At 43.7% G+C, this 72,089-nt stretch overlaps 2 protein-coding genes and 1 non-coding gene across 3 annotated transcripts; 1 reads left to right on the plus strand and 2 right to left on the minus strand.

Moving 5' to 3' along the window:
* Nucleotides 1-25,506: 25,506 nt before the first annotated feature.
* Nucleotides 25,507-25,578, minus strand: TRNAW-CCA (transfer RNA tryptophan (anticodon CCA)). Its single transcript has one exon. It is a non-coding gene; the product is annotated as a tRNA-Trp (tRNA).
* A 1,315-nt stretch (nt 25,579-26,893) lies between these two features.
* Nucleotides 26,894-27,758, plus strand: LOC109731778 (uncharacterized). The gene is made up of 2 exons (XM_020290950.4): nt 26,894-27,119; nt 27,241-27,758. The coding sequence occupies exons 1-2, from the start codon at nt 27,014-27,016 to the stop codon at nt 27,576-27,578; spliced, it is 444 nt and encodes a 147-aa protein (XP_020146539.1). The 5' UTR covers nt 26,894-27,013; the 3' UTR covers nt 27,579-27,758.
* A 65-nt stretch (nt 27,759-27,823) lies between these two features.
* LOC109731779 (LRR receptor kinase SERK2) lies at nt 27,824-34,013 on the minus strand. Its single transcript, XM_020290951.3, has 11 exons — nt 33,588-34,013; nt 32,189-32,321; nt 32,025-32,096; nt 31,330-31,473; nt 30,812-30,883; nt 30,623-30,694; nt 30,437-30,549; nt 30,178-30,306; nt 29,740-30,081; nt 28,758-29,152; nt 27,824-28,467 (listed from the first exon to the last, which is right to left on the minus strand). The coding sequence occupies exons 1-11, from the start codon at nt 33,685-33,687 to the stop codon at nt 28,156-28,158; spliced, it is 1,884 nt and encodes a 627-aa protein (XP_020146540.1). The 5' UTR covers nt 33,688-34,013; the 3' UTR covers nt 27,824-28,155.
* Nucleotides 34,014-72,089: the final 38,076 nt, after the last annotated feature.

Raw genomic sequence — 72,089 nt, forward strand, 5'->3', positions numbered from 1 at the left:
GTGCAATGGGCTAGAGTGTAAGAAACTCTAAAATGAATTATGAAAGTAAACACAGAGGTAATATATTAGTATAATTATTCATAACATACATCTCATTCATACTGAAAGTATGGCCCTTATGTTTATTCATAATACTGAACATCAAAAGTTCTCTTATGAACAACCTTCTTGCAAGATACCTTATGCAAAGGGCTACAATGTGAGAAACTCTAAAATGAATTATGAAAGAAAATACATAGGTAATACACCAATGGAAGGTATAGTAACTTTTACTATGTTCCTAGCACGTATTAAAACCTCATTCCTAGCTAGTCTTTTTAGGCCATAGTAGCTCTTACATTGATTCGCAACAGAATGCAATCGAGCAGGTATCTTTGTGATTAACTCACAATACCCAAGAATTAGTGATTAACATGTTTAACCATAATTCCCAAGAACTATATCTTTGACCAGCCTTTTATACATCAAAGACTTGTATGACATTCATACAAGAGCTGGATATTCCATTCTCCTTTCTTTCTGCCTTTATACTTCTAACAGTTTAACTTTTAGTATTTCTCCTACTCGCAAAAGAAGCACCCAACTTAAGAGTGGCGTTAGCCCCGGACTTCCTAGGCATGTAAGTCATACTAACACCCTTTGGACACTTCCTTTCTCTTTAAGTTGTTGTTTTATTCAACTTTCATCACATGACAGGCATTCTTCTGGATCCCTCTCTTATCAGTCTATTGCGTAGTAAACACTTTACTAATAATTTGCAAACAAACATTGCTTTGGATATTTCATATCTTTCAGCCTTTATTTGTATCTGAAAATTAATTTTCAGTTCCATGAATATCACATAACTATCCCAAACTTTCGAAGTTCGAGTTTCATGGAAGCAAACATATTGCACTTGACCGCAATAGAGTTCTAGCTTTTGGATCGAAGGACGAGAGTCACATCATCCATAGCATTTGTGGGAGGATACCGAAAGCATGCGATAGGACAAAGTCCTTCTCGGCACTCTTGAGGACAATCCTCACATTACGTTACCAACCGTAATGTTTTAACCAGATATTTAACAGCTATTCAATTTTAATAGGGAAGGTGGAAACGCGAGCCATTATTCTACAACTAATAGCAATTTTCACTTTAGACAACATTCATTATTAATTGCACCGAGAATTAAACAAATTAATTCTACAGTGCGCTCCCACTTAAATCAACATCTCTCAAAAATTGATTATGAGTGATTCAAAATCCATATTTTAATTCAACGCCATTGATGTGGACATCACTGATGACGAGAATTTCAATTGGTAGGCAAACATGCCGATCAAATCTCTATGTGACTTTTGTTCATTTTTCGATGGGTGTGTTCCGAGCTTAGGACTATCCTTCCTGAACATCAAAGACAACCAAGTGATCTTGCTGCGAGGTCTGACCTCACCCGCCTCATCCCTCTCAATTCGTTCGTACCCATGTGGACATGGCGCACCCCGAAAAGATACGAATTTCAGACGGTGCTACACTTGGGTGAACACTAACTACTTTGATATTTTTAAGTGAGAGATCACCCTAATAAAAAGCGACTACCGCGCAATCAAGAAGGGTGCATCATATGGGATAAACATCTCAGGCAATTCATAATAGCATGATATGGTATAGCCCTTTCTGACGGAGAAGTATTTCATTTCTTCGTCTTCGGCATTCGCGTCGGTGTTCACCTTCACGAAGATTGCCACCACCTTGTCGATGCACCAGATAATATTGCTATCTCTATAGCTAATAAAATAAGTGCATTACTTAAGGTTGACACGCAGGTCATTAAAGTGACAATCATATGGCTCCAGCCATCATGCCGAATCATGACACGCGGGTCATGTTAATCAATTTACATCATATAGTCAACTCATACATAATCAAATTATTATGAGCACTGCTATACCACATCACATGCACATGCAAACCCTCCTGCAAAACCAAGTTAGACGGCTCTAATCGGTTCATTCAAAAACTTGTTTTCGTGGCTTCTAAGGTTTCGAAACAAACCGAAGCTACCAACGTCCATCATCAAGTATGATAATTCAAGTCGCTAGATTAACTTTGCGGGGTGTATGAAGCACGAGATAATAAAATCTCGAACCCCATACTAAACTTTGTCATACGCATGACCCCCGTGCAGATCATATCTGCATTGCCCTTTCGTCTGCGAAACATCCATCTTTCTTTAACTATGGTGGAGCCCAAAGAACTGTTAGCACTTTGTTGATCTGTCAATCAGCATACTCAGGAGCAGCATGAAAGGGTCGCGGATTGCCAGAACTTTGTGAGATTCCACCATACCATCAAGATCAGGATTATGCAAATTCAAGGGAAGCAACAAGAACATCAGGTAACAGATTTCATCTGCTACACGCACAAATAATTTTTAGTAATAAAAGTCATCTATTACCTAATTATATTGTGCAACACCCATACATCTCTATGTATTCTAGATCGCAACTTGCATCTACGCATAGCAGGGCTCATGATGCCACTGTAGGGGAACGCAGTAGAAAACAAAAAATTTCTGACTTACGCACCAGCACAGGACCACTATGGAGAGTGCATAAAAGGTTTGATCTTTCCGTTACCGACTCGTAGCGCAACGGGAAGTAGAGTCGATGACGATCGGTGGTGCAGATCCCCGTAGCTAGGATTTACAACCTCCCAACTGCGAGGATGTATACCCTCATCTGCCCCTCGGACAGCCCTCTGGGAGGTGGTCGGACAGTCCCCCAAACGGTGTCGCGGACAGCCCTTCGGGAGGACCTTCGAAACTCGGACGATCACTCGGACAGCCCTTCGGGAGGACCTTTGAAACTCGGACGGTCACACGGACAGCCCTTCGGGAGGCACTCTCGAACTAAGACCGAAACTACGATCTCTCTACAGAGTTGCACACATACGGTGTCATCTATCCGGCAGGGCTTCGCCGTCCAGAACTAGTTCCCACCAGAACCCAGACAGCCTTTCGGCTCTACGAAACTATTTCGTGGGGAGGGAGAGAGAAGCCAGATCATTGCGATGGCACTTGTATGTGAGAAAGAGTGAGTGTGGAGAGTGCCTCTCCACCTCTATTTATAGGAAAACCCAAGGGGTAGGGGACACATGAAAAACCCAAAATGCCCAAACTTTATGTCACACATAAAGGGCATAAAGGGATGACAAGTGGAGCCCCATGGAGGAGCTGCACCCTCCAATGCCCCACCTTCATGGGGGGGCCCAAAGGGGGTTCCTTGATCCCCAAGTTCTTCTAGAAGCCTTTTGGGAAAAGCCCGAAAAAGGTGGCTCTCCATAAATATCCCAAAAAGCACTTTCACTATTCACGACGACATTTTTCAGCGTCCGTTCGAACTGAAAATATTTATGTGGGCTTAGAACATTTCCAGTACCCACTAAAATAATTTTCAACGCGTTCCGAAACAATTCCGGATTAGTGATTTTCATCTGCGAAAAGCATCTGAAGTGGTTCCGGCAGCTCCGGAGCATATCCAGCTTTTATCCCAGAAAATTCCAGAAAGTTTCCAGAATGACTCTGGCACCCTCCAAGAATTATTAGGCATGTGCCGGAAACAATTTGACTTAATATTATATCCCGAAACAACTTTTTGGTTTCACCAAAACTCATTCGATGACCTCTCTTTGCAGAACTTCTCCGCTGTCCGAAACCTTTCCGGTGTCTGAAACTTTTTTGGTGTTTTTCTCTCAAACTCCCTGTCTAGTATTCAGCAGATAGATGACCCTTAAGCGTGTGACCCTATAGGTTCGGTGAAGTATAGACATGACCCGGAACCCCTTCCGATCAATGATCAACATCGGAGCCGTGGACACCCATATTGACCCCTATACCCACACGAATAAATATTCGAGTGAACCTCTAGTTCAGTGAGCTATTCCTGTTGCTTCGCGATATGTCACAAACACCCGAGGTGAGATTTATTGCATCCCCGTGGACGAACAATTTGTCCACCATGCAAGTTACCTCGTTACCAGTTTTGTTCTCTTTTCTCGTTTTCGTGTTCCTGCATCCCAGTGATCAAATCACACTGTGTCTGTCCAGACGATGATGGATACCGTAATACCGAGAGGGCCCAAGAATATCTCTCCATCGTCGGAGGAGCAAATCCCAATCTTGAGCTATCAAGTTACTTGACACACTTTTCCATGAACCCGTAAGCTGCCGTAATAGCCACCCATTTACGGATGACGTTTAACAAACCCCAAAGTTCATGAAGAAAGTATGAAGAAACTCAATACTCTCATGGTCTAAGGAATTATGCAAACATTAACCATCTTTGTGTTATTAACTATAAACTTGTGACGAATGTATCTCATAGCACAACATCAATTCGGGTCAATTCAACACAAATGTTCTTCTAACATTGTGCCCTCAAAGTTGCTGGCATAGACATGCCCATGATTGGGAAAACATAATCATCATGCAATACTTGAGCTAGTCTTAGAGGCATGACTAGGAATACATTTTATCGTTTATTATTCCACACGTGCACATGGGTTTTCCCCAGAGCCTTTATGGATATACGGGCTCGGGAACCAGAGCAGTTATAGCATGGAACATAAACATAATCATGAACTTGGAGATAACTAATATCATTTATTATTGCCTCTAGGGCATATCTCCTACAATTTCTGCCATAGCCGCAGTCTCATCACCATCAGCGATCCTGAAAGCTCTAAGAAGTGGTTGTGAAGCTCTCATGCAACACTCCACTGATTGACAAAATGACACGGAGATCACAGTTGCTTCAGCCGCCTTCCCTCCTTTGTTGTCCTTTCATTTGTTTGCATACCATTGTGTGCTAACAAAGAGAGTTTTCAATGTTTGCCTTTGCTTCCACATGCTGACCAAAGTAAGTAATGACATAGCAAAACGAGTTGCTCCAAGCCTCACAATTTCTTGCTTACCATTCAAGCTTCTCATTAAATTAAGAACCTTTTGAAGCAAAGATGACCTAGAGGCAATAATAAATTTATTATTTATTTCCTTATTTCATGATAAATGTTTATTATTCATGCTAGAATTGTATTAACCGGAAACTTGATACATGTGTGAATACATAGACAAACAGAGTGTCACTAGTATGCCTCTACTTGACTAGCTCGTTGAATCAAAGATGGTTAAGTTTCCTAGCCATAGACATGAGTTGTCATTTGATTAACGAGATCACATCATTAGAGAATCATGTGATTGACTTGACCCATTCTGTTAGCTTAGCACTTGATCGTTTAGTATGTTGCTATTGCTTTCTTCATGACTTATACATGTTCCTATGACTATGAGATTATGCAACTCCCGAATACCGGAGGAACACTTTGTGTGCTACCAAACGTCACAACGTAACTGGGTGATTATAAAGGTGCTCTACAGGTGTCTCCGATGGTACTTGTTGAGTTGGCATAGATCGAGATTAGGATTTGTCACTCCGATTGTCGGAGAGGTATCTCGGGGCCCTCTCGGTAATGCACATCACTATAAGCCTTGCAAGCAATGCAACTAATGAGTTAGTTGCGGGATGATGCATTACAGAACGAGTAAATAGACTTGCCGGTAACGAGATTGAGCTATGTATTGAGATATCGACGAGCGAATCTCGGGCAAGTAACATACCGATGACAAAGGGAACAACGTATGCTGTTATGCGGTTTGACCGACAAAGATCTTCGTAGAATATGTGGGAGCCAATATGAGCATCCAGGTTCCGCTATTGGTTATTGACCGGAGACATGTCTCGGTCATGTCTGCATAGTTCTCGAACCCGTAGGGTCCGCACGCTTAAAGTTCTGTGACGATCGGTATTATGAGTTTATGTGATTTGATGTACCGAAGGTAGTTCGGAGTCCCGGATGAGATCGGGGATATGACGAGGAGTCTCGAAATGGTCGAGATGTAAAGATCGATATATTGGACGACTATATTCGGACATCGGAAAGGTTCTGAGTGATTCGGGTATTTTTCGGGGTACCGAGGAGTTACGGGAATACGAGGAAGAAGTAATGGGCCTCATGGGCCAAGTGGTGGAAGAGAGGAGGCAGGGCGCGCGGCCCCCCTAGCCCAAACCTAATTGGACTAGGGGGTCGGGCCCCCTTTCCTTCTTTTCCTCCCTCTCCTTCCTTCTCCCTCTCCTCCTTCCTTTCCTCCTCTAGTAGGAGTAGGAAAGGGGAGTCCTACTCCTACTAGGAGGAGGAGGACTCCTCCTCCTGCCGCGCCCTACAGGGGCCGGCCGGCCTCCCCCCTTACTCCTTTATATACGGGGGCAGGGGGTGAGGGAGTCCTGGATTAGAGGGTTCTCGGACAGCCGGACTATATACTTTAGCCGGACTGTTGGACTATGAAGATACAAGACTCAAGACTTCGTCCTGTGTCTGGATGGGACTCTCCTTTGCGTGGAAGGCAAGCTTGGCAATTCGGATATGTAGATCTCCTCCCTTGTAACCGACTCTGTGTAACCCTAGCCCCCTCCGGTGTCTATATAAACCGGAGGATTTAGTCCGTAGGACAACAACAATCATAACCATAGGCTAGCTTCTAGGGTTTAGCCTCTACGATCTCGTGGTAGATCAACTCTTGTAATACTCATATCATCAAGATCAATCAAGCAGGAAGTAGGGTATTACCTCCATCGAGAGGGCCCGAACCTGGGTAAACATCGTGTCCCCCGTCTCCTGTTACCATCCGCCTTAGACACACAGTTCGGGACCCCCTACCCGAGATCCGCCGGTTTTGACACCGACATTGGTGCTTTCATTGAGAGTTCCACTGTGCCGTCGCGATAAAGGCTCGATGGCCCCTTCAATCATCGGTAACGATGCGATCCAGGGTGAGGTTTTCCTCCCCGGACCTTCGTATTCGGCGGCTTCGTACTGCGGGCCAACTCGCTTGGCCATCTGGAGCAGATCGAAAGCTACGCCCCCGGCCATCAGGTCAGGTTTGGAAGCCTGAACTATACTTCCGACATCCACGGAGACTTGATCTTCGACGGATTCGAGCCCATGTCAGGTGTGCTGCACTGTCACGATGAGCATGACTTAGCTCTGTCGTCGGATGGTGTTCGGGAGATCGCACCTGTAGCTACTCCGGCCCTCAAGCCGGAGTAGATCGCGTCGTCCGAGGACGGGTGGATGGACCCCACCACGGAGGCCGCACACTCAGCGGCGATACAGCCGAATACTGACCTTACCTCTTATGAGACCTGTGTTGCCGGACACTTGGATTCGTCCCCGGCCACGGGCTCCGAACCGCCTGTGTCCGTGCCTATCGAATCCGATTGGGCACCGATCATGGAGTTTTCCTCCGCGGATATCTTTCAGCACTCGCCCCTGGGCGACGTGCTAAATTCATTGAGGTCTCTCTCCTTGTCAGGAGACCCTTGGCCGAACTATGTCTGGCTTGAGCAGGAAGCGGACGACGAAATTCGTTCCCCACCCACCACCCACTTAATAGCCACTGTTGACGATCTAACCGACATGCTCGATTTCGGCTCCGAAGACATCGACGGTATGGACGACGATGCAGGAGACGAATAGGAACCACCGCCCACAGGGCGCTGGACTGCCACTTCATCACACGATATATACATGGTGGATACACCCAAAGAAAGCAATGACGAGGAACGGAAGGATGCAGAGAAGCAACCAAAGCGACGACATAGGCGCCGCTCCAAATCCCGCCTCGGCAAAAACAGCGATAACAGCGCAAGAAAGAATAATACCCCAGTCGACTCCAGAGGAACGACAACAACATGGACCCAGTGACAAGCAGGATGAGCCAGCGAACGGTGAAAATAGTACGGAGCTGCTGTCCGACAACGGTGACGCCGAGGGTAAAGCTAATCAACCTGTCTCCAGAGAGGAGAACAGTCCGGACGACGATGCACACATCATCCCGGAAAGGCACTTGAAGCAAGAGAACCTCCATAGAAGGCTTCTTGCCACCGCGAGGAGTCTAAAGAAGCAGAAGCAAAGGCTCAAGGCCGCACAAAATACACTCAACAGTAGATGGAACAAAGTGCTCGACACTGCAGAAAAGTACGGTGGCAGTCACCACACAAAGAGCTATCCAAAGCACAAGCTGCTGCCTGAATTCGATGACGAGGCTTTAGAGCCTATACAGCCGAAAAATAAAACAGCCGATCAGCCGGATCGACCACCGCGTGGCCGCGACAGGGCGGCTAGAGATGTCGGTATGACCAGGTCCATCTATGGATCTAGGAAGCACGCTCCGGCACAGAATCAAAACCAAACACTACAACCGTCAGAACGTCATGACACATCCAAGTACAGGGGTGCCGCGCACCCCCTATGCTTCACCGATGAGGTGCTGGATCACAAATTTTCAGAGGGATTCAGACCCGTGAACATAGAGGCGTACGACGGAACGACAGACCCTGGGGTCTGGATCGAGGACTTTATCCTTCATATCCATATGGCTCGTGGAGATGATCTCCACGCCATCAAATACTTGCCCCTCAAGTTGAAAGGACCAGCTCGGCATTGGCTGAAGAGCCTCCCCGAAGACTCAATTGGAAGTTGGGAAGAGCTTGAGGATGCTTTTAGGGCTAATTTTCAAGGGACCTATGTCCGGCCTCCGGATGCAGACGATTTAAGTCATATAATTCAACAGCCCAGAGAGTCAGCCCGAAAGCTTTGGAACAGATTCCTCACTAAGAAGAATCAAATTGTCGACTGCCCGGACGCCGAAGCCCTAGTGGCTTTCAAACATAGTGTCCGGGACGAATGGCTCGCCAGACACCTCGGCCAGGAAAAACCAAGGACAATGGCAGCCTTAACAAGCCTTATGACCCGCTTTTGCGTGGGCGAAGATAGTTGGCTGGACAGTAGCGGCACCAGCGACCCAGGCACATCCGAAGTCAGGGATGGTAATGGGAAACCGCGATGCCATAAAAGCAGGCGTCGAAGCAATGAAGACAGCCCAGACAACACGGCGGTAAACGCCGGATTCAGGGGCTCTCAACCCGGTCAACGGAAAAAGCCATTTAAAGGCAGCCGAGATGGACCGTCCAGCCTAAACAAGATTCTAGACAGATTCTGTCAGATTCATGGAATCTCCAACAAACCTGCAAATCACACCAACAGAGAATGTTGGGTCTTCAAGCAAGCCGGCAAGCTAAACGCCGAGCACAAGGGGAGGGAGACACCAAGTGAAGACGAGGATGAGCCTCGCCGGCAAAACACTGGGGGACAGAAAAATTTCCCACCAGAAGTCAAAACAGTGAACATGATTCACGTGACAAAGAGGAGGAGCAAACGCACACTCCAAGACATATGCGCCGTGGAGCCCGTCACCCCCAAGTTCAACCCTTGGTCGGCCTGCCCGATCACTTTCGGTCGCAGGGATCACCCGACTAGTATCTGGCAAGGAGGATACGCTGCCTTGGTGTTAGACCCAATAATTGACGGATACCATCTCACCCGAGTCCTTATGGACGGCGGCAGTAGTCTTAATCTGATATATCAGGACACCGTCCACAAAATGGGGATAGACCCGACAAGGATCAGCCAAAGCAATACTACCTTTAAAGGAGCAATACCAAGCCCAGAGGCCCGCTGCACGGGCTCTCTAGTACTAGAGGTTGTATTCGGTTCTCCCGACAACTTCCGAAGCGAAAGGTTAACCTTCGACATCGCTCCATTCCGAAGCAGCTATCAAGCACTACTCGGAAGAACGGCCTTCGCTCGTTTTAACGCAGTACCGCATTACGCCTATCTTAAGCTTAAGATGCCCGGTCCACGTGGCATCATCATAGTTAGCGGAAACACAGAGCGCTCCTTGCGTGCGGAAGAATGTGTGGCGGCTTTAGCAGCCGCACACTGACCGGCCCCTCCAACCAGAATAAATGATTGGTCGTCAAGACCGCGGACACGGCTAGACGAGTCCGGCACAGCACTGGCTGTAACAGCTCAGATAAACCTGAGGTTGGGTCGAGGGATATACCCCCATAGGTGGTGCTAGGGGCTTCCCGCATGTAAAAAGAACTATAGTTCGATGATAATCGTGCTACACCCTTCCTGGATACGGCACAACGGAGACACAGGCGCAGACGTGCAGCAGGGCCCCGCTCAAAGGTTTCTTTTTACATTAAGACCCTGTGTAAACCTTTCTTACTGTCTCTTGTTGCTTCACATCCTCCGGATACTCAACACAACCGAGAGGGATGCTGGCGTTATTGGCATTTTGCCACGTCAGACTAATGCACGTACCTGGAAATTCAGGGTTCATTATCAAGGGCGTTACTCAGCCCGTTATATGTTGCAAAGACCGAATACCTTAGGGAGTGTTCGGCGTCGCGAGTTTGGCCTTATATGCATCAGCTCCGAATCATGTCTTTGGTCAAAAGTTGGGTTTGCCCGGCTCCCGTGTTTTGCTACCTTATGTTCCGCTCTATCGGCTAAGGTGGCACCGGGAGAACTACTACGATTGTGCCCTGGTTCATCTGGACGAGCACCTCAGTAAAGAAAGCCGAAAACTGACTGTCATGATACAGCGCGAGACTGGTCAACCACTCGAGGACTCAATGGGATCTTCGTGATTCCTCCGCATTAACGAAGGGCCGGTTTCCCGGTCATGTACGTACGCGCACCGTATTCGGATAAGCGCAGAAGTACCACGGGCTATATAGTAGCCCCACCGTCAAACTCCTATGGCTAAGTGAAAGTGTTAAAGCAATATAGTCCGGTTGCCTTGTTCGCCGCACTATCACCTCCTTAATGGACCAAGACATTGGATCAAGTGTGAACACACGCTTTTCCGAACACCCCCGCATTATATGCGTGGGGGCTGAAGCCGACGACTACAAACTTTCAGGTTATATACATACATAAACGGCCGCACAGGAGGCATCATAATACTTTCAGGCAAAAGTATAAACACAGCCTTTATAATCATAATAGCATTGTTTTTACAAATTGAGATACATGTCACTCGAACATGATACTCTTCGAGCACTGAGCCTCTATTAAACGAGCACCTTCTAGGACCTCCTCAAAATAGTTCTCGACCGAGATCTGGCCTACGGTCGGATCCTGGGTTGCAATAGCGGTGGCTTCCATCCCTGCCCAGTATGTCTTAACACGGGCAAGAGCCATCTGCACACCCTCTACGCACACCGACCTCTTCATAGCGTCGATATGCGGTACAGCACCAAGGAATCATTGCACTAAACCAAAATAACTGTTCGGCCTTGGTCCTTCCGGCCAAAGATGATCCACAACAGACCTCATGGCAAGCCCGGACAACCTATGGAGCTTAGCCCACTTGGCCATTTGCTCATTTAACAGCAGCGGACGCGTTGGAGCACTGAATTGCGACCAGAACAATTTTTCCACTTCGTGATCTTTCTGATCTTTGAAAAACTCAGTTGCATCAGCAGCACTCGTTGCCAAATCCAAGTACGCGTCTGCAGCACTCCATAATTGATCCAGAGGGGCATACTTCGGATCTCCGAACTTCGTCCGCAACAAAAAGGGCTTGCCAGCCATGATATCTCTGGCTTGACGAAGCTCCTCCTTCGCCGCTCTGATTTTAGAGCGAGTTTCCTTGGTTGCTACCATGGCCTTCTTCAAGTCCGCCGCTTTCGCTTGGCTTTCCTTTTCAAGAAGCTCATACCGGTCGGCGGCATCCTTCAGCTCAACAGCCATCTTGGCTATTTTATCTTTGCTCTGGCGATGAGCAGCCTGTTTGGCTCTTAACTCTTCGACCGCCTTTAGGGCGGCCGCATCACTTCTCCTGGCTTGTTCCTTGGCTCGGGCAAGCTTCGCCCGAAGGGTCTCCACGGCGGCAGCTCCATCTGCAGTCCCTGGCATCATGCTCCTCTTAATATCTGTTAACTACTGGAGAATACATACCCTGTGCCTCATCAAGCCGCTTGTTTAAAAACACGATGTCGGCATCTCCCGCATCAAGTTGCCGCTTCAGTTCGGCAAACTCACCAGTCCGGCTAGCCACCGGACCCTCAGCCGCCTGCACATGAAAGCAGCATGATCATTACCTGGGACTATGATCCTCTGTTTGCCGCCTTTAGGACAGCAACCAGAGTCTTAGGGGCTACTATCTGTATAGGGCACACCTAGCGTGTGCGGTACCGTCAAAATATATATTACTTTGCGTACCTCAAAGCCTTTTAGTAAGCTCATAAAAGCTTCATGCAACCCACTTTTGGCGGACGAAATCCTCTCAACCACCGTACCCATTAAAGTACGATGCGCCTCTGAGATAGCCGCTTGCTCCAGAAGACCCATCAGTACGTCCGGTTGTGCACCGGCCAGTCCCGGACTCTTTCTGTTGCTCTCCTTAGGAGCCGAATCCTCCGGACTTCGGGTGGCCGAAGGGTTACCTTCCGGCCTTGGCGGATCAGGAGAAATCCTCTGTGACGACACCTCATGGTCGTCCGCCTCATGAGGCGGGGAGATAGGGGGAGGCGTTTCGCTCTCCATCATCTCCGGAAGAAGATCCCCCGAAGACGAACTCTGTGGAGAAGGGCTACGATCCGAACTGCAAGACATACGTCTCGGTTATTGTCCTCGGAGATGAAGCATGATATATTTACCAAAAGTACTCTTGTTCACTTACAGCTCGGTGGAAGGCTGATCCCCTTGCGGGCACTGTGCGGTAAGGATGCCCTCCGGGGCAGGGCCCTTTGGTGAAGGTTTCTTCCCTCGTTTGGAAACTCTTGTTTCCAAGTCTTCAGAGGCGGTCCTTTTCCTTCCTTGGGGAGAGGGAATTTCAGATTCTTCTCCCCGGTTACCCTCCTTCGCGGAGACACTAATTCCCCCGGTTTGGATGAGTAATGAGTGAGGCCCGCTTTCGGCTTCTTTATTTCTCCCTTTATCTTCCCCTGATGGCGCTTGATAAGGTGCGAGCTCAAGCATCCTGGCTAGTACAGGATCTGGTGAGCCCTCGGGAAGGGGGGCCGAACACCTGATCATCTTCGCCTTTTTTATCCAGTCCTGGTCAAAGAGCGATTTTTCAGAATGATGTTGGGACAAATTAAAAGACAGCATGTTCGGCTGCAGAATTACTTACGTGGGTATCTGGACGATTGCAGTTTAGACCCGCATCCTCGGTGGTGTCCGGACACTTTATTCGTGATCCGAAGAACAATCCATACATCTCTTCGAGTGTCATGCCGAAGAATTGCTGAATAGTTCGCGGTCCTTCCGGGTTGAACTCCCACATACGGAGAGGTCGATGTTGGCATGGCAGGACCCGACGAACTAGCATGACTTGCATTACCTTGACAAGGCCGGCGTCTCTCTTGAGGAGATCTCGGATGCGACTCTGCAATGTCGACACATCATTAACTGGCCCCCAGTCCAGCCCCTTGTTGACCCATGACGCCAGTTGTGGCGGGGGGCGAACGGAAGGCGGGGGTAGCTGCCCACTTAGTACTTCGGGGGGGCGTGATGTAAAACCACTCCCGCTACCATAAGTTGGATATCTCCGGGAAAGAACCCTTTGGCCATGGAGCACCGGCGCCTTTGCTTATTATGGCACCTCCGCATTCTGCGTGTCGCCCATCGATCATCTTCGGCTTCACATTGAAGGTCTTGAGCCATAAGCCGAAGTGTGGGGCGACGCGAAGGAAGGCCTCACACACGACGATGAACGACGAGATGTGAAGGATGGAATTCGGAGCCAGATCATGGAAATCGAGCCCGTAATAGAACATGAGGCCTCTAATAAAGGGATCGAGACAAAAGCCTAGCCCTCGGAGGAAGTGGGAAACAAATACGACACTCTCATTGGGTTCGGGTGTGGGAATGACCTGCCCTTGAGCAGGCAGCCTGTGCGAGATTTCGGCGGTCAGATACCTGGCTTCTCTTAGCTTTTTGATGTCCTCCTTTGTGACAGAGGAGGCCATCCACCGGCCTTGAAGGTTGGATCCGGACATGATTGAGGGTCCGAAGCTCTTAACCTGAGCCTTGGGTGTTGGAACTCAAGGTGGGGGAAGGGAAGGATCGAGCGCGAGAAGAAAAGGACAGGCCTTGGCCCCTTTATAAAGAGGGTGAATATCAAGCATCCTCCGTGTGACCGTTTGGAACTTGCCTAAAATCGAGGAGTCATACCAGCGGGCACGATTGGGTTACCCATACCCGTATTGATGAGAATCCCATGATGAGAGGAACACGATCTCTGCTTCGACAAGACGTGCCAATAAAACCGCCTCGCAACACGTGCAGTGGCAGGCTGGGAAAAACGGTTCGAATAATGAGCGGGCCATGGCGTGATGTCACGCTATGAAACTTGTCAGCAGATTAGATTTGTGGAATATTATACTCTCTACGGTGGTATGTCGAATTTATTTTGCAGAGCCGGACACGATCCTTGTGTTCAAAATCTTCTATGGAGTATTCGGAGGAGGAACCCGCCTTGCAATGCCGAAGACAATCTGCGCGCCGGACTCATCGTCATTGAAGCCTGGTTCAGGGGCTACTGAGGGAGTCCTGGATTAGGGGGTCCTCGGACAGCCGGACTATATACTTTAGCCGGACTGTTGGACTATGAAGATACAAGACTCAAGACTTCGTCCCGTGTCCGGATGGGACTCTCCTTTGCGTGGAAGGCAAGCTTGGCAATTCGGATATGTAGATCTCCTCCCTTGTAACCGACTCTGTGTAACCCTAGCCCCCTCCGGTGTCTATATAAACCGGAGGATTTAGTCCATAGGACAACAACAATCATAACCATAGGCTAGCTTCTAGGGTTTAGCCTCTACGATCTCGTGGTAGATCAACTCTTGTAATACTCATATCATCAAGATCAATCAAGCAGTAAGTAGGGTATTACCTCCATCGAGAGGGCCCGAACCTGGGTAAACATCGTGTCCCCCGCCTCCTGTTACCATCCGCCTTAGACGCACAGTTCGGGACCCCCTACCCGAGATCCGCCGGTTTTGACACCGACAGGGGGCACCCTAGGACACACAAGTTGATCTGTTGATCTCTCCCAGCCGTGTGCAGTGCCCCCCCCACCATAATCCACCCCGGTCATATCATAGCGGTGCTTAGGCGAAACCCTGCGTCGGTAGCATCATCATCACCGTCATCACGCCGTCGTGCTAACGGAACTCTCCCTCGAAGCTCTGCTGGATCGGAGTTCATGGGACGTCATCGAGCTGAACGTGTGCTGAACTCGGAGGTGCCGTGCGTTCGGTACTTGGATCGGTCAGATCGTGAAGACGTACGACTACATCAACCGCGTTGTGCTAACGCTTCCGCTTATGGTCTACAAGGGTACGTAGACGACACTCTCCCCTCTCGTTGCTATGCATCACCATGATCTTGCGTGTGCGTAGGAATTTTTTTGAAATTACTATGTTCCCCAACAGTGGCATCCAAGCCTGGTTTATGCGTAGATGTTATATGCACGAGTAGAACACAAGTGAGTTGTGGGCGATACAAGTCATACTGCTTACCAGCATGTCATACTTTGGTCCGGCGGTATTGTTAGATGAAGCGGCCCAGACCGACATTACGCGTACGCTTACGCGAGACTGGTTCTACCGATGTGTTTTGCACACACGTGGCTGGCGGGTGTCAGTTTCTCCAACTTTAGTTGAACCGAGTGTGACTACGCCCGGTCCTTGAGAAGGTTAAAACAGCACTAACTTGACGAAATATCGTTGTGGTTTTGATGCGTAGGTAAGAACGGTTCTTGCTCAGCCCGTAGTGGCCACGTAAAACTTGCAACAACAAAGTAGAGGACGTCTAACTTGTTTTTGCAGGGCATGTTGTGATGTGATATGGTCAAGACATGATGAGATATAAGTTGTTGTATGAGATGATCATGTTTTGTTGAAGTTATCGGCAACTGACAGAAGCCTTATGGTTGTCTCTTTATTGCATAAGATGCAAGCGCCAAATAATTGCTTTACTTTATCGCTATGCGATAGCAATAGTTGCAAGAGCAATAGTTGGCGAGACGACCATGTGACGACACATTGATATAGATCACGATGATGGAGATCATGGTGTCATGCCGGTGACGATGGAGATCATGACGATTCTTTGGAGATGGAGATCAAAGGCACAAGATGATGATGGCCATATCATGTCACATATTTTGATTGCATGTGATGTTTATCTTTTATACATCTTATTTTGCTTAGTTCGGCGGTAGCTTTATAAGATGATCCCTTACTAAAATTTCAAGGTATAAGTGTTCTCCCTGAGTATGCACCGTTGCGACAGTTCTTCGTGCTGAGACACCACGTGATGATCGGGTGTGATAAGCTCTACGTTCACATACAACGGGTGTAAGCCAGTTTTGCACACGCAGAATACTCGGGTTAAACTTGACGAGCCTAGCATATGCAGATATGGCCTCGGAACACTGGAGACCGAAAGGTCGAGCGTGAATCATATAGTAGATATGATCAACATAGTGATGTTCACCATTGAAAACAACTCCATCTCACGTGATGATCGGACATGGTTTAGTTGATTTGGATCACGTGATCACTTAGATGATTAGAGGGATGTCTATCTAAGTGGGAGTTCTTAAGTAATATGATTAATTGAACTTTAATTTATCATGAACTTAGTCCTGATAGTATTTTGCAAATAATGTTGTAGATCAATAGCTCGCGTTGTTGCTTCCCTATGTTTTATATGTGTTCCTAGAGAAAACTAAGTTGAAAGATGATAGTAGCAACGATGCGGACTGGGTCCGTGATCTAAGGTTTATCCTCATTGCTGCATAGAAGAATTATGTCCTTGATGCACCGCTAGGTGACAGACCTATTGCAGGAGCAGATGCAGACGTTATGAACATTTGGCTAGCTCAATATGATGACTACTTGATAGTTTAGTGCACCATGCTTAACGGCTTAGAATCGGCACTTCAAAGACGTTTTGAACGTCATGGACCATATGAGATGTTCCAGGGGTTGAAGTTAATATTTCAAGCAAATACCCGGGTTGAGACATATGAAGTCTCCAACAAGTTCTATAGCTAAAAGATGGAGGAGAATAGCTCAAGCAGTGAGCATGTGCTCAGATTGTCTGGGTACTACAATCGCTTGAATCAAGTGGGAGTTAATCTTCCAGATAAGATAGTAATTGACAGAATTCTCTAGTCACCATCACCAAGTTAGTAGAACTTCATGATGAACTATAGTATGCAAGGGATGATTCCCGAGCTTTTCATGATGATGAAATCGATGAAGGTAGAAATCAAGAAAGAGCATCAAGTGTTGATGATTAACAAGACCACTAGTTTCAAGAAAAGGGCAAAGGGAAAGAAAGGGAACTTCATGTAGAATGGCAAGCAAGTTGTCACTTCCGTGAAGAAGCCCAAAGCTAGACTAAAGCCTGAAACTGAGTGCTTCTACTGCAAAGGAAATGGTCACTGGAAGCGGAAATGCCCTGAATATTTGGTGAATAAGAAGGATGGCAAAGTGAACAAGGGTATATTTGATATACAGGTTATTTATGTGTACCTTACTAGTTTTTATAGTAGCCCCTGGGTATTTGATACTTCTTCGGTTGCTAAAAAAACAGTAACTCGAAACACGAGTTACAGAATAAACAGAGACTAGTTGAGGGTGAAGTGACGATGTGTGTTGGAAGTGGTTCCAAGATTGATATAATCATCATCGCACACTCCCTATACTTTCGGGATTAGTGTTAAACCTAAATAAATGTTATTTGGCGTTTGCGTTGAGCATGAATATGATTTGATCATGTTTATTACAATACAGTTATTCATTTAAAGTCAGAGAATAATTGTTGTTCTGTTTACATGAATAAAACCTTCGATGGTCATACACCCAATGAAAATAGTTTGTTGGATCTCGATCGTAGTGATACACATATTCATAATATTGATGCCAAAAGATTCAAAGTTAATAATGATAGTGCAACTTATCTGTGGCACTGTCGTTTGGGTCATATCGGTGTAAAGCGCATGAAGAAACTCCATAAAGATGGACTTTTGGAATCACTTGGTTATGAATCATTTGATACTTGCAAACCGTGCCTTTTGGGCAAGATGACTAAAACTCCATTCTCCGGAACAATGGAACGAGCTACTGACTTGGAAATAATACATACTGATGTATGTGGTCCAATGAGTATTGATGCTCGTGGCGGGTATCATTATTTTCTGACCTTCACAGATGATTTGAGCAGATATGAGTATATCTACTTAATGAAGCACAAGTCTAAAACATTTGAAAAGTTCAAAGAATTTCAGAGTGAAGTGGAGAATCATCGTAACAAGAAAATAAAGTTTCTACAATCTGATCGTAGAGGAGAATATTTGAGTTATGAGTTTGGCCTTCATTTAAAAACAATGTGGAATAGTTTCACAGCTCATGCCACATGGAACACCACAACGTAATGGTGTGTCCGAACGTCGTAACTGCACTTTATTGGATATGGTGCAATCTATGATGTATCTTACCGATTTACCACTATCATTTTGGGGTTATGCATTAGAGACAGCTGCATTCACTTTAAATAGGGCACCATCAAAATCCATTGAGACGACGCCTTATGAACTATGGTTTGGCAAGAAACCAAAGTTGTCGTTTCTTAAAGTTTGGGGCTGCGATGCTTATGTGAAAAGGCTTCAACCTGATAAGCTCGAACCCAAATCGAAGAAGTGCGTCTTCATAGAATACCCAAAGGAAACTGTTGGGTATACCTTCTATCACAGATCCGAAGGCAAGATATTCGTTGCTAAGAATGGATCCTTTCTAGAGAAGGAGTTTCTCTTGAAAGAAGTGATTGGGAGGAAAGTAGAAGTCGATGAGGTAACTGTACCTGCTCCCTTATTGGAAAGTAGTTCATCGCAGAAATCAGTTCCTGTGATTCCTACACCAATTAGTGAGGAAGCTAATGATGATGATCATAAAGCTCCAGATCAAGTTACTACCGAACCTCGTAGGTCTTCCAGAGTAAGATCCACACCAGAGTGGTATGGTAATCCTATTCTGGAAGTCATGTTACTAGACCATGATGAACCTACGAACTATGAGGAAGCGATGATGAGCCCAGATTCCGCGAAATGGCTTGGGGCCATGAAATCTGAGATGGGATCCATGTATGAGAACAAAGTGTGGACTTTGGTGGACTTGCCCGATGGTCGGCAAGACATATTAAATGAATGGATCTTCAAGAGGAAGATGGATACTAATAGTAGTGTTACTATCTACAAAGCTCGAGTTGTCATAAAAGGTTTTTCGACAAGTTCTAGGTGTTGACTGCAATGAGATTTTCTCAACTGTAGCGATGCTTAAATCTGTCCGAATCATGTTAGCAATTGCCATATTTTATGAAATCTGGCAAATGGATATAAAACTGCAGTCCTTAAATGGATATTTCTTAAAGAAGTGTTGTACATGATGCAACCAGAAGGTTTTGTCGATCCAAAGGGTGCTAACAAAGTGTGCAAGCTCCAACGATCCATTTATGGACTGGTGCAAGCCTCTCGGAGTTGGAATAAACGTTTTGATAGTGTGATCAAAGCATATGGTTTTATACAGACATTTGGAGAAGCCTGTATTTAGAAGAAAGTGAGTGGGAGCTCTGTAGCATTTCTAATCTTATATGTAGATGACATATTGTTGATTGGAAATGATATAGAATTTCTGGATAGCATAAAGGGATACTTGAATAAGAGTTTTTCAATGAAAGACCTCGGTGCAGCTGCTTACATATTGGGCATCAAGATCTATAGAGATAGATCAAGACGCTTAATTGGACTTTCACAAAGCACATACCTTGGTAAAGTTATGAAGAAGTTCAAAATGAATCAGTCAAAGAAAGAGTTCTTGCCTGTATTACAAGGTGTGAAATTGAGTAAGACTCAAAACCCGACCACGGCAGAAGATAGAAAGAGAATGAAAGTCATTCCCTATGCCTCAGCCATAGGTTCTATAAAGTATGCCATGTTGTGTACCAGATCTATTGTATACCCTACACTGAGTTTAGCAAGGGAGTGCAATAGTGATCTAGGAGTAGATCACTGGACAGCGGTCAAAATTATCCTTAGTGGAATAAGGATATGTTTCTCGATTATGGAGGTGACAAAAGGTTCGTCGTAAAGGGTTACGTCGATGCAAGTTTTGACACTGATCCAGATAACGCTAAGTCTCAATCTGGATGCATATTGAAAGTGGGAGCAATTAGCTAGAGTAGCTCCGTGCAGAGCATTGTTGACATAGAAATTTGCAAAATACATACGGATCTGAATGTTGCAGACTCGTTGACTAAACTTCTCTCACAAGCAAAACATGATCACACCTTAGTACTCTTTGGGTGTTAATCACATAGCGATGTGAACTAGATTATTGACTCTAGTAAACCCTTTGGGTGTTGGTCACATAACGATGTGAACTATGGGTGTTAATCACATGGTGATGTGAACTATTGGTGTTAAATCACATGGCGATGTGAACTAGATTATTGAATCTAGTGCAAGTGGGAGACTGAAAGAAATATGCCCTAGAGGCAATAATAAAGTTATTATTTATTTCCTTATTTCATGATAAATGTTTATTATTCATGCTAGAATTGTATTAACCAGAAACTTGATACATGTGTGAATACATAGACAAACAGAGTGTCACTAGTATGCCTCTACTTGACTAGCTCGTTGAATCAAAGATGGTTAAGTTTCCTAGCCATAGACATGAGTTGTCATTTGATTAACGAGATCACATCATTAGAGAATCATGTGATTGACTTGACCCATTCCGTTAGCTTAGCACTTGATCGTTTAGTATGTTGTTATTGCTTTCTTCATGACTTATACATGTTCCTATGACTATAAGATTATGCAACTCCCGAATACCGGAGGAACACTTTGTGTGCTACCAAACGTCACAACATAACTGGGTGATTATAAAGGTGCTCTACAGGTGTCTCCGATGGTACTTGTTGAGTTGGCATAGATCGAGATTAGGATTTGTCACTCCGATTGTCGGAGAGGTATCTCTGGGCCCTCTCGGTAATGCACATCACTATAAGCCTTGTAAGCAATGCAACTAATGAGTTAGTTGTGGGATGATGAATTACAGAACGAGTAAAGAGACTTGTCGGTAACGAGATTGAGCTAGGTATTGAGATACCGACGAGCGTATCTCGGGCAAGTAACATACCGATGACAAAGGGAACAACGTATGCTGTTATGCGGTTTGACCGATAAAGATCTTCGTAGAATATGTGAGAGCCAATATGAGCATCCAGGTTCTGCTGTTGATTATTGACCGGAGACGTGTCTCGGTCATGTCTACATAGTTCTCGAACCCGTAGGGTCCGCACGCTTAAAGTTTTGTGACGATCGGTATTATGAGTTTATGTGATTTGATGTACCGAAGGTAGTTCGGAGTCCCGGGTGAGATCACGGACATGACGAGGAGTCTCGAAATGGTCGAGACGTAAAGATTGATATATTGGACGACTATATTCGGACATCGGAAAGGTTCCGAGTGATTCGGGTATTTTTCGGGGTACCAGGGAGTTACGGGAATACGAGGAAGAAGTAATGGGCCTCATGGGCCAAGTGGTGGAAGAGAGGAGGCAGGGCGCGCGGCCCCCCTAGCCCAAACTGAATTGGACTAGGGGGGCGGCCCCCCTTTCCTCCTTTTCCTCCCTCTCCTTCCTTCTCCCTCTCCTCCTTCCTTTCCTCCTCCTAGTAGGACTCCTCCTCTTGGCGCGCCCTACAGGGGCCGGCCGGCCTCCCCCTTGCTCCTTTATATACGGGGGCAGGGGGCACCCTAGGACACACAAGTTGATCTGTTGATCTCTCCCAGCCGTGTGCGGTGCCCCCCTCCACCATAATCCACCTCGGTCATATCGTAGTGGTGCTTAGGCGAAGCCCTGCGTCGGTAGCATCATCATCACCGTCATCACGCCGTCGTGCCGACGGAACTCTCCCTCAAAGCTCTACTGGATCGGAGTTCATGGGACGTCATCGAGCTGAACGTGTGCTGAACTCGGAGGTGCCGTGCGTTCGGTACTTGGATCGGTCGGATCGTGAAGACGTACGACTACATCAACCGCGTTGTGCTAACGCTTCCGGTTACGGTCTACAAGGGTACGTAGACGATACTCTCCCCTCTCGTTGCTATGCATCACCATGATCTTGCGTGTGCGTAAGAATTTTTTTGAAATTACTACGTTCCCCAACACCTTTCCATGGGAATAAATAAATCTGGTTGTTCTCTTTGCTTTAGCAATGCAACGGCTGAACTCTTTGATCTTCCCGGGTCCTCTAGCATAAGATCCAAACAGTGGGCAGCACAAGGTGTCCAATATATTGTAGGATACTTCTCCATTAGAAGGTTGCCAACTGCATTGTAGTTAGATCCATTATCGCTAACTACTTGGACTACCAATTCAGGGCCAATTGCATCAATTTGTTCGCTCAAAAACTTTGCCACCATATTTGCATCAACAGTTTCAGAAGAAACATTGGCCGGTACCTTCGGGATTGTTGACGAGGAAGTTGATCAAGTGCCGCCCGGTCATGTTTGTCCAGCCATCTGACATGAGTGAGAAACCATATTCTTTCCATGCAACTTCATGCTTCCCTCTCAAGTTGTAGGTCTTGATCTTTGCCTTATCAAGCAATTGTTCCCTCACTTGATGATAAGAGGAGATGTATAATCAGAACCATACTGCCCTATAGATTCCAATAGAATCTCCTAACTCCTTGAATTGACAATATTGAGTGGAAGGCAGTTCTCATACAAGAGGTCGGCTAAATGATTATCTACATCATCCTTTTGCTCCTTTGTCTTCTTGTTGTAATCCTTCATGGTCTTTTGAGTGCCCTTTGACATATGCCTCTCGGCAACCACCTCTTCCGGTGTATTCTGAATCTGATCTTCAATGGACTTTCCTTGCTTCTTTCCCACTGGTGCCGCCAAATGAGTAGTCCCCTCTGATTTCCTTTTCTTGGAGGTGTTGCTGTTGGAAGCTTTTGAACTTGCTTCACCCTTCTCTTGTTCAGCACCTTCTTCACCACCTTCATCTCCATCAAGATTTTTGAAACTGTGTGAGTGAGTCCTCAAGTACTCGTGCATCTCCTTTCGAATTTCAGGGTTTTTTTTGTGCACATGCTCACAATTGTATAGCCCCCAGCAAGGTGCTTCTTCATCCTGCAAGGTCTAGAGGTAATATGCTTGCCACACAAATTACATTGCGGCAACAACCTCTTGTTAAGATCTGGCCAGAATGCATATTTCCAGGATGGATCCTTGCTCCTTGCTGGCCTCATCTTAGGATCTTGAATGGATCATAGTGTTCTTTAGCTTCTTCTGCAGCTTGAGCTGATCGAACAACTTGGGATATCTCTGGCTGGGAGGAAATGGTGCTTGTTGTGACTTGTGAATCTGTGATAGAAGGGAAGATAGCTCCACTTAGTTGTTTTTTCACCAAATGGATCCAAAGCTACCTAGCAGAAGTACTAGAGGTCTAGATCTAGATCAGATCAAAAGGAAAAGAGAGGATACATGATACTATGATAGTACTTACCAGGGGAGGAGCAGTGGAGCACACCAACAACAACAGTAGCCAGGGGAGGAGCACAAGTGCGCAACAACAGCAGCAACAACCAGGGAAGGAGGGGAGGAGCACACCAGCAGCATCAACAGCAGCAACCAGGGGAGGAGTGGAGGAGCACACCACCAGCAGCAGCAGCCAGGGGAGGAGGGGGGAGGGGCGGCGGCTGCCAAGGAGAGGATTGGGGCGGGGGTGGGGGAGAATGGTTCGATCTAGGTTTCCAGGAGGGGATGGGCAAGCAAATACTGTAAAAAAAACATATGACAGGTGGGGGCCCCAAATAATTGAGTCGATCGACCCAGAAACAGCAACTAGTCGTGACTAGCCGTGACTAGTCACGCGAGTCGCTCGACTCATCCCATGAGTCGAGTCGACAACCTGAGTTGGCCCTGGAACTGCGACTCGACGACTAGTCGAGCGACTCGAAAACAGAGGTTGTCGTGCACGCATATGGGTCGTGGCCTATTGTGTGGAGAGGAGATTTGTGGCACGTAAGGGCGAGGGCGCCGACACTTACTTTTTGGCTTTTAATTTTCAGCCTTTGGTATTGTTTTTAATCAAACATTTACAATTTTGTTCTCATATTTGTATTTGTGGTGATGAGAGCTTCCAAATAAGACCCATTTTAATACGTTCAACGAGTTTTAAAACTTCGTTAAGTTTCAACTGCTAAAATTTAAAACTAAAAAGATCTTTATGCAACTAAGTGGAGCTATCTTCCCTTCTATCACAGATTCGCAACAAGGGCACATCGTTAAATTTAAAATTAACCTAGCCGCGGAGCTTAGGGATCAACTAAGTGGAACTAAATTTTTGCAAGTTTCAAAGCTGCAGTGTGATACAAAGAACGATAAGAATCGCAAGTTTCAAAGCTACAGTGTGATACAAAGAACGATAATCCACAAACTTGCGATTATTGCCGTTCTTTGTATCACAACAAGGGCACAACTAAGTGGAACTAAAATTTAAAACTAAAAAACTAAACTAGGGCACATCAAATTTTAAATTTAGAACCAAATTGATACAAAGAACGACAAGAATCGCAACTTTCAAAAACTGAAATTTAAAATTTGATGTGCCCTCGTTTAGAACCCAACGATTTTGTGTATCGCCTGGCAATCGTGCGACCGAACACGACTAGGCAGGTGTGTGCCCCTGCAAATTTCCCCCATTGTATAGCTCAACCAAGTGCTCAATGTGCTATATCAAACGGAAAATTTTTTAGAAGTCTTACTTTTGATGGAAAACATCATACTAGCATTGACCCATTGCAGATCGAGCAGAATGTTGCATGAAACAAGGTCGAGGCCATACAACCCGTGACCCGCCCCTGGTGTCTGACATGTCTACCAGAGAACGAGTACGAAAGTTTCAAGTAATTTTTTTAGAACACGGTATAAACACAGGGTTCATATATACGCGCCTACACTCACCCTATAAACACATACACATATCTTACCCCTATGAGCACTCTCGAGAGACTGAGCCGGCATATCATCTTAAGGTTGATGAAGTCACAACAGGCGTCTCGTACGTCTCCTCCCACCGAACACACGTCGTCAAAAATCCTGAAATAAATTCAGAAAATGCAAGCACCAGGAATTGAATCCTGGTGAACTGGGGATATCATTATCCTCCTAACCACCACAGGTTGGTTCGCTACAGTTTCAAGTATTGAAAACACCGGTTTTGGGTATTAGAAAGGGAGATTAGTTCATACATGGTTTTCTTTTCATTGTTATATTATTCGTGATTGTGTGAGACCTTTATTTATCTTAAAGTGAAAGTGCACCTGTTGTAATCTGACCAGACAATGGTTGGACTATATATTTCACTATCCTTTATGGTTGAAACATAAACAAAACAGTCTAAAAAAAACTGAAACATAGAAAAAAATATGTATAACCGGATTATATATGTTCGGGGTATTGAACCCGACGTGAATCGAACACGCAACCTTCTGATCTGGAGTCAGACGCGCTACCATTGCGCCACGGATCCGGTATGTACACAGCTGTAAACTTACTTTCATATTCAGGAACCACGTGGTCTCGTCCTTATTCTTCCGCTAAAATTCCCTCTCTGGAAAGATAATGCCGCATGATGAAGATCTGTTCCATTGCCTGTTATCACACCACGAACAACAACCGTCACTCTTATCACAGCTTTGAGGTTCTAGAGTACAATATTTTTCATACACGAGCGGCAGATTTGAGGTTTACAAAAGGTGCAGAGCAACATAAGATTTCAGAGCGAGAACAAAAGTGTCCAGGCAACAGATGGATGACAATGAAGCCCACCTAGGTCTTTCAGTGAGCCCCATTTTACTGAAGAGCAAACAATGCCTCTGCCTCTTCATTCATCTCAGCCTCGAAGTCTAGTCCGACACCTCCGCTGTGGTGTTGCTCCAGAAACTAGCTGAAGCTGTACAGATTTCAATACTAACTGAAGCACCGCGAGAAGTTTCAGACTTGGCACTCTCCTGCTCAGGTGGTTCCAAACCAACAAGTCTCAGACTTTCAGTTCATAGCCCCCTTCCGCTTGACACGAAGGCTTGAACTGCGCAGTAGTTCTTAGCTCGAAGAGCCTATTCACTCATCCAGAAGCTCGTACCCCACGAACTCAACCTAATTCCATCCATCAGAGTATCAGACCCACGATGCACATGAAACAAGTGTCATGGCAGTGTCAGACGCACGCCACAAAGAGCTTGGCAGCGTCAGACACGTCGGCGTGCCGGCAGCCGGTCCATGCATGCATGCATGCAGCTTACATGCGCGCCATTAAACCGCGCAAGAGAGCAGCTCGCAGCCGCATTGATGCCGGCCCGGCTTGACCAGAGTTGTTGTACCAGTGCATTAACCGAACCAAAGAGGCGCAGCAGAACAGAGCAGAGCAGAATATACACGGATATATTCTGTACCCGATCGATCGCGCTCAGGATTTCAGAAGAGTTTCAGCGGAGCAGTGTTACAGTATTATGAACATAAAGTATGTCCACGGGAAGCGACGTCGTCCTCCTTCGGCCGGCCTCTCCCCCAGCTGCTCCTCTGCGGCGGCGCAATAACTGCGCCCCTGCCTGCGACGCCCAGCGGCGCGGCGATGAGGGGCATAAATACGTAGCGGGCAGTCGATCGATGAGGCACATCTACTTCTCCTCGTCTTCTTCGTGTTCGCTGGCTGCACGCATGCACAAGGGTTCCATGTGAGCCGACGTATCTCCACTCCGATCCACTGTTATTTATGATCGCTTGGCCTTGCACGCGCATCAGTCTCCTCTCTGAAGCGTGCGTACGTGTATCTATATAAGCAAGCGCTCGCGAGCATCGCCTAGCTATCTTAGCTTGCCCAGCCTCGCTGTCTGCTCTCTAGCTTCCCTCACGTACGGGTACGGCTCTACCATAACGTGCGAGCTAGCTGTGGTGCGAGCCGGTTAATGAGGAGGCCTGCTGGCGTGGGAGCTCGGTGGGCGCTGGCCCTTGCGCTGGCCATGGCATCGGCATCGTGCTCGTGCGTGACCCATGGCGCCAGAACCACACCAAGTAAGCCAGCCAGTCGACCGTTGCGTCGCGTGGACACGTCACTGCGTGCGTAGGACTCTTGCTACTTGCCAGCAGCTGACATGGCGCATGTGGCAATTGACACGTTACGTGCATTATGCAGGTTTAGGCGCCCGCGGCCTACGACCTGGCGGTGAGGCGACGCCGTCCGGAACCGCATGCCGGGACGACGACGACGACGGAGGGCAGGCGGCACCACCGTCCCATCAGGAGAAGCGGGGCCAGGCGACGGGGGAGAGGGAGGAGGAACAAGGGATGACGACGCTCAAGGAGCGAGCGGTGACGGGGTCGCGGCTGCCGGACTGCGCGCACGCGTGCGGGGCGTGCGCCCCGTGCAAGCGGGTCATGGTCAGCTTCCGGTGCGCCGAGGCCTCCGAGTCGTGCCCCATCGCCTACCGCTGCATGTGCCGCGGCAGGTTCTTCCGCGTCCCCACCCTCTAGCTCGCCGTGCTCTGCAACGTACCCCGGTCGCGCCACTACTTTTACCGTTTAGCTAGCCTTGTGATTTTGCTCTTGTTTGGTGTTGGCGTGATGCTTGTGGATCGTAGGTTCCTCGAGTGTTGTAAGTATGTAAAAGTTAATGTGCCGCGACATATGAATCTCTTCTTTTGAAGACAACAAGTAGACGATGACTGATCACGGGTTAGCGGTCGATAGAATAGCTATCGGCCGGTAGCTCGGCAGAGTTTTGCTTTACTACTACTAATATTACAAGGATTTAGCCTTAGCACGGACGAAGTGTAGTGCACGTACAAGTACAATACATCAGGATTCGTACAAGTACAATACATCAGGATTCAGGAGTAGCATTAGCCACCACAACAATGAGTTGCAGTCAAGAGCAGCCTGCAACTGGGAACTGCTGCTGACATTTCCCCTTCCAAATTTGACACTAATTAAAGGGACCAGCTATCTGTCGGTCATCATGTACAAAAGAGAGCTAAAAATTCTGCAACGAGGCACTACTAGCCGGAGCTCGTCGACGAGGACCATTTTGTTTTGTTCTTTTTTCCTGTTGTTACCTCGGGCCGGAGAGCTCCACCGCCCGGAGGTTGTAGGTGGAGTCGACGATCCAGTCGTTGTTTCGCGGGGCCAGCTCCGCCTCCTGCCGGACCACCTCCACCTTCTGCCACTCCTCCCAGCGCTCCGCCAGCCCGTCGCCCTCCAGCATCCTCACCACCTCCGACATCTTGGGCCGGTCCATCGGCGACCCCTGCGTGCACAGCAGCGCCACCTGGATCAGCGCCTCCACCTCGTGCTCCACGTACACGCTCTGCAGGTCCGGGTCCACCAGCATCTCCACCTTCTTCTCTTTCAGCAGCCCTTTCACCTGCACCCACGCCACGCACAATTCTCGGCATTACTTTTCACTTCTCACGCTAGCCTCCTCTCAATCATGGATGACACATCACACATGGGAGGGACGCCAAGTGTCAGTCAGCTTGTTTACTCACTCATCATGCATGCTATAGGACACTGAACCAATAATGAGAAACGGTTTGCTCTAGCCCTCAAACCAGAACTGGCAGACAGCTAAGATGCACGATGCAAACAAAACTAGAGTTGCATCGCTGCTCATGATATGTATGTTCAATGAACCAATGATAGAGGAGAACTTACCCAGTCAAGCAGCATGACATCGTCGTCGTTTGCAAGACGTGCGAGGTCGAATGCCCTCTGCCCAGTGATAAGCTCCAGAAGCATGATGCCGTAACCGAAAACATCCGTCTTCTCGGAGGACTTTCCGGTGGATAGGTACTCGGGAGCAATATGCCCGATCGTTCCACGGACGGCTGTGGTTACATGAGTGTCCTTGTAGTCCATAAGCTTGGCCAGTCCAAAGTCACCCACAACCGCCTCAAAGTCTTCATCCAAGAGAATGTTTGCGGCTTTGACATCACGATGAATGATCTTGGGATCACAGTGATCATGCAAGTAAGACAGTCCTCTGGCAGATCCCAGTGCAATCCGAGTTCTTTTTTCCCATTCAAGAGCCGGCTCATTTGGCCCTCGCTCTAAAAATCAAGTACCATAAGTCAAAACTGAAATCGCTAATCGTGTACTAGAGGTACCATAAATCATAACTGAATTAACTAAAAATGCTCTACGAGTAGTAGATAAAGTAAGGTTTAGTTATTTCAATTGCCGTAAAAGTTATATTGCTGTGGATAATCTAGTGGATATGCTTCTGATCACATTCACAGGTCATATGTATGGGGCACGCGAACTTATTCGTCGGTTAAATTTTAGGATCAGATTTTAGTGCAGTTGGATTTGCAAAAGTGAGTGCATAATGAAGCTCAGAGTCGTTGCCTGGTTTCTTCTTTTTTTTATATAGACTAAATAGTAGAGCATGCTAAGTGCAATGCTGCATTGATCACATCATGTCCCATGTGTCAAAGTGATGCAGATGAAACATTAAACAGTTTAAAGTTGAGCTTTGGCAGTATTATTCTTGCTGTCCCGACTTGATTTTGCTTGTTTAAAAATAGAAGTGGCTCTGTATATCTACAGAGAAAGAGATAACTAGGTCTACAGTTGGTCAAAAAAGTACAGGAATGTAAAAAAAAGTCTAGAAGAATAAGTACAAAGGAATTCATACCTCGCAAACGTGATGCAACGCTACCGTTAGCCATGTATGGATAGACTAGTAGCCGTTCTGTAGGTGTCATGCAGAATCCACGGAGTCGAAGCAGGTTCCTATGCACTGCCATACTAATCATTTCGACTTCTGTTTGGAATTGGAGTTCGCCACCAGGAGTACGTTCTTCTTTTAATCTTTTAACTGCTACCAATGTACCATCCGTCAGTCTCCCCTTGTACACCTTTCCAAAGCCACCTCTTCCTAGAATGTTCTTATTGCTGAAGTTATCGCTAGCAACTTGAAGCTCCCTTAGTGAGAACCTCTTCAGCTGGCCAAGGTGCACTTCTGGATCCTCCTCAGCTGAAAATAAACAAAAGTACAGATAAACGAATTGAATAACATGACCTGGGACATCAAAGCATGCTATATATATATATATATATATATAATACAGACCAGGGACATCAAAGAAATGCTCTTCAGGTTTACGTCGCCGCCACAGTGCAAATCCAATTGCAGGAACAGCAAATATCAATGCAGCACCCGCAGCAACACCTCCAGCAATTGCTCCGGTTTTAGGGTCACCTAACAGAATTGAATTATTCCAGCAAGCACATGTTAAATAAGATCATACAGATAATTTGAGAGTTTCAAGGATTGCCCATTTCAAGAAGAATCACCGCAGTGCCACAGAATCATAGTTAACAAAATTTACCTTGTGCCGCGGGTGGTGTTGGAGGATTGAATGGTGGAGGTGGAGAAAAAGGAGGTGCCCCAGGACATGGTTTCGTAGTACCCGGGCCACAAAGATTTGGATTATTACCAAAACTGTGACAATAAGTTAAAAGTCATCATCCTCACAAGATGCAGTAAGCACCCGAATTTCAACCAGAAAGAGTACCTTATAGGGGTAAAGAGTGAAAACGAGCCAGTTGATGGAACCGCTCCAGAGAGATTGTTGTTTGATAGATCCCTGTGAGATTGCATGTGTTATAATGTACTGGTTTGAAGGTTTGTTAGCATGCCCACAGCATATCCTTAAGATACATATAGAATATGAACTATATGAATAGTAGAACAGATAACTTACAGAACTTGGAGGGTGCTAATATTGGTCAAGGATTGTGGAATTTGACCAGAAAGACTGTTGTTGTTAAGACGGCTGTTATTCCAAGTAGACATTCCCAGAAAGAAGTATATTAGAATCATTCCAACAAGCAGGGCTAGAAAATAATCGTTCGAACCAGCAGGCCTACAGAAAAGCATTAAAGCCACAAGAAAAGAACTACACACTAGATTACCCTCCATTGTAACTAGATACCTAACTGGATATGGTCATATGAAAGAAGAAAACTAGAAGAACACCTTATCATTCAATAAGACATGCAAATCTAAGAGGACTTCTGTGAAGAAAAGCTCGTACAAATGCATGCATGCGCCATGATGCATCTTTATTGTGGTTCTGTGCGGAGTTCCTATTATGGTTTTTTTTTTTTGGTAAGGGTGGGGCACATGTCAAAGAAATGTGGCGGTCTGAACCAGAAAAACAGGGCACGTGGAATTGACAATTATATTCGTTTTGAAAGGAGTAAAAAGGTATATTCTTACAGGAATCGCAACTTTAAGAGTTGCCCCAATGTGTCTGGAATACCGCCAGTGAATTTGTTCAGGTACAGATCCAAACTGACCAGGTTTGTCAAGTTCCCGAGTTCCAAAGGTATTGTCCCACTTATATTGTTGCTGTACAGCTCCCTGTCATATAACAGTGAAATTTCACTAAAAGTTTCAAGGCATACATAATGAGAGCGCCAAACTTGTAAAAGGTACCATAAATGATTGACAAAGAATAGAAGGCACAGAAATAATGAGAAAACCATAAAACTACACAATGTAGGATCTCAGCAGAAATCTCACAAACAGCACTTCCAAAATCTGTAGGAGAACAAAGCACATGTAGTAGCCACTCTAAACATCCTAGAATAGTACAACTGGAACATAATTACAGATTTTATTGAAAACCGAAGCAGTGCAGGTATGTAGATTACTCATTTTGTCATCAGTACTCAGCACAGCTATGTTCTAGAAACCCAAGTCATGTACTCATTTTATTGCAGGACAGATTTTATTGAACATAATTACACATTTTGTCATCAGTACTCAGCACAGCTATGTTCTGCAAACCCAAGTTATGTATGTAGATTACTGAAGTTCATGCACCAAGCTTACGAAAACATACACAGATGCAACTACTGCGCCATATAACTATAAAAATAATTCTCGGAAGGCTAGAACGTTAAACTTACAAATATTGTAGATTTTTCAACTGTCCAAGTTGGGACACCAATGCACCTGACAGTTGTGCGTTTCCAAGATCACTGCAACAATAAAAGGTTACAGTCGACACACAAAAGATCACCTGTATAACTTTTAGCAAGTGTAAATTGGAGAAAAATCTATCAAAACTTACACTCTGATTACACTGTTGTCAGTGTTACAAGTAACATGGAACCATGTGCATGGATTAACCAGAGTGGGATCCCAACTCTGCAGCACATTGTTAGCATCTTTAAGGCTTTGACGCAGACTGTACAGAGCATCACCTACCAATGGAAATACAATATGATCAGGTATCAGCAATATTATACATGCCTAGTCATTTAAGGCAATATACAGATATTCTCCCAATAATCTTATGTGCAGAAATTTAACAGTTACTTCGCCACCACATTATTCATACAAATATACAGCTCCCATTTTGTCCAAAAAGCTATGCAAAATTTAGCATAGCCTACTAATCAATATCTAAAGTACAGATAAATGTGTGAATGCTAATATATAAACAGATAATTCATGTGTGTTTAACATGATTTGTTTTTAGATTATGGAAGAGAACATCTCTTTAGGCCTGTGCATCCAAAGATGCGCACTGCCCCCTTTTTTTGCAAGAATAAACGTGGTCCTCATATTTAGCTTCAATTCCTTGAACCAAGCAGTTACTCTAGTATAGGGGCCAATATATAGTAAAATCCAAAGGTAAAGCAAATACATTTTTGTTCATTGACCCAAATAGTACCTACACATTCATACAACAGGTACATCTTTGTTATGTACAGTTCGTGTAGGAGCCAGGCATTACTAAAAGTAATGCACAGCAAATTATTATGACCATAGACAGAATGATATCACTATTTTGGTTCTTACTACACCAGAAGAATACTAGTTCTGCCTTCAGACAAACAAATTCTACTAGTTCAGTTAAAGCCCAAAGATATGGGAATCTAAGTGAAGAAAGGCAAGATTATGTTTACGAAAGGTTCAAACACAGAGAAATATGTGCGGTGGTGGTCTCTACAAACAAATACGTGTCGTGAATAATGAAACTTGTAGAGCCATAACATGCACTTCCAGAAAACCAGTTTAAGCATAAGCCAAATTACAGACTTGGCGTTACTTCAGAAGGGGAAATTGTTTTTATTTTATTTTAAACCGTAGTTGGGGCAAGCACAGTGGAAGCTAATTCTATCTTTGTGAATTTGCCAGTAGGCCAAAGTTATCAGCCATAGAGAAAAAACCCGAAGAAAGAACAAATTCGTAGCACAATATGAGAGACATGGTGATAAAGAACCTACATAATCCATGAAAGCTGGAAAGCGGAGATTATAAGACCTTCCACTAACAGGAAAAAATTCAGTCCACGCCCATGGGCGGAAACTTGCTAACAAGTACAGCAACACATGCGAGATGCTTACTCCCTTCCCCCGAAATATATACTCGCGAGCTCACCCATGGACCAGGCAATTCGTGAACCCGAAAGGAGGGCGGAAGCCAAATAACGAAAAATTGAGAAAACTGATGGAGTGGCTCACCCTCTGTGTTGGCGGAGACCCGGCTCACGGCCAGCACCACCGACAAGACCGCCGCCGCCGCCCACCAACGCCTCCGCAGCATCTCCGGCGACGCAGCCATCCGAGCGCAGGTGGGCCCGCCTCAAAGCCGCAGCATACGCGCGCTCCCGGTCTCCGGCGCCCTTGTGAGCTGCCCACGACGGCCCCCGATTACCTCCCGCCGCCGCGTTGACAGCTCTGCCTCGACCCTCCCCTCTTCTCTGACGGAGCAGAGCACGGAGGAAGCGATTTTTTTACCGGTGCGGAGTATTTTTCAGCTGGAGATGATTTTTAAATTTCTGCTGGTCTCTGCCCGTGCCCCAACCTAAAATGTTCCATCGGCAAGGGAGGCCTGTTTCGCGGAAGGCCGGGCCACCGCGCGCTGCCCACCTCGCGTCATTGTCATGTGGGGGAAGGCACGCGTGGGGCACGCAGGTCGGTGAAGGGGAGCCCGTTTCTCTACGGTGGATGTCGTTTTCCACCGAGGGTGGTGGGGGTTAGTGGGAGGCGGAAGCGTAGCAGGAGGGATGGGCGGTGACGCCGGCGTGACGCGGGAGCGCGGGGCTTCCCTGGACGCTGTCCTCGTACGCCCGTCACCAGATATCAATCAATCATTCACGAATAAATAACTGAACCCGCGGCGGTTTCGACCACGAGTAACCGAGGCGGCCACGTAGCACGGGTTTTGCGGCGGGAGAGCGGGGCAGGGTAAGTGCTGTGCCGAAACGGCTCGGAGCAGTACGGCGCGTCCACGCACCACCGCGCCCGGCTCGCGGCCACCGGGGGGGCCGGCGCTGGCAGTGGCAGGACGCCAGCTGAAGGGCGCAGTCAAAATTCCACCCTCGTGAACGGGGGATCCGGTGCGGTGCCGTTCGGGGGTCCCGCCGGAGTAGGCCAGTAGGAGGCCGTCACGCGGCGGGGTGACAGCGGCTGGACGCCGTTCGCTGCTCGAGACGGCAGCAGGCGATCCGCTCCTCCCCGTTGCTACGGACGTGGGGCCCACGGGCCGCGGCGGGCCAGGTCGGATCCCGTATTTTCCAGTCAAAGTGTGGACCGCGCTGGTCTACGGTCTACCCCGTCCCTCCCTCTAGGTGCGTGGTGTAGACGAGTCGTAGAGTGGGGGTCTGGAACGGCTCCGGCCTCCGGAGGGGGAGGAGACTTGACTGCGAGCCTGCGATGCCACTGTTCGCGAAAAGGAAATGGGGATTGGCGCGCGCGTCTGCATTTTGTGTTTTTGACATGCGATGATGAAGGAAGAAAACGGGTGGATACTGTGCGTGGTGTCGTCGGACCGGCCAAGTACGTACGAATACGATGGGTGTTTGTGTCGTAGTGGAGTCGGCAAGTTTGATCAGAAAAGGCGTGGGAATATGAAAAGTCACTCGGAAAATTCAACTGTGTCCGGTGGCATGCGAAAACGACAGTGGTGCCGGAAGGTCGTGCTCGACTGCTCCTGCTGTCCAAATGGCACGCCTGAGATGCGATGGTCTAGGGCACGATTAGCTGTTTCTTCATGTTCAGCCTATGCTTCTAGACCAGACGTGTGCGGAAGCTGCATGCAGTAAGGCTGTGGCCTGTGGCTGTAGGCGTATAGAGTCTAGGTTGGAGATAGATTCACTGCACACTCTGCGGTTCTAGGTTCCAAAAGGTTCATGTCTTTCCGAGGAAAAAAAAAAAGGAAAGTGGTGCTGAAAGCGATTGCGGCATTTTTAGTGCTCCGGCTCTTTGCAGCCCTTTATTTCAAGGAGGTAATAGCACCCAGATCCACAAACTTGCACAGAATGTGTTTTAGTTCAAAACTTGCAAAATGTTACTGAGGACTCCCACAACTTAACACCCTATGTGATGTTTTGGTCCACAGCGAATCACAGCATGACAAGTGGCAGTCCAAAGGATGGACCGGTTAGCTCTGGCAATTTTGCACAAAGGCCCCTGCCGTTTACTTGATTCAACCCGCACTGTAGCATCAACATAATCAAGAACTTCCACTGAAGGATTCTAGTACTCCAAATTACTGATTGGGCCACAGAAAATTCCACCCTCTGGACTTTGTGCAAAATTGATTCAACCTGCACTGTAGCTCTGGCAATGTTGATGCTTCAGTGCGGGTTGAATCAAGTAAACGGCAGGGGCCTTTGTGCAAAATTGCCAGAGCTGACCGGTCCACCCTCTGGACTGTCACTTGTCACGCTGTGATTCACTGTGGACCAAAACATCACATATGGTGTTAAGTTATGGGAGTCCTCAGTAACATTTTGCAAGTTTTGAACTAAAACATCACATTCTGTGCAAGTTTGTGGATCTGGGGTGCTATTACCTCTATTTCAAACATTCAAAATTCGCATTTCAAAGTTCTAAAAAAGTCCAAAAACAATTCCACATTGACTATACTGGTACAGGTGCGTAAATTTTCAAGAGAAACACGTTGATTAGCAAGGCACAAAAAAAGTGAGATTCGTTGATTTATACAGTGAACCGTGCGCACACTTCCCTGTTTTCAAACTCGTCATTTTGTCATTTTTCTGCACGTTACGTGTCAATGTATTTTCTAATGAATCATTGTCAACAAAATGTATTTTCTAATGAAAATTTGCACACATCCAATATACGTCCATATGACAAAATGTATTTTCTAATGTATTTTTTGCAAACAAAATTGTAATTTGAGGGGAAGCGAACAGAGGATGGCTCCCTCTCCCTCTCCCTCTCCTTCCTCGGGCGACGCGACTGATGCGACATTAGAGCGAGTTATTACCCGACCTTCCACCCATCCCCGCACCTCGACGAGCTCTCCCCGCCCCAAATCCCCACCTGAGAATACGCATGGATGGAGCGCGTCGCCGCGGGATTCGGATCCGCCGGCTTGCGCCGGCGACACGAGTAGCGGAGCCACTGGCGCTCCCACCTCCTCCAGCGGCGCCGCTGCCCGAGATCGACCCGAACTCACCGAAGGCTCGCATCGAGATGCGCCGGGTGGTGCTGGAGCGTTTCCCCGACCGGGACGAGTGGGGGGACATCCATCTACACATCATTCGCCACGTGAACTTCGTCGAGCACGCGCGCTTCATCGGAGACGACGGCTGCTCGGATCTGGAGCTCCTCTTCTGGGCAATCCAGGAGGCCGAGTCGTCGGATCCGCGCCAAGCTGCGCGGTGGGCGAACTTCAGGACGGCCAACCCATCAAGGCTCAATATCAGGCCGCCTTCGGTGGAAGGGATTGCCAGCATTCCATCGGAGTTCCTTTCGCCGAGGATCGTCTGGCCCCGCCGCCGCCAATAGATCGGCTACCCCAACAGATTCGAGACCAGCGACGACCCATCGAGCCCCCTCCTTGGCCTGGTGAGATAGCTATGCATAGTATTTGTGTAAATTCATCACTGAGGGATCGTCTGTGGGATTTCATATCAAGTCGTGGGCAAAATTTGAATCAATTTGATTTGCCTGTTCATGTTCGGGATGGGGTGTTGACTGTGGATTCGAGGGTTCTCCCTCACAATACTGTTCACTCTGAGGGGAATGGTGTTGTTTGTACAGCCGGTGAGACCTCGATGGAGATGATCTCCGGCGAGGGGCTCGCCCTAGACCCGTGTTTGAAGACCAAAATGGGGGCGACGGCGAGTTGCCGTTCCTACCCCTCGTCTCCAGCGTTGACTGGACCCACTTTCAAAATACGCGTCCTAGGTAAGAAAGCGGATAGAGCAACTCGTTTACGTAAAGAGGAAACCTTAGAAAGTGTGGAGGAGCACTTTGGCCAGCTTTGGCTTATCCTCCCCCCCTCCGCCGCGCCGTCACAACCATACGCCTTAGTATCCACACACTCAGCCCGCCTCAAAATCCAAATTCCTTTGTTGGATCCGAAAAGACCTAGTTGAGAACAATTCGTTCACTGCTATTGATTGCTTTCCTTCCTCGATTCGCCAATTCGATCCACCACCCAGGAACATCAAGGTATCTCGAGAAGGAATTGGCCCCGGCTCATTTTCCTTCGCGGAAGTGGTGAAGCGTGGGTCAAAGATGTCAGATCGCCGTGCAGGAGGGAGCGGCAATGTTGCTGTTGGTCAATCCAAGACGTCTGGGCATAGGACCAGCTCGTTCGCTGGGCGCAATAGCAGCCATCTGCTCCGCCCACTAAGGAACAAGCCCCTGCGCCCAAGCCAACCAAATCTACGACCTCTACTGTGGGTTCCTCCCAGGTACAATCATCCCAATCTGGTGAGGTAGAAGTGGAACAAGTTCTTGATCCCTGATACAAAGATATGATCTGCTTCAACTGTGGGGGCCTTGGTCATTATGTTGGGAATTGTGTGACGTTAAAGGCTTGTTTCATCTGCCAGCAAAATCACAGCGTCAATAACTATGCAACGTGGTCAAAAGTGCAACCGATTGCTGTTTTCTTTGGCAGTGGAGCTCGGGGACTTGGTTTCTACCATGTGGATGTGCCTGTAGCTAATGAATCAAAATGGCTAAATTTTCAGAATTGTGTTGTGGTCAATATTTTAAAAGGAGAGGTGGATTGTGCTAAGTTGATGGAAGTTCTTACTGTAACTTTTTGCAAGACTAGGCAATGGCCTTGGCAGATCGGAGGGCTATCCAGTAAGACCTTTTTAGTCAGATTTCCCCCTTGGAAGAAAGTTGAGGACCTCATTGAACTGCCTGGGTTCTCTCTTCCACAAGATGTTAATATCACTTTGACTGAATGGAAAGGTGCTTGTGATCCTTTTGGGGAGCTGATTGAAGCTTGGGTGTTAATTGAGGGGATTCCTCCTAAATGGTGCACATGGAAAGTGTTTGCTCAAATTGCCTCACTTTTGGGGGTCCTTACGGATGTGGATTGGAATGGTATGTTTAGGACCTTCTTTGAGAATGTTAGGGTGAAAATTGCTTGTAGGGATCCTACTAAGATACCATTTGAGAGGTTGATTGAGATGAAGAAGAAACTTTTTCTACTAGGTTTTACTGTAGAGGGCTTTGAACAAGTGGTGGAATAGATTTTGTCATTGATGTTGATGATGCTGAAGATGGTGATGAAGGCCAAGCAGAGGAAGACAAGAAGACTCATGGAGAGGATGTGTCTGATGGGTCAGCAGATGGTGACCTAGCCATTGATGAACTAGACAAAGCTAATTCTTCAACCAAGCATGGGCCTGCCAGCAAGCAACTAAAACAGAATCTGGTGATCTCACCTACAGAGCAATACCCTGACTCTGATCAGGAAATTTTTATCATGAACTGTGCAATGGCTGATGTGAAATATGGTGCTCCATCTTCTAATGGAACTGAGGACATGAATGTGCCTAGAGACAGTCAGTTGAAACAATGCAATGATGATGATGAGATTGAGGGCATGGATGATACAGTTGTTGGAGAGAATGTGGTTCAAAAAACGCATGTTCCTTCTAGAAAAAGTGACACTATAATCAAGTCTGAGGAGAAATCTGGTAGTATGGAATACTGTGAGGAATTGCTCAGGTCTATGGATTTGTCTGACTCTGAAAATGAGGAGCACAAGGAAGAAGAGCTGGGGGTTCTCCCTCCTGAGGCCATCCATATCTTCTAAAGTGACAACCTAAAGAGATCTTTACTTGAAACACTTAACCAAGCTCAAAAGGAGGGCCCTGGTCCTGGGAAGAGGTCCAAATGGGGGCCTGTGTTGTCACAGAAACCTGCTACCAGAGGACATGGGAATGTAAATATCATGGAGAAAGCTGCTGCATATAAGAGGAAGCAAAATCTGGAGATTCCAAAAACCTTCAAAGGTAAATCATTCTCTACTGTTGATAAGTCCATTCTTGCTAATCAAATGGAACAAATGAACTTAATAATTAGAGGTGATGAGTCTCAAAAGAACAACACCATTAAAGAGATGGTAGCTGAGGAGAAAGAAAGATGCCTGGTTTTTGCCAGCAATAATCCTGAAATTACTCTTCCTTATAATTTAGACAATGATCAAAATGATTTAGTTGGTACACCTGTGAGTGACCTTTTCTCTGAGCCAGTTGGCACTGTTGTTGCTTCGAGGAAAACACCCACTGTCCTAACTAAGGTCAAGCCTTGTGGCTTATCTCATCCTTTTAAAATTACTTAATACATGACAGGTCTTATTATTAGGGGTCTTGGACAACCTGGGAAAATTCAGTGCCTTTGTGATGCCATTGCGAAGACTAATCCCTATTTTATTGGATTTCAAGAAACAAAAAGAGAAATCATTTATGAGGGTTTCCTCAAAGCTATTGATAGACTTGACAACTTTGTTTGGCATTTCTTGCCTGCTGCTAACACTGCTGGAGGGATTCTTTTGGGCTTGAAGAAAACCATTTTTGAGGTGATTGGTTTTGTTAACCAAAGATTCTCTATTACTGCCACTATTAAAAATAAGAATGATGGCTTTGTGTGGCAAATGGTGCTGGTTTATGGCTCTGCTATCCTGAATTTAAAATTGACTTTATTGCTGAATTACATGATATTTTGACTAATGCTTCTTATCATATCATGATTTGTGGAGATTTTAACTTGGTTAGGAGTGAAGCTGATAAAAGCAGTGGATTGATTAACCAGCAAACTGCATTTCTATTTAATGACTGGATCAATAGATGGGGCCTGATGGAGATCTCTATCTCCAACAGAGTTTTCACATGGTCTAATAACCAGGTTTCCCCTATTTTTACTATACTTGACAGGGTGTTCACTTCTGTGGACTGGGATGCCCATTTTCCTCTATCATCCTTGTCAACACTCCCTAGAGTTGGGAGTGACCACACACCCCTGGTTCTTGATACTGGGGCAAGAGCCCCCTCTAACCCCAAAGTATTTAGATTTGAAAAATGGTGGCTGCCTCAGCCAGGGTTCCATCAGATGGTCACAGAAGCTTGGAATTCTATGTCCTCCTCTAGCTCTTCAGCTGACAATTGGCTGGCTAAGACTAGGGTTCTCAGGAAAAAAAGGGTGGAGTATTAACAGGGAAACAACCATGAAAAAAAGGCACTCCTTATGGAGTTTGATATCCTTGATGTCCTATCTGAATCTCAACAACTTCCTGATGCTGATTTTGATAGGATGAAGGATATTAATAAGGAACTAGATGAGATTTGGAAAAAAGAGGAAACTGCCCTCTGGCAGAGGTCTAGGGACAGGAAAATTCTAGAAGGAGATAGAAACAACACCTACTTACAAGCTCTTGCTAATCATAGGCATAGGAAGAACCACCTCATTGAGCTAAATAGCCCTACTGGGGTTGTTACTTCTACTAATGATATGCTTGAGGTGGCTACTTCTTTTTTATAAAGATTTACTTGCATTTGAACCTAAACCTGACATCCACTTGGATGTTGATTTCTGGTCCATTGATGAAATGGTTAGTGATGAAGAGAGAGAACTTTTAGAGAGACCTTTTTCTGAAGAGGAAATTAAACAAGCTATTATGAGCTCTTATGCTAGTGGTGCTCCTGGACCTGATGGCCTATCCTTATTATTTTACCAAACCTTTTGGGAGCTGATCAAAAATGATTTTATGTGGATGGTTAGAGACTTTGAGAGTGGCACCTTAGATATGTATAAGCTGAACTATGTCATTATTACCCTCATACCTAAAGTGCCTCAAGCTAGATACATGAAGAATTTCGGGCCTATTAGCTTGAGCAATTGTGATGTCAAGATCTTTTCTAAATATATGACAACTAGGGCTTCCCCTCTTTGTGACAAGTTAATTTCTTCTAATCAGACTGCTTTTATTAAAGGGAGATTTAAATTGGAAAGTGTACTTATGGCCCGTGAGGTTATTCATGAGATTCATAGGTCTGGTTCTAGTGGTTTGATTCTTAAGCTTGACTATGAGAAAGCTTATGATAGAGTCAGTTAGAATTTCTTGGAAGAAATGCTTCTTTCTAGAGGTTTTGGTAGTAAATGGGTTGGTTGGGTTCTTTCTACTATCCATCAAGGGACCTTTCAGGTCACAATTAATGATGCTAATGGCCCCCACTTTGCTTGGAGGAAAGGCTTGAAACAAGGTGATCCTCACTCACCTTTGCTGTTTTACTTGGTAGCTGATGTCTTTTCTAAGATGCTACATAAAGTTGTCAATGGAGGTTTAATTTGTGGGCTCCTACCTCATGCCATTCCTGGTGGGGTTGTAAGCCTACAATATGCTAATGATACTATCCTTTTCCTTGACAATTCTTTAGAATGTGCCAAAAAATTGAAATGGATCCTAACTTGTTTTGAGAAACTTTCTGGTTTGAAGATTAATTTTCATAAGAGTGATTTGCATACCATTAATGTCTCTGAACAATTATCTAAAGATTTTGCTCAAGTCTTCTGTTGCCAGTTTGGGGATTTCCCCTTTAAATACCTGGGAGTTCTGCATTTTAAAAAGCTTAGAAGAGAGGATCTTCAGCCCATTATAGATAGAATTATTAAGAATATAGCTGGGTGGCTGGGGAGATATCTCTCCTACAGGGGAAAATTGATCCTTCTTACTACCTGCATTGCCAGCATCCCTACCTACTTGATGTCTATTGTTAAATTTCCCAAATGGGCCATTGATATGATTTCCTCTCAAATGTCCCACTTCTTCTGGGGCAATGTGGGGGGAAAACCATAAGTACCATCTTGCTAATTGGGGACTGATTTCTAGAAAGAAAGAATTTGGTGGTTTGGGGTTCCTAATATTAGGGATTTTAACATGGACCTTTTGGCTTCTTGGGGAAAAAGATTTTATGATGGTAGAGATAGTGATTGGAAGAAGATTATTGCATTCAAATATAATCTAATAACCCCAACTTCTTTAATACTAGGGCTGGGCTCTCCTTTCCTGAAAAGCATCTCTTGGGCCCTTGCAGCAGCAAAAAACTTCTACAGGTGGATCCTTGGAAATGGCAAGAACATTGCCTTCTGGCATGAGATTTGGATTGGGAACTATTCTTTAAAAACTGCATTTTGGGACCTGTTTGACATCTATCAACAGCGGGAGGCTACTCTTGCACAGGTCTGGGTTAGGAGAACTCCAACTTACCTTTAGGAGATGTGTTGATGAGGGGGTTATGGCTAGATGGGTTGCTCTCATCAATACAATTAGCCAGGTTATTTTGCCTGATATTCCAGACTAGCCTATATGGATGTTGGAATCTTCTAGCCAGTATTCGGTCAAGTCATTTTACAAACTGATCAATTTTGGGGGAATCCCATCTGAGATTAAAGATTATATATGGAAAATTAAAGTCCCCCCCAACATTCACATATTTCTGTGGCTGATATACTATAACAAGAGCTTGACCAGAGATAATTTAGCCAAACGCAGACATGTAGAAGACAAGACTTGTGTCTTTTGTGATGAATTGGAGACAATACAACATCTTTTCTTTGATTGTATTATAGCTAGGCAAGTCTGGGAGTTTGTTGCTGAATGCTTTAACATTTCTGCACCTGATTCTTTTGTTTTGCTTTCTTCCTTTTGGAAGAAGAGAAAACATGTGAAGCTTTGAACATCACTACTTCTGCTGCCTTGTGGAGCTTATGGCGTTTGCAAAAATGATTTTGTTTTCCAGGGGCGAAGATGGTGAAGTATACGTAGTGCTTTGGATCTATTGGGAGCAATGATCACATGGTGGAAAATCATATGTTCAGAGGCTCAGGGTGCACTTCTTCTCTGGTGTTTAAGGCTCTTGGACCACCGAAGAGGGGAGTTGCTTAGGATCGCGTGGAGTCAATGAGCACCTGGATGCGCGGGGTTTCTATTGATGGATTGCCCATCCTTATCTTTGATCTACTGTGCTATCCCATCTCTATCCCCGGGCCCTGTATCCCGCTGGAAACTACTTTGTGCACTAAACTGATGTAATAGGGTAGCCTAAGAACCCTTAGTTGTTTCCTTCTGTGGCAGCTACTCTCCGGTTGTCGCTGAGCGCTGTTAACTATCTGATGTTATGGTTTTGCCTTGGCTTTAATGCAAGTTGGAGCGGGGGAAAGCCCTTTCGTTTCAAAAAAATCGAAATTTACAATTGTTTTGAATTTTTCATAAAAAATGAGCTCCGTGGAGCTCGAGCACTAAAACACACTTCTGTTTGTTTTTTAGTGTTTTGGCTCCCGAGACCACGTGCTCCCGCATGAACATTGACTTAAAAAAGTAGTAAAATGTTTTCAAAAAAGTCTGAATATTTTTGTGGATGTTCGTGTTAGTGTCACAAGCATGCTTGACAATTTTCATGCGAAACGGAGCAATAGTGTTTCATCGGTGAAAAAACAAATATGGGGTAACATTTGTTATTCAATTTGTTTCTTTTTGTACAGACCAAAATGTTTAACATTTTGCATAAATTTTGCAGGTAGCATTTAGATGTGACTATGAATACATAAGAAATTTGTTAGGATTATTTTGACATTTCAAAAATCATTTTGGCAGCACGTGCTCCCAGGAGCCAAACTGCATTTCTGCCTCAATGGCTTGTGTCTTAGAGCATCTCTAGGTGAGCCGCTATAATCTCGTTTTGCGAGCACTTTTTGTCCGGCGCAGAACAGATACACAAAATCGTCTTGCAAATTTAAAAATTAAGTTAAACATGTTCCCACTACATTTTAGATAGTCTGGACCACGTCGGAGTTCACACACACATAGTTTGCACGCGCGCGCGCGCACACACACACACTATAATAAATCCTAGACGGAGGGCGACGACGGCTCACATGATGAGGATATCACTACCATAGTTACACCCACAACCCCTACTGTTACTTACATGGGACCAATTACTAGAGCTCGCGCATGTCAATTAAATTACCAGGTACTTTCATTTCTTGGTAACAATTTAATGTTCATGAGAATATGATGCTGCCTAAACTGGATACATTTGTTTTGCTTACAAATGAAGGGCTTAGCTTGGACAAGAAGGATGAACATTGGAGCATGATCAAGCATGGAGATGATGGCATGCGCAAGGGGGAACAAGAACGAAATTTCTGGTGGGGTTTTCAGCACTGGGGAGTCATCATGATGACATACAAGGACATGGACGGAATATACAAGATGCCCTTTCATAAATTCATCCATTTCTCAATATAGGTGTTGCGCCGACTTATTTTTAGGCAAGACCCATATAATTTTGAAATACTACTTGTAGGCTATCTTTTAGAGTCCGTATTGTAGGGGAAATGACTCAGGAGGTGTTTTAGTCCCACCTTGGCCAAGGGGGGACTGAATCCCCTCTCTTTCACCCTATAAATATAGCCCTTAATGCACCATTTAGACTTTGGGTTTTGTTTAGATTAAAAGTTCGCCCTAGCTACAACTTCGCGTACTTCATTTGTGTTCTACGACCAGACAAAGACGTCACAGAACCCTACCTTCATTAATAAAGCTTGGTGGTCAATAACCTCTTGGAGTTGGTTTTGCGATTGCTAAGGCGTGATGTCCTCGCACGTTCGTAGTCGAATCGTCAAAGTATACTCCACTGAAAATGATAGCTACCATCTCACCGAAAGATGGGTCACCTTTGCCTCTATCATTGATACGTCCATTTTGCATCATGCTTTTATATTGATATCTATTGCATTATGGGTTGCTATTACACATTATAGCACAATACTTATGCCTTTTCTCTCTTATTTTGCAAGGATTATAACATGAAGAGGGAGAATGCAGGCAGTTGGAATTCTGGACTAGAAAAGGAGCAAATCCGAGAGACCTATTCTACACAACTCCAAAAGTCCTGAAAATTTACGGAGAATTATTTTGGAATATATAAAAAATATTGGGCGAAGAAAGTACCAGAGGGGACCCACCAGGTAGCCACAAGGGTGGGGGCGCGCCCTACCCCCTGGGCGCGCCCCCTGGCTTGTGGGCCCCCTGGCAGGCCTCCGGTGCCCATCTTTAGCTATATGAAGGGTTTTGACCTGGAAAAAATCAAGAGGAAGCTTTCGGGACGAAGCGCCGCCGTCTCGAGGCGGAACTTGGGCAAAACCAATCTAGGGCTCCGGCGGAGCTGTTCTGCCGGGGAAACTTCCCTCCCGGAGGGGAAAATCATCGCCATCGTCATCCCCAACGATCCTCTCATCGAGAGGGGGTCAATCTCCATCAACATCTTCACCAGCACCATCTCCTCTCAAACCCTAGTTCATCTCTTGTATCCGATCTTTGTCTCAAAACCTCAGATTGGTACCTGTGGGTTGCTAGTAGTGTTGATTACTCCTCGTTGTTGATGCTAGTTGGTTTATCCAGTGGAACATTATATTTTCAGATCCTTAATGATAATTAATACTCCTCTGATGTTGATCATTAATATGTTTTGTGAGTAGTTACGTTTGTTCCTGAGGACATGGGAGAAGTCTTGTTATAAGTAATCATGTGAAGTTGGTATTCGTTCGATATTTTGATGAGATGTATGTTGTCTCTCCTCTAGTGGTGTTATGTGAAGGTCGACTACATGACATTTCACCATGATTTGGGCCTAGGGGAAGGCATTGGGAAGTAATAAGTAGATCATGGGTTGCTAGAGTGACAGAAGCTTAAACCCTAGTTTGTGCGTTGTTTCGTAAGGGGCTGATTTGGATCCATTTCATGCTATGGTTAGATTTATCCTAATTCTTCTTTTGTAAATGCGGATGCTTGCGAGAGGGGTTAATCATAAGTGGGAGGATTGTCCAAGTAAGGACAACACCCAAGCACCGGTCCACCCACATATCAAATTATCAAAGTAACTAACGTGAATCATATGAGCATGATGAAAACTAGCTTGACAATAATTCCCATGTGTCCTCGGGAGCGCTTTGCTTTATATAAGAGTTCGTCCAGGCTTGTCCTTTGCTACAAAAAGGATTGGGCCACCTTGCTGCACCTTAGTTACTTTTGTTACTTGTTACCCATTACGAATTATCTTATCACACAACTATTTGTTACCGATAATTTCAGTGCTTGCAGAGAATACCTTGCTGAAAACCGCTTGTCATTTCCTTCTGCTCCTTGTTGGGTTTGACACTCTTACTTATTGAAAGGACTATGATAGATCCCCTATACTTGTGGGTCATCAAGACTCTTTTCTGGTGCCGTTGCCGGGGAGTGAAGCACCTTTGGCGAGTGGAATTTGGTAAGGAAACATTTATATAGTGTGCTGAAATTTACTGTCACTTGTTACTATGGAAAATAATCCTTTGAGGGGTTTGTTCGGGGTATCTTCACCCCGACTGGAAGAGCAAAGAGTTGCCCCTCAACCTACTGAACCTACTGAAAATATTTATTATGAAATTCCTTCGGGTATGATAGAGAAACTTCTGACTATTCCTTATGCAGGAGATGGAACATTACATCCTAATATGCATCTAATCTATGTGGATGAAGTTTGCGGATTATTTAAGCTTGCAGGTTTGCCCGAGGATGAAGTCAAGAAGAAGGTCTTACCTTTATCTTTTAAGGAGAAGTCATTGACATGGTATAGGCTATGCGATGATATTGGTACTTGGAACTACAACCGATTGGAATTGGAATTTCATCAGAAGTTTTATCCTATGCATCTAGTTCATCGTGATCGGAAATATATTTATAATTTTTGGCCTCGTGAAGGAGAAAGTATCACTCAAGCTTGGGGGAGGCTTAAGTCAATGTTATATTCATGCCCCAATCATGAGCTCTCAAAAGAAATTATTATTCAGAACTTTTATGCTCAGCTTTCTCGTAATGATCAATCCATGCTCGATACTTCTTGTACTGGTTCTTTTATGAAGAAGACTATTGAATTCAAATGTGATTTGTTAGAAATAATTAAACGCAACTCTGAAGATTGGGAACTCGACGAAGGTAAGGAGTCAGGTATAAACCTTAAGTTTGATTGTGTTAAATCTTTTATGGATATCGAAGCTTTTCGTGAATTTAGCACTAAATATGGACTTGACTCTGAGATAGTAGCTTCTTTTTGTGAATCATTTGCTACTCATGTTGATCTCCCTAAGGAGAATTGGTTTAAATATCATCCTCCCATTGAAGTGAAAGTAGTAGAACCTATTAAAGTTGAAGAAGAAACCATTACTTACAATGGTGATCCTATTGTTCCTACTGCTTATATTGAGAAACCACCTTTTCCTGTTAGGATAAAGGATCATGGTAAAGCTTCAACCGTGGTTCGTAAGAGTTATACTAGAACATCTGCACCCCTAAACAAATTAAAGTTGAACCTAGTATTACTATGTTTAAAGATCTCTTGGTCGATAATATTGATAGGCATGTTATTTATTTCTGTGATGAAGCTGCTAGAATTGCCAAACCCGATATTAAAGATAAACATAGACCTATTGTTGGCATGCCTGTTGTTTCTGTTAAAATAGGAGATCATTGTTATCATGGCTTATGTGATGTGGGTGCAAGTGTGAGTGCAATTCCTTTTACTTTATATCAAGAAATTATGAATGATATTACACCTGCAGAAATAGAAGATATTGATGTTACTATTAAGCTTGCTAATAGAGATACTATATCACCAATTGGGATTGTTAGAGATGTTGAAGTCTTGTGTGGGAAAATAAAATATCCTACTGATTTTCTAGTTCTTGGTTCTCCACAAGATGACTTTTGTCCCATTATATTTGGTAGACCTTTCTTGAACACTACGAGAAAGAAATTGTTGCTGTCAGTTTTGGGGATGTGTCTCATGATTTTAATTTCTCTAAATTTCATAGACAACCCCATAACAAGGAACTGCCTAGTAAGGATGAAATTATTGGTCTTACTTCTATTGTTGTGCCTCCTACTGACCCTTTAGAACAATATTTACTAGACCATGAGAATGATATGCTTATGAATGAAAGGAAGGGATTAGATGAAATATTCTTTAACCAAATGCTTGTTTTGAAACACAACTTGCCTGTTGAAATCCTTGGAGATCCTCCTCCACCCAAGGGTGATCCCGTGTTTGAGCTTAAGCAATTACCTGATACTTTGAAATATGCTTATTGATACGTCTCCAACATACCTATAATTTATGAAGTATTCATGTTGTTATATTATCATTCTTGGATGTTTTACAATCATTTTATAGCAACTTTATATCATTTTTTTGGGACTAACCTATTGACCGAGTGCCCAATGCCAGTTGCTATTTTTTGCTTGTTTTTTACATCGCAGGAAATCAATATCAAACGGAGTCCAAACACCGCAAAACTTTTAGTGGATTTTTTATGGACCCGAAGACATCCAATGGGCCAGAGTAGCACCTGGGGGGTGCCCCGAGGGGGGACAACCCACCAGGGCGCGCGTGGGGCCCAGGCGCGCCCAGGTGGGTGATACGTCTTTGTCGTATCTATAATTTTTGATTGTTCCATGCCAATATTATATAACTTTCATATACTTTTGGCAACTTTTTATACTATTTTTGGGACTAACATATTGATCTAGTGCCCAGTGCCAGTTCCTGTTTGTTGCATGTTTTTTGTTTCGCAGAAAATCCATATCAAACGGAGTCCAAACAGGATAAAAACTGACGGAGATTTTTTTGGAATATATATGAATTTTGGGAAGTGGAATCAACGCGAGACAATGCCCGAGGGGCCCACGAGGGTGAGGGGCGCGCCCCAGGGGGTCAGGCGCGCCCTGGGCCCTCGTGGCCACTCCATAAGGCGGTTGGTGCCCTTCTTTCGCCACAAGAAAGCCAATATCTGGATAGAAATCGTGTCCAAATTTCAGCCCAATCGGAGTTACGGATCTCCGGGAATATAAGAAACGGTGAAAGGGCAGAATCTGGAGCACAGAAACAGGGAGAGACAGAGAGACAAATCCAATATCGAAGGGGCTCTCGCCCCTCCCATGCCATGGAAGACAAGGACCAGAGGGGAAACCCTTCTCCCATCTAGGGAGAAGGTCAAGGAAGAAGAATAAGAAGAAGGGGGGCTCTCTCCCCGTCTCTCCCGGTGGCGCCGGAACGCCGCTGGGGCCATCATCATCACCGCAATCTACACCAACACCTCCGTCATCTTCACCAACATCTTCATCACCTTCCCCCATCTATCTACAGCGGTCCACTCTCCCGCAACCCGCTGTACCCTCTACTTGAACATGGTGCTTTATGCTTCATATTATTATCCAATGATGTGTTGCCATCCTATGATGTCTGAGTAGATTTTCGTTGTCCTATCGGTAATTGGTGAATTGCTATGATTGGTTTAATTTGCTTGTGGTTATGTTGTTGTCCTTTGGTGCCCATCATATGAGCGCGTGCGTGGATCACACCATAGGGTTCGTTGTATGTTGATAGGACTATGTATTGGAGGGCAAGAGTGACAGAAGCTTCAACCTAGCATAGAAATTGATGCATACGGGATTGAAGGGGGACCAATATATCTTAATGCTATGGTTGGGTTTTACCTTAATGAACATTAGTAGTTGCAGATGCTTTCTAATAGTTCCAATCATAAGTGCATAGAATTCCAAGTCAGGGATGACATGCTAGCAGTGACCTCTCCCACATAAAACTTGCTATCGGTCTAGTAAATTAGTCAATTGCTTAGGGACAATTTCGCAACTCCTACCACCACTTTTCCACACTCGGTATACTAACTTTATTGCTTCTTTATCTAAACAACCCCTAGTTTTTATTTATGCGCTCTTTATATTCTTGCAAACCTATCCCACAACACCTACAAAGTACTTCTAGTTTCATACTTGTTCTAGGTAAAGCGAACGTCAAGCGTGCGTAGAGTTGTATCGGTGGTCGATAGAACTTGAGGGAATATTTGTTCTAACTTTAGCTCCTCGTTGGGTTCGACACTCTTACTTATCGAAAGAGGCTACAATTGATCCCCTATACTTGTGGGTTATCAAGACCTTTTTCTGGCGCCGTTGCTGGGGAGTTATAGCGCGGGGTGAATATTCTCATGTGTGCTTGTTTGCTTTATCACTAAGTAGTTTTTATTTTGTGCTCTTGTTTTCTATCTTTAGCTATGGATATGGAACACGAAATACCAAAAAAATTAGGTTTACTTGATACTCATGGACACGGCGAACCTCCTAAAACCCTCGATGCTCATTATGTGAAAGATATTATGTACTACTTTAATAATCCTGAGAAAACCCCATTCAATTATGTTATGGGAGACACGTTGGATCAACGTGAATACTTTAGGGATTATCGCTTGACTCAAAAAGGGAAACTATTATGGGATCAAATTTATATGTTGTATTGGTTTGCTAGGCAACTATGCTTGAGATATGATTATACTTGTTGCTCTAGGATGAAGGCTCCACACCTTCCCTTTTCATGCAAATTTAATGATAATGAAACCTTAGCTTCTTATGCTAATGGTATATATGATTACTATGATGTGGAACGAATAGAAGAATTTGTTGCTTTTAAGGGTGCTTGTGAAATTGAATCTTTGCTTAAAGAGTTTGAAGATTTTGATGATTCAGTTTATAGACCTGAAAATTTAGCTATCCTTAAATATTGCTATGAGAATTATAAATACAATTATGATATTTATGAATTTATTGAGAAAGTCTCCGCTGTCCAAGAAGAGACTAATATTTTGCAGGAGTCTATGGAAGAAGGAATTGATGAAACTGTGGGCTCATTGGATGAAAAAGATGATGAGGAGAGCGAAGAACAAAAGGAGGAAGAGCGGATTAGCTACCCATGCCCACCTTCTAATGAGAGTAAATCTTCAACTCATACATTGTTCAGTTTCCCTTCGTGCTTACCGAAGGATGATTGCTATGATGATTGTTATGATCCCGTTGATTCTTTTGAAATGTCCCTTTTTGATGATGCTTGCTATCTTGTGGCCAAGATGCCAATATGAATTATGCTTATGGAGATGAACTTTATATAGTTCCTTATGTTAAACATGAAATTGTTGCTATTGCACCCACGCATGATAGTCCTATTATCTTTTTGAATTCTCCCGACTACACTATATCGGAGAAGTTTGCCCTTATTAAGGATTATATTGATGGGTTGCGTTTTACTACTACACATGATGATTTTGATAGATATAATATGCATGTGCTTGCTGCTCCTACTTGCAATTATTATGAGAGAGGAACTACATCTCCGCCTCTCTATGTTTCCAACACGATAAAATTGCAAGAAACTGTTTATACTATGCATTGGCCTTTACTTGATGTGCATGAATTGTTCTTTTATGACATGTCGATGCATAGGAAGAGAGTTAGACTTCGTCATTGTTTGATATATTTTGCTTTATGCTCACTACTAAATGCCAAATCATTGCTAATTCAAATTGGCTTTGACATACCTTGGGATCCAGGTGGATCCATTACTTGAGCACTATATGCCTAGCTTAATGGCTTTAAAGAAAGCGCTGCCAGGGAGACAACTTGGAAGTTTTAGAGAGTCATTTATTTCTGTAGTGCTTTTATATAGTTTAAAAACAAAAAAATAAAGAGGGGAACCGAAAACTTTTCAAAAAGGAAAGTGAAAGTGAGAGAGACAAGCATTTGTTGAAGTGGGGGAGCTCCTTGAACTTTGTTCATGCTCACGGAAACTTTGTGAATCTTGATTACAGAAACTTTTCAACAAAAATAATTATCCCCTTGTACAATTCCATTGTATTATAAAAATAATGTGCCAAGATTTGCCTTTAGGATGTTTACATTGCTTGTTGGTTTGTGCGGTGAAAAACAGAAACTTTGGCTGTAGTGCGCGATTTTACATTTTTTACTGGAACGTCAAACGGTTCTGAAACTTTTTGCACTGTCTTTCTACACAAATTGTTTATTTTTCCTAAAAAATTTAGATTTTTTGGAGTACCAGAAGTATGGTGAATGTTCATATTACTACAGACTGTCCTGTTCAAGACAGATTCAGTTTTTGATGCATAGTTTGCTTGTTTTGATGAAACTATCGATTTCTATCAGTGGATTAAGCCATGGAAAATTTATATTACAGTAGCTACAATGCAAAAACAAAATATGAATTGGTTTTCAACAGTACTTAGAGTAGTGATTTCCTTTATTATACTAATGGATCTTACCGAGCTTTCTGTTGAGTTTTGTGTGGATGAAGTGTTCGAGAATCGAGGATGTCTCGATGTGAGGAGAAGTAGGAGAGGCAAGAGCTCAAGCTTGGGGATGCCCAAGGCACCCCAAGTAAATATTCAAGGAGACTCAAGTGTCTAAGCTTGGGGATGCCCCGGAAGGCATCCCATCTTTCTTCAACAAGTATCGGTATGTTTTCGGATTCGTTTCGTTCATGCGATATGTGCAAATCTTGGAGCGTCTTTTGCATTTAGTTTTCACTTTTCTTTGATGCACCATGCTGGTATGAGATAGTCCATGGATGATTTATATAATGCTCATTGCACTTCACTTATATCTTTTGAGTATGGCTTTATAGAATGCTTCATTTATATCATTTGAAGTTTGGATTGCCTGTTTCTCTTCACATAGAAAACCGCCATTTGTAGAATGCTCTTTTGCTTCACTTATATTTGTTAGAGCGTGGGCATATCTTTTTTAGAAAGAATTAAACTCTCTTGCTTCACTTATAACTATTTAGAGAGATGACAGGAATTGGTCATTCACATGGTTAGTCATAAAATCCTACATAAAACTTGTAGATCACTGAATATGATATGTTTGATTCCTTGCAATAGTTTTGCGATATAAAGATGGTGATATTAGAGTCATGCTAGTGGGTAGTTGTGGATTGTAGAAATACTTGTGTTGAAGTTTGTGATTCCCGTAGCATGCACGTATGGTGAACTATTATGTAACGAAGTTGGAGCATGAGGTATTTATTGATTGTCTTCCTTATGAGTGGCGGTCGGGGACGAGCGATGGTCTTTTCCTACCAATCTATCCCCCTAGGAGCATGCGTGTAGTACTTTGTTTCAATGACTAATAGATTTTTGCAATAAGTATGTGAGTTCTTTATGACTAATGTTGAGTCCATGGATTATACGCACTCTCACCCTTCCATCATTGCTAGCCTCTTCGGTACCATGCATTGCCCTTTCTCACCTCGAGAGTTGGTGCAAACTTCGCCGGTGCATCCAAACCCCGTGATACGATACGCTCTATCACACATAAGCCTCCTTATATCTTCCTCAAAACAGCCACCATACCTACCTATCATGGCATTTCCATAGCCATTCCGAGATATATTGCCATGCAACTTCCATCATCATCATATACATGACTTGAGCATTTATTGTCATATTGCTTTGCATGATCGTAAGATAGCTAGCATGATGTTTTCATGGCTTGTCCGTTTTTTGATGTCATTGCTACGCTAGATTATTGCACATCCCGGTACACCGCCGGAGGCATTCATATAGAGTCATATATTTGTTCTAGTATCGAGTTGTAATATTGAGTTGTAAGTAAATAAAAGTGTGATGATCATCATTATTAGAACATTGTCCCATGATCAAAATAAAAGTGGCCAAAGAAGCCCCCCCCAAAACGATAGAGGCCAAAGAAGCCTACAAAAAAAGAGAAAAAAAAGAAAAAAAGGAGAAGGGACAATGTTACTATCCTTTTACCACACTTGCGCTTCAGAGTAGCACCATGTTCTTCATATAGAGAGTCTCTTGAGTTATCACTTTCATATACTAGTGGGAATTTTCATTATAGAACTTGGCTTGTATATTCCAATGATGGGCTTCCTCAAATGACCTAGGTCTTCGTGAGCAAGCAAGTTGGATGCACACCCACTTAGTTTCTTTTGTTGAGCTTTCATACATTTATAGCTCTAGTGCATCTGTTGCACGGCAATCCCTACTCCTCACATTGACATCAATTGATGGGCATCTCCATAGCCCGTTGATTAGCCGCGTCGATGTGAGACTTTCTCATTTTTGTCTTCTCCACACAACCTCCATCATCATATTCTATTCCACCTATAGTGCTATGTCCATGGCTCACGTTCATGTATTGCGTGAAAGTTGAAAAGGTTTGAGAACATCAAAAGTATGAAACAATTGCTTGGCTTGTCATCGGGTTGTGCATGATTTGAATATTTTGTGTAGTGAAGATGGAGCATAGCCAGACTATATGATTTTGTAGGGATAACTTTCTTTGGCCATGTTATTTTGAAAAGACATGATTGCTTTATTAGTATGCTTGAAATATTATTGTCTTAATGTCAAATGATAGACTATTGCTTTGAATCACTCGTGTCTTAATATTCATGCCATGATTAGATTATGTGATCAAGATTATGCTAGGTAGAATTCCACATCAAAAATTATCTTTTTTATCATTTACCTACTCGAGGACGAGCAGGAATTAAGCTTGGGGATGCTGATACGTCTCTGTCATATCGATAATTTTTTATTGTTCCATGCTAATATTATATAACTTTCATATACTTTTGGCAACTTTTTGTACTCTTTTTGGGACTAACATATTGATGCAGTGCCCAGTGCCAGTTCCTGTTTGTTGCATTTTTCGTTTCGTAGAAAATCCATATCAAACGGAGTCCAAACGGGATAAAAACTGGCAGAGATTTTTTTGGAATATATGTGAATTTTGGGAAGTGGAATCAACGCGAGACGATGCCCGAGGGGCCCACGAGGGTGAGGGCACACCCCAGGGGGTCAGGCGCGCCCTGGGCCCTCGTGGCCAAAGGCGGTTGGTGCCCTTCTTTTGCTGCAAGAAAGCCAATATCCGGATAGAAATCATGTCCAAATTTCAGCCCAATCGGAGTTACGGATCTCCGGGAATATAAGAAACGTTGAAAGGGCAGAATCTGGAGCGCAGAAACAGAGAGAGACAGGGAGACAGATCCAATCTCGGAGGGGCTCTCGCCCCTCCCATGCCATGGAAGCTAAGGACCAGAGGGGAAACCCTTCTCCTATCTAGGGAGAAGGTCAAGGAAGAAGAATAAGAAGGGGGGCTCTCTCCCCCTCTCTCCCGGTGGCGCCGGAACACCGCCGGGGCCATCATCATCACCGCAATCTACACCAACACCTCCGTCATCTTCACCAACATCTTCATCACCTTCCCCCATCTATCTACAGCGGTCCACTCTCCCGCAACCCGTTGTACCCTCTACTTGAACATGGTGCTTTATGCTTCATATTATTATCCAATGATGTGTTGCCATCCTATGATGTCTGAGTAGATTTTCATTGTCCTATCGGTAATTGGTGAATTGCTATGATTTGTTTAATTTGCTTGTGGTTATGTTGCTGTCCTTTGGTGCCCATCATATGAGCGTGCGCGTGGATCACACCATAGGGTTAGTTGTATGTTGATAGGACTATGTATTGGAGGGCAAGAGTGACAGAAGCTTCAACCTAGCATAGAAATTGATGCATACGAGATTGAAGGGGACCAATATATCTTAATGCTATGGTTGGGTTTTACCTTAATGAACGTTAGTAGTTGCGGATGCTTGCTAATAGTTCCAATCATAAGTGCATAGAATTCCAAGTCAGGGATGACATGCTAGCAGTGGCCTCTCCCACATAAAACTTGCTATCGGTCTAGTAAAGTAGTCAATTGCTTAGGGACAATTTCGCAACTCCTACCACCACTTTTCCACACTCGCTATACTAACTTTATTGCTTCTTTATCTAAACAGCTCCTAGTTTTTATTTACGCGCTCTTTATATTCTTGCAAACCTATCCCACAACACCTACAAAGTACTTCTAGTTTCATACTTGTTCTAGGTAAAGCGAACGTCAAGCGTGCGTAGAGTTGTATCGGTGGTCGATAGAACTTGAGGGAATATTTGTTCTACCTTTAGCTCCTCGTTGGGTTCGACACTCTTACTTATCGAAAGAGGCTACAATTTATCCCCTATACTTGTGGGTTATCAGTGGGTTGTGCCCACCTTGGTGGCCTCCCGTACCCCCTCTTCGCCCTATAAATCGTCAAATATTCCAAAAACCCTCGGGGTTACGCTAGATCAAAAGTTCCGCCACCGCAAGCCTCTGTATCCATGAAAAACCAATCTAGACCCCGTTCCGGCACTCCGCTGGAGGGGGAAACCATCACCGGTGGCCATCTTCATCATCCCGGCGGCCACCATGATGAGGAGGGAGTAGTCCACACTCTGGGCTGAGGGTTTGTACTAGTAGCTATGTGTTTAATCTCTCTCTCTCGTGTTCTTGAGATGTCACGATCTTGATGTATCACGGGCTTTGTTAATATAGTTGGATCATATGATGTTTTCCCCTCTCTATCTTGTTGTGATGAATTGAGTTTTCCCTTTGAGATTTCGTTTTATCGGATTGAATACTTTTATGGATTTGAGAGCACTTGATATATTTCTTGCGTATGAATACCCGTGGTGACAATGGGGTATTATATTGATTCACTTGAGATATGTTTTGGCACTCAACTCGCGGATTCCCGAGGTGATTGATGACCCACAAGTATAGGGGATCTATCGTAGTTTTTCCGATAAGTAAGAGTGTTGAACCCAACGAGGAGTAGAAGGAAATGACAAGTGGTTTTCAGCAAGGTATTCTCTGCAAGCACTGAAATTATCGGTAACAGATAGTTTTGTGATAAGATAATTTGTAACGAGTAACAAGTAAATAAAGTAACTAAGGTGCAGCAAGGTGGCCCAATCCTTTTTGTAGAAAAGGACAAGCCTGGACGAACTCTTATATAATGCAAAGCGCTCCCGAGGACACATGGGAATTGTTGTCAAGTTAGTTTTCATCATGCTCATACGATTCGCGTTCGTTACTTTGAGAATTAGATATGTGGGTGGACCGGTGCTTGGGTGCTGCCCTTCCTTGGACAAGCCTGATTAACCCCTATCGCAAGCATCCGCAACTACGAAAGAAGTAATAAGGTAAACCTAACCATAGCGTGAAACATATGGATCCAAATCAGCCCCTTACGAAGCAACACATAAACTAGGGTTTAAGCTTTTGTCACTCTAGCAACCCATCATCTACTTATTACTTCCCAATGTCTTCCCCTATGCCCAAATAATGGTGAAGTGTCATGTAGTCGACGTTCACATAACACCACTAGAGGAGAGACAACATACATCTCATCAAAATATCGAACGAATACCAAATTCACATGATTACTTCTCCCATGTCCTCTGGAACAAACATAACTACTCACAAAACATATTAATGATCAAGATCAGAGGAGTATTAATTATCATTAAGGATCTCAAAATATAATCTTCCACCGGATAAACCAACTAGCATCAACTACAAGCAGTAATCAACACTACTAGCAACCCACAGGTACCAATATGAGGTTTTGGGACCAAGATCGAATACAAGAGATGAACTAGGGTTTGAGAGGTGATGGTGCTGGTGAAGATGTTGAGATATTGACCCCCTCTCGATGATAGGATCGATGGTGATGACGATGGCGATGATTTCCCCCTCCCGGAGGATGTTTCCCGGCAGAATAGCTCCGCCGGAACCCTAGATTGGTTATGTCCAGGTTCCGCCTCGAGACGGCGGCACTTCGTCCCGAAAGCTTCCTTCTAATTTTTTTCAGGTCAAAACACACCATATAGCCAAAGATGGGCACCGGAGGCCTGCTAGGGTCCCACAAGGTCGGGGGGGCGCCCAGGGGGGTAGGGCGCGCCCTCCACCCTTGTGGCTGGCTGGTGGCCCCCCTTGATACGTCTCCAACGTATCTATAATTTTTTTATTGTTCCATGCTATTATATATTCTGTTTTGGATGTTTAATGGGCTTTATTATACACTTTTATATTATTTTTGGGACTAACCTAAACCCATGGCCCAGTGCAAATTGCTGTTTTTTTTGCCTATTTCAGTGTTTCGTAGAAAAGGAATATCAAACAGAGTCCAAACGGAATGAAACCTTCGGGAGCTTGATTTTTGGAACAAACGTGATCCAGAGGACTCGGAGTGGACATCAAGAAATCAACGAGGAGGCCACGAGGCAGGGAGGCGCGCCCCCCACCCTTGTGGGCCCCTCGTGGCTCCACCGACATACTTCTTCCTCCTATATATACCTACGTACCCCGAAACCATCCAGGAGCACCACAAAAACCTAATTCCACCGCCACAACCTTCTGTACCCCTGAGATCCCATCTTGGGGCCTTTTCCGGTGCTCCACCGGAGGGGGCATCGATCACGGAGGGCTTCTACATCAACACCATAGCCCCTCCGATGATGTGTGAGTAGTTTACCACAGACCTTCGGGTCCATAGTTATTAGCTAGATGGCTTCTTCTCTCCCTTTGGATCTCAATACAAAGTTCTCCTCGGTCTTCTTGGAGATCTATTCGATGTAACTCTTTTTGCGGTGTGTTTGTCGAGATCCTACAAATTGTGGGTTTATGATCAAGATTATCTATGAACAATATTTGAATCTTCTCTGAATTCTTTTATGTATGATTGGTTATCTTTGCAAGTCTCTTCAGATTATCAGTTTGGTTTGGCCTACTAGATTGATCTTTCTTGCAATGGGAGAAGTGCTTAGCTTTGGGTTCAACCTTGCGTTGCTCGGTCCCAGTGACAGGAAGGGAAATGACACATATTGTATTGTTGCCATCGAGGATAAAAATATGGGGTTTATATCATATTGCTTGAGTTTATCCCTCTACATCATGTCATCTTACCTAATGCATTACTCTGTTCTTATGAACTTAATACTCTAGATGCATGCTGGATAGTAGTCGATGTGTGGAGTAATAGTAGTAGATGCAGGCAGGAGTCGATCTAGTTGTCACGGACGTGATGCCTATATACATGATCATGCCTAGATATTCTCATAATTATGCACTTTTCTATCAATTGCTCGACAGTAATTTGTTCACCCACCGTAATACTTATGCTATCTTGAGAGAAGCCACTAGTGAAACCTATGGCCCCGGGGTCTATTTTCCATCATATTAATCTCCCGTCAACTAGCTATTTCTGGCGCCGTTTATTTTGCAATCTTTACTTTTAATCTTTATCATAAAAATTCCAAAAATATTATCTTATCATCTCTATCAGATCTCACTTTTGCAAGTGGCCGTGAAGGGATTGACAACCCCTTTATCAAGTTAGTTGCAAGGTTCTTATTTGTTTGCGTAGGTACGAGGGACTTGCATGTGGCCTCCTACTAGATTGATACCTTGGTTCTCAAAAACTGAGGGAAATACTTATGCTACTTTGCTGCATCACCCTTTCCTCTTCAAGGGAAAACCAACGCATGCTCAAGAGGTAGCAAGAAGGATTTCTAGCGCCGTTGCCGGGGAGTCTACGCACAAGTCAAGACATACCAAGTACCCATCACAAACTCTTATCCCTCGCATTACATTATTTGCCATTTGCCTCTCGTTTTCCTCTCCCCCACTTCACCCTTGCCGTTTTATTCGCCCTCTTTTTCCGTTCGCCTCTTTTTCACTTGCTTCTTGTTTGCTTGTGTGTTGGATTGCTTGCTTGTCACGATGGCTCAAGATAATACTAAATTGTGTGACTTTGCCAATACCAACAACAATGATTTTCTTAGCACTCCGATTGCTCCTCTTACCGATGCTGAATCTTGTGAAATTAATGCTGCTTTGTTGAATCTTGTCATGAAAGATCAATTCGCCGGCCTTCCTAGTGAAGATGCCGCTACCCATCTAAACAACTTTGTTGATTTGTGTGATATGCAAAAGAAGAAAGATGTGGATAATGATATCGTTAAATTGAAGCTATTTCCTTTTTCGCTTAGAGATCGCGCTAAAACTTGGTTTTCGTCTTTGCCTAAAAATAGTATTGATTCTTGGAATAAGTGCAAAGATGCTTTTATCTCTAAGTATTTTCCTCCCGCTAAGATCATCTCTCTTAGAAACGATGTTATGAATTTTAAGCAACTTAATCATGAACATGTTGCACAATCTTGGGAGACGATGAAATTAATGATACGTAATTGCCCTACACATGGTTTGAACTTATGGATGATTATACAAAAAAATTATGCTGGATTGAATTTTGCTTCTAGAAATCTTTTAGATTCCGCCGTGGGAGGCACTTTTATGGAAATCACTTTAGGAGAAGCTACTAAACTCCTAGATAATATAATGGTTAATTATTCTCAATGGCACACCGAAAGATCTACTAGTAAAAAGGTGCATGCAATTGAAGAGATTAATATTTTGAGTGGAAAGATGGATGAACTTATGAAATTGTTTGCTAATAAGAGTGTTTCTTCTGATCCCAATGATATGCCTTTGTCTACTTTGATTGAGAATAATAATGAATCTATGGATGTGAATTTTGTTGGTAGGAACAATTTTGGTAACAACGCTTATAGAGGAAATTCTAATCCTAGGCCGTATCCTAGTAATTCCTCTAATAATTATGGTAATTCCGACAACAACTCTTATGGAAATTTTAATAATATGCCCTCTGATTTTGAGGCTAGTGTTAAAGAATTTATGATTTCTCAAAAGAATTTCAATGTTTTGCTTGAAGAAAAATTACCTAAGATTGATGAGTTGGCTAGGAACATGGATAGAATTTCTCTTGATGTTGATTCTTTGAAACTTAGATCTATTCCACATAAGAATTATATCAATGAGTCTCTCAAAGCTATGAGAATTTCCATTGATGAGTGCAAAGAAAGAACCGCTAGGATGCGTGCTAAGAAAGAATGCTTTGTAAAAGCGTGTTCTTCTAGTTTTCATGATAATAGGGATGAAGATCTAAAAGTGATTGATGTGTCCCCTATTAAATATTTGTTTTGCAATATGAATCTTGATAATGATGGGACTGGAGATGAGTCAACTTTAGTTAAAAGGCATCCCAATGATTCGGAGTTTTTAGATCTTGAGCAAAATTTGGTAAAAGTGGGATGGAAGAGGTCAAAACTTTAGATAGCAATGAACCTACTATCTTGGATTTCAAGGAATTTAATTATGATAATTGTTATTTATTAGATTGTATTTCCTTGTTGCAATCCGTGCTAAATTCTCCGCATGCTTATAGTCAAAATAAGGCTTTTACTAAACATATCGTTGATGCTTTAATGCAATCTTATGAAGAAAAGCTTGAATTGGAAGTTTCTATCCCTAGAAAACTTTATGATGAGTGGGAACCTACTATTAAAATTAAAATTAAAGATCATGAATGCTATGCTTTGTGTGATTTAGGTGCTAGTGTTTCCACGATCCCAAAAACTTTGTGTGATTTGCTAGGTTTCCGTGAATTTGTTGATTGTTCTTTAAACTTGTACCTTGCGGATTCCACCATTAAGAAACCTATGGGAAGAATTAATGATGTTCTTATTGTTGCAAATAGGAATTATGTGCCCGTAGATTTCATTGTTCTTGATATAGATTGCAATCCTTCATGTCCTATTATTCTTGGTAGACCTTTCCTTAGAACGATTGGTGCAATTATTGATATGAAAGAAGGGAATATTAGATTCCAATTTCCGTTAAGGAAAGGCATGGAACACTTCCCTAGAAATAAAATCAAATTACCTTATGAATCTATTATGAGATCCACTTATGGATTGCATGCCAAAGATGGCGATACCTAGATCTACCCTTGCCTTTATGCCTAGCTAGGGGCGTTAATCGATAGCGCTTGTTGGGAGGCAACCCAATTTTATTTTTGTTTCTTGCTTTTTGGTTCTTTTTAGTAATAAATAATCCATCTAGATTCTGTTTAGATGTAGTTTTATGTTTTAATTAGTGTTTGTGCCAAGTAGAACCTTTGGGAAGACTTGGGTGAAGTCTTTTTGATCTTGCTGTAAAAAACAGAAACTTTAGCGCTCACGAGATTAGCTACAATTTTTTTACTGGAGAGTGCTATTTAGTTGATTCTTTTTGAAGATGATTAATAGATAAATTCCTCACGTCCAGAAATTTATTTTAGAATTTTTGGAGTTACAGAAGTATGCGTTTGATACATATTACTACAGACTGTTCTGTTTTTTACAGATTCTGTTTTTCGTGTGTCGTTTGCTTATTTTGATGAATCTATGGCTAGTAATGGAGTTTATGAACCATAGAGAAGTCGGATTACAGTAGGTTTAACACCAATATAAATAAAGAATGAGTTCATTACATTACTTTGAAGTGGTGTTTTGTTTTCTTTCGCTAACGGAGCTCATGAGATTTTCTGTTAAGTTTTGTGTTGTGAAGTTTTCAAGTTTTGGGTAAAGATTTGATGGATTATGGAACAAGGAGTGGCAAGAGCCAAAGCTTGGGGATGCCCAAGGCACCCCAAGGTAAAATCCAAGTACAACCAAAAAGCCTAAGCTTAGGGATGCCCCGGAAGGCATCCCCTCTTTTGTCTTCGTCCATCGGTAACTTTACTTGGAGCTATATTTTTATTCACCACATGATATGTGTTTTGCTTGGAGCGTCTTGTATGATTTGAGTCTTTGCTTTTTAGTTCACCACAATCATCCTTGCTGTACACACCTTTTGGGAGAGACACACATGAATCAGAATTTATTAGAATACTCTATGTGCATCACTTATATCTTTTGAGTTAGATAATTTTGCTCTAGTGCTTCGCTTATATCTTTTTAGAGCACGACGATGGTTTTATTTTATAGAAATAATTGATCTCTGATGCTTCAATTATATTATTTTGAGAGTCCTTTAGAACAACATGGTAATTTGCTTTGGTTATAAAATTAGTCCTAATATGATAGGCATCCAAGATAAAAACTTTAAAGTGCATTGAATACCAGGAGAAGTTTGATACTTGATGATTGTTTTGAGATATGGAGATGGTGATATTAAAGTTGTGCTAGTTGAGTAATTGTGAAATTGAGAAATACTTGTGTTGAAGTTTGCAAGTCCCATAGCATGCACGTATGGTAAACGTTGTGTAACAAATTTGAAACATGAGGTGTTCTATGATTGTCATCCTTATGAGTGGCGGTCGGGGACGAGCGATGGTCTTTTCCTACCAATCTATCCCCCTAGGAGCATGCGCGTAGTGCTTGTTTTTTGATGACTTATAGATTTTTGCAATAAGTATGTGAGTTCTTTATGACTAATGTTGAGTCCATGGATCACACACACTCTCACCCTTCCATCATTGCTAGCCTCTTCGGTACCGTGCATTGCCCTTTCTCACCTTGAGAGTTGGTGCAAACTTCGCCGGTGCATCCAAACCCCGTGATACGATACGCTCTATCACACATAAACCTCCTTATATCTTCCTCAAAACAGCCACCATACCTACCTATTATGGCATTTCCATAGCCATTCCGAGATATATTGCCATGCAACTTTCCACCGTTCCGTTTATTATGACACGCTTCATCATAGTCATATTGCCTTGCGTGATCATGTAGTTGACATCGTATTTGTGGCAAAGCTACCATGCATATTATTTCATACATGTCACTCTTGATTCATTGCCCATCCCGGTACACCACCGGAAGCATTCATATAGAGTCATATTTTGTTCTAGTATCGAGTTGTAATCATTGAGTTGTAAATAAATAGAAGTGTGATGATCATCATTAATAGACATTGTCCCCAAAAAAGAGAAGGGCCAAAAAAAGGAAAGGCCCAAAAAAAGAAAAGAAAAGAAATTAGAAATAAAAAGGGACAATGCTACTATCCTTTTTCCACACTTGTGCTTCAAAGTAGCACCATGATCTTTATGATAGAGAGTTTCTCTTGTTTTGTCACTTTCATATACTAGTGGGAATTTTTCATTATAGAACTTGGCTTGTATATTCAAACGATGGGCTTCCTCAAATGCCCTAGGTCTTCGTGAGCAAGCAAGTTGGATGCACACCCACTTAGTTTCTTTTGTTGAGCTTTCATACATTTATAGCTCTAGTGCATCCGTTGCATGGCAATCCCTACTCCTTGCATTAACATCAATTGATGGGTATCTCCCTAGCCCATTGATTAGCCTCGTCAATGTGAGACTTTCTCTTTTTTGTCTTCTCCACACAAACCCCATCATCATTATTCTATTCCACCCATAGTGCTATATCCATGGCTCACGCTCATGTATTGCGTGAAAGTTGAAAAAAGTTTGAGATTACTAAAGTATGAAACAATTGCTTGGCTTGTCATCGGGGTTGTGCAAGATGAGAGCATCTTGTGTGACGAAAATGAAGCATGGCCAAACTATATGATTTTGTAGGGATGAGATTTCTTTGGCTATGTTATTTTGAGAAGACATAATTGCTTAGTTAGTATGCTTGAAGTATTATTATTTTTATGTCAATATTAAAATTTTATCTTGAATGTTTCGGATCTAAACATTCATGCCACAATAAACAAAATTACATTGAAGAATATGCTAGAAAGCATTCCACATCAAAAATTCTGTTTTTATCATTTACCTACTCGAGGACGAGCAGGAATTAAGCTTGGGGATGCTTGATACGTCTCCAACATATCTATAATTTTTGATTGTTCCATGCTATTATATATTCCGTTTTGGATGTTTAATGGGATTTATTATACACTTTCATATTATTTTTGGGACTAACCTACTAACCCAAGGCCCAGTGCAAATTGCTGTTCTTTTGCCTATTTCAGTGTTTCACAGAAAAGGAATATCAAACGGAGTCCAAACGGAATGAAACCTTCGGGAGCGTGATTTTTGGAACAAACGTGATCCAAAGGACTTGGAGTGGACGTCAAGAAATCAACGAGGAGGCCACGAGTCAGGGAGGCGCGCCTGCCCCCCCCCCCGGGCGCGCCCCCACCCTCGTGGGCCCCTTGTGGCTCCACCGACCTACTTCTTCCTCCTATATATACCTACGTACCCCGAAACCATCCAGGAGCACCATGAAAACCTAATTCCATCGCCGCAACCTTCTGTACCCGTGAGATCCCATCTTGGGGCCTTTTCCGGCGCTCCGCCGGAGGGGGCATCGATCATGGAGGGCTTGTACATCAACACCATAGCCCCTCCGATGATGTGTGAGTAGTTTACCACAGACCTTTGGGTCCATAGTTATTAGCTAGATGGCTTCTTCTCTCTCTTTGGATCTCAATACAAAGTTCTCATCGATCTTCTTGGAGATCTATTCGATGTAACTCTTTTTGCGGTGTGTTTGTCGAGATCCGATGAATTGTGGGTTTATGATCAAGATTATCTATGAAAAATATTTGAATCTTCTCTGAATTCTTTTATGTATGATTGGTTATCTTTGCAAGTCACTTCGAATTATCAGTTTGGTTTGGCCCACTAGATTGATCTTTCTTGCAATGGGAGAAGTGCTTAGCTTTGGGTTCAATCTTGCGTTGCTCGATCCCAGTGACAAAAAGGGAAACGACACATATTGTATTGTTGCCATCGAGGATAAAAAGATGGGGTTTATATCATATTGCTTGAGTTTATCCCTCTACATCATGTCATCTTACCTAATGCGTTACTCTGTTCTTATGAACTTAATACTGTAGATGCATGTTGGATAGCGGTCGATGTGTGGAGTAATAGTAGTAGATGCAGGCAGGAGTCGGTCTACTTGTCATGGACGTGATGCCTATATACATGATCATGCCTAGATATTCTCATAATTATGCACTTTTCTATCAATTGCTTGACAGTAATTTGTTCACCCACCGTAATACTTATGCTATCTTGAGAGAAGCCACTAGTGAAACCTATGGCCCCTGGGTCTATTTTCCATCATATTAATCTCCCGTCAACTAGCTATTTCTGGCGCCGTTTATTTTGCAAACTTTACTTTTAATCTTTATCATAAAAATACCAAAAATATTATCTTATCATGCATCTCTATCAGATCTCACTTTTGCAAGTTGCCATGAAGGGATTGACAACCCCTTTATCGCGTTGGTTGCAAGGTTCTTATTTGTTTGTGTAGGTACGAGGGACTTGCGTGTGGCCTCCTACTGGATTGATACCTTGGTTCTCAAAAACTGAGGGAAATACTTACGCTACTTTGCTGCATCACCCTTTCCTCTTCAAGGGAAAACCAACGCATGCTCAAGAGGTAGCACCCCTCTGGTTCTTTCTTCGCCCAATATTTTTTATATATTCCAAAAACATGCTCCGTGAAGTTTCAGGACTTTTGGAGTTGTGCAGAATAGGTCTATAATATTTGCTCCTTTTCCAGTCCAGAATTCCAACTACCGACATTCTCTCTCTTCATGTAAACCTTATAACATAAGAGAGAATAGGCATAAGTATTTTGATATAACGTTTAATAACAGTCTGCGATAAATATCAATGTAAAAGCATGATGCAAAATGAACGTATTAACTCCCCCAAGCTTAGACCTCGCTTGTCCTCAAGCGAAAGCCGATATCGATAAATATGTCCACATGTTTAGAGATAGAGGTGTCGATAAAAATAAAATACAGACAAGAGGGCATCATGATCATCTTTAGAACAACAACATATATTGTCATATAATTTCTTATGCTAAAGTAACAATTCGTTCACCAGATAAAGTATGAATCAGAAACTTTATTGAAAACTAACAAACTATGATCTCAGTCATTGGAGCAATTGCAATTTATCATCACATCGGAAAGAGTCAATTCAAGAGCTTTTCAGCAAGTCCACATACTCAACTATCATATGATCTTTCACAATTGCTAACTCTCACGCGATACTTATGGGTTCAAAGTTTCGATCGGACACAGAGAAAGATAGGGGCTTATAGTTTCGCCTCCAAACCTTTTACCTCAAGGGTAATGTCAACAATAATACTTTATGGAAACCTACATCCGAGTGGATATATATATCCGGATCTCTCCAACATTTAGTGTTTGCCAAAGGAAAAAGTATAAAAAGGAAAGGTGATGATCACCATGACTCTTGTATAAGGGTAGAAGATAAAAGTAAAAGATAGGACCTTCGCAGAGGGAAGCAGAGGTTGTCATGCGCTTTTATGGTTGGATGTATAAAATCTTAATGCAAAAAAATGTCACTTTATATTGCCACTTGTGATACAGACCTTTATTATGCAGTCCGTCGCTTTTATTTCTTCCATATCACAAGCTCGTATAAAGCTTATTTTCTTCCACTAATAGATCATACATATTTAAAGAGAAATTTTTATTGCTTGCACTGATGACAACTTACTTGAAGGATCTTACTCAATCCATAGGTAGGTATGGTGGACTCTCATGGCAAAACTGGGTTTAGGGATTTTTTGAAGCACAAGTAGTATATATACTTGGTGCAAAAAAATTGGCTAGCATGAGGGGGAAAGGCAAGCTCAACATGTTGGATGATCCATGACAATATAACTTCTATTCGGATATAAGAAAACATAACCTATTATGTCGTCTTCCTTGTCCAATATCAACCTTTTAGCATGACATATTTTAATGAGTGCTCACAATTACAAAAGATGTCCAAGATAGTATATTTATATGTGAATCCTCTCTTTCTTTATTACTTCCTATTAATTACAACAATGTCCAAAACTATATATTTCAACTCTCAACAACCTTTATTCATCATACTCTTTATATGTGAAGCCATTACTCTCCATAAGATCAATATATGATCTTTTTATTTATTTTTATTCTTTAATTCCCTCAAGATCATAGCAAGAAAGTAAAGCCCTTAACTCAAAAACTACTCTTTATTATATATAACTCACGGACTCGATTACATAGAGTGAACATAAAGCAAAACTCAAAGCTAGATCATACTAAAACTTTATTCTACTAGATCAAGATATAACCAAAAGGATCGAACTAAGAAAAATGGTAAAGATGTGATGGTGACACGATACCGGGGCAACTCCCCCAAGCTTGGCAATTGCCAAGGGGAGTGCCCATACCCATGTAATTAGATCGCTTTCTTCGGAGGTGGTGATGATGGAGTTGTTGATGAAGTCGTGTCACACATCGAGCGTAGGAGATTCCCCAATTTGCGAATAATGCCCTTGAATGCGATGATGTACTCTTGCAACAGAATATTTTCACGAGTGAGATACTTGTTTTGCACACAAACTATTTCAATGATCTTGACAATTGGAGTAAGATAATTGTAGTGATGTTGAAGGATGTCTTCTTCTTCGGCTGCCGGGGCTTGATCTTCCGCGGTCTTCTTGATTTTATCATCCTTGTTGATTTTCCCGGGTTCTTCTCGCTTCATCTCTATCTTCATCAGTCACGCAACGTCGCCCGCATTGTTGGAGGAGGGGGACGACATGATGCCTGGCCTTGAAAACTCAGGCAGAAAACAGCTCGAAACAAAAACATGAGATATTTGCATGGTACGGTGGTCAAAACCTTCGGGAGATTATATAGTGAATTTTTACCAACCAAAATAAGTATCGTGCAAGAAAATGGAGTCCGGAGGGCAGGACGGGGGGCGCGCCCAGGGGGTAGGGCGCGCCCTCCACCCTTGTGGTGGCCTCGTGTCTCTTTCAGACTACTTTTAATTTTCCTAATTTTTAAAATATTCCAAAATGGAGAAAATTTATCATTAGAAACGTTTTGGAGTCGGTTTACTTACCGTACCACATACCTATTCATTTTCGGAGTCTGAAACGTTCTGGAAAGTGTCCCTTATGTACTCCTCCGGTGTTACGATATTAATTATATTAGTCTCAACATTTATGGGAGTACCTGAGATATAATGTTTGATTCTCTGTCTGTTTACCACCTTTGGATTTGTACCTTCGACATTGTTGATTTTTATGGCACCTGAACGATAGACTTCCTCGATAATGTAGGGGCCTTCCCATTTAGAGAGAAGCTTTCCTGCAAAGAATCTTAAACGGGAGTTGTATAGCAAAACATGATCACCTATATTAAACTCACGCTTTTGTATCCTTTTATCATGCCATCTTTTAACTTTTTCTTTAAACAACTTGGCATTCTCATAGGCTTGGGTTCTCCATTCATCAAGTGAGCTAATGTCAAATAACCTCTTTTCACCGGCAAGTTTGAAATCATAGCTGAGCTCTTTAATAGCCCAATATGCCTTATGTTCTAGCTCAAGGGGTAAGTGACATGCTTTTCCATAAACCATTTTATACGGAGAGATACCCATAGGATTCTTATAAGCAGTTCTATAAGCCCATAATGCATCATCAAGTTTCTTAGACCAATTCTTTCTAGATCTATTAACAGTCTTTTGCAAAATTAATTTGATCTCTCTATTGCTCAATTCTACTTGACCACTAGACTGAGGATGATATGGAGACGCAATTCTATGGTTAACATCATACTTAGCAAGCATTTTACGGAAAGCACCACGAATAAAATGTGAACCACCATCAGTCATTAAATATCTAGGGACTCCAAACCTCGAAAAAATAACTTCCTTAAGCATCTTAATAGAAGTATTATGATCAGCACTACTAGTTGGAATAGCTTCTACGCACTTAGTAACGTAATCAACAGCAACTAAAATATGTGTATACCCGTTAGAGGAAGGAAAAGGTCCCATATAATCAAAGCCCCAAACATCAAATGGTTCAATAACAAGTAGTTCATAGGCATTTCCCGATGTCTACTAATATTACCAACTCTCTGGCATTCATCACAAGACAAGACAAACTTACGGGCATCTTTAAAGAGAGTGGGTCAACAGAAACCGGATTGCAATACCTTATGTGCAGTCTATCTCCAGCGTGGTGTCCTCCGTAAGACTTGGAGTGGCACTTGCGTAGGATCTGTCCCTGTTCATGCTAAGGTACACAATGTCTAATGGCACCCTCTACTCCTTCTTTATAAAGGTGTGGGTCATCCCAGAAGTAATGTCTTAAATCATAGAACAATTTTTGTTTTGCTGGTATATGAAACTAGGTGGTATAAATTTAGCAACAATGTAATTAGCATAATCAGCATACCATGGAGTATTGCGAGAAGCATTTATAACATTTAATTGTTCATCAAGAAAGCTATCGTCAATAGGCAGTGGGTCATCAAGAACATTTTCTAACCTAGACAAGTTGTCTGCAACGGGGTTCTCAGCTCCCTTTCTATCAATAATATGCAAATCAAATTCTTGTAGCAAGAGAACCCATCTAATGAGTCTAGCTTTAGTATCTTTCTTTTCCATAAGATATTTAATAGCAGCATGATTAGTGTGAACAGTTACTTTGGAATCAACAATATAAGGTCTGAACTTATCACATGCAAATACAACTGCTAAAAATTCTTTTTGAGTATTAGCATAATTTCTCTGGGCACCGTCTAGAGTTTTACTAGCATACTGAATAATATTTAATTTCTTATCAACTCTTTGTCCTAGAACAGCACCAACAACATAATCACTAGCATCACACATAATTTCAAAGGGTAAATTCCAATCAGGTGGCTGAACAATAGGTGCAGAAATCAAGGCTTTCTTAAGTATTTCAAATGCTTCTACACAATCATCATAAAAAACAAAAGGAACATATTTTTGTAAGAGATTAGTGGGAGGCCTAAAATTTTTAGAGAAGTCTTTAATAAACCTCCTATAGAAATCAGCATGACCAAGAAAACTGTTGGGGAACGTAGCATGCAATTTCAAAAAAAATCCTACGCTTACGCAAGATCTATCTAGGAGATGCATAGCAACAATAGGGGAGAGTGTGTTCACGTACCCTCGTAGACCGAAAGCAGAAGCGTTTGACAACGCGGTTGATGTAGTCGAACTTCTTCTCGTTCTGACCGATCAAGTACCGAACGTACGACACCTCCGAGTTCTGCACACGTTCAACTCGATGACGTCCCTCGAACTCTTGATCCAACAAAGTGTCGAGGGAGAGTTCCTTCAGCACGACGGCGTGGTGAAGGTGATGGTGAAGTGATCAGCGCAGGGCTTCGCCTAAGCACTAAGTGAATATGACCGGAGGCGTAAACTGTGGAGGGGGGCGCCACATACGGCTAACAATGTTTGTTGTGTGTTCTAGGCGCCCCCTCCCCACATATATAAAGGTGGGAGGGGGAGGGGCAGCCATGGGGCGCCCCAAGTAGGAGGAATCCTACTTGGGGGCCTCCTCCAATTCGGCCTCCCGCTTTCCTTATCTCCGGAGGGGGGAAGGAAAGAGGCTAGATGGGAAAGGAAGGGGGAATCATATTCCCTCTATTTCCTTTCCTCCTCCCCTTTTCCTTTCTCCACTTAGGACGGCCCTTATGGGGGCGCACCAGCCCCTTAGGGCTGGTCTGTCCCGCCCTTGGCCCAATAAGGCCCATATCTTTGCCGGTGGGTGCCCGGAACCCCTTCCGGTGACCCGATACGTACCCGGTACCCCCAGAACATTGCTGGTGTCCGAATACTATCATCCTATATATGAATCTTTACCTCTTAACCATTTTGAGACTCCTTGTCATGTTTGTGATCTCATCCAGGACTCCGAAAAACATTCGGTCACCAAATCACATAACTCATATAATACAAAATCATCATTGAAACGTTAAGCGTGCGGACCCTACGGGTTCGAGAACTATGTAGCCATGATCAAGACACATCTCTGATCAATAACCAACAGCAGAACCTGGATACTCATATTGGTTCCTACATATTCTAGGAAGATCTTTATCGGTCAAACCGCAATGACAACATACGTCATTCCCTTTGTCATCGGTATGTTACTTGCCCGAGATTCGATCGTCGGTATCTTCATACCTAGTTCAATCTCGTTACCGGCAAGTCTCTTTACTCGTTCCGTAATGCATCATCCCGCAACTAACTCATTAGTCAC

Source organism: Aegilops tauschii, chromosome 2, assembly GCF_002575655.3.
Source record: "Aegilops tauschii subsp. strangulata cultivar AL8/78 chromosome 2, Aet v6.0, whole genome shotgun sequence".
Lineage (NCBI taxonomy): Eukaryota > Viridiplantae > Streptophyta > Magnoliopsida > Poales > Poaceae > Aegilops > Aegilops tauschii.

Excerpts from the sequence above, each read along its gene's own strand:
- LOC109731778 (XM_020290950.4), top strand. The coding sequence starts at position 27,014 with ATGAGGAGGCCTGCTGGCGTGGGAGCTCGGTGGGCGCTGGCCCTTGCG. Across the intron at positions 27,120-27,240 it reads TGGCGCCAGAACCACACCAA|GTTTAGGCGCCCGCGGCCTA; the intron begins GTAAGCCAGCCA and ends TGCATTATGCAG.
- LOC109731779 (XM_020290951.3), bottom strand. The coding sequence starts at position 33,687 with ATGGCTGCGTCGCCGGAGATGCTGCGGAGGCGTTGGTGGGCGGCGGCG. Across the intron at positions 30,884-31,329 it reads CTCTTAAAGTTGCGATTCCT|CCGTCTTAACAACAACAGTC; the intron begins GTAAGAATATAC and ends TTGGAATAACAG. Across the intron at positions 30,082-30,177 it reads GCATTTCTTTGATGTCCCTG|CTGAGGAGGATCCAGAAGTG; the intron begins GTCTGTATTATA and ends GTTTATTTTCAG.